Source organism: Triticum dicoccoides, chromosome 7B (genome assembly GCF_002162155.2).
Source record: "Triticum dicoccoides isolate Atlit2015 ecotype Zavitan chromosome 7B, WEW_v2.0, whole genome shotgun sequence".
NCBI classification, from domain to species: domain Eukaryota; kingdom Viridiplantae; phylum Streptophyta; class Magnoliopsida; order Poales; family Poaceae; genus Triticum; species Triticum dicoccoides.
This window is the reverse complement of record NC_041393.1, coordinates 118,496,939-118,548,204: the sequence shown is the minus strand read 5'-3', so window position 1 is coordinate 118,548,204 and position 51,266 is coordinate 118,496,939. Positions and strand designations below refer to the sequence as shown.

At 44.7% G+C, this 51,266-nt stretch overlaps 1 protein-coding gene and 1 long non-coding RNA gene across 22 annotated transcripts; both read right to left on the bottom strand.

The window, feature by feature from the left end:
• Nucleotides 1-21,742: 21,742 nt before the first annotated feature.
• Nucleotides 21,743-24,668, bottom strand: LOC119340017. 2 transcript variants are annotated; one of them, XR_005164332.1, is made up of 3 exons: nt 24,407-24,668; nt 24,175-24,340; nt 21,743-22,177 (listed from the first exon to the last, which is right to left on the bottom strand). It is a non-coding gene; the product is annotated as an uncharacterized LOC119340017 (long non-coding RNA). The 2 variants fall into 2 exon arrangements; XR_005164333.1 differs by lacking the exon at nt 21,743-22,177 and adding an exon at nt 22,805-23,577.
• Nucleotides 24,669-26,192: 1,524 nt separating this feature from the next.
• On the bottom strand, nt 26,193-40,311 carry LOC119340007. 20 transcript variants are annotated; one of them, XR_005164327.1, is made up of 9 exons: nt 39,647-40,309; nt 37,976-38,714; nt 37,689-37,774; nt 37,284-37,369; nt 37,113-37,189; nt 35,994-36,122; nt 27,581-35,878; nt 27,453-27,486; nt 26,193-27,357 (listed from the first exon to the last, which is right to left on the bottom strand). XR_005164327.1 is itself a non-coding variant. In XM_037611919.1 (8 exons), the coding sequence occupies exon 8, from the start codon at nt 32,418-32,420 to the stop codon at nt 31,230-31,232; it is 1,191 nt and encodes a 396-aa protein (XP_037467816.1). In that variant the 5' UTR covers nt 32,421-35,878; nt 35,994-36,122; nt 37,113-37,189; nt 37,284-37,369; nt 37,484-37,604; nt 37,689-37,774; nt 37,976-38,714; nt 39,647-40,310; the 3' UTR covers nt 26,193-31,229. The 20 variants fall into 20 exon arrangements, 13 of the variants coding, with proteins under 13 accessions (XP_037467816.1, XP_037467813.1, XP_037467814.1 ...); XR_005164331.1 differs by having other exon boundaries at nt 26,193-27,486; nt 27,581-27,665; nt 35,842-35,878; nt 39,647-40,302; XR_005164325.1 differs by having other exon boundaries at nt 27,453-35,878.
• Nucleotides 40,312-51,266: the final 10,955 nt, after the last annotated feature.

Sequence of the window (51,266 nt, the reverse complement as noted above, 5' to 3'; positions counted from 1 at the left end):
TTTTTGGGGGATTGAATTCAAATGTTGACAAAGTACATGATGGTAGCTTGAAGCATGCCATGAAATATATGGGGACTGCCCCGCACCACGGGTTTTATGATAACATCTTTCCCAAAGGCAACTAACGTCCTCATTAATGGGATGAAAGATCGAGGGTAATCAGGTTTCCACATTAACAGGCTTGAAGGTGAAGTCAATTAATGTGTTTGTGGCGAGGAACCTAACAAACCAGAATTATGGAGTATGAGAAAAACAAATTTGACTACTTGTGATATTATGTTTAAGATGTTATCCGGTGGTTGAAAATTGGAGAATTATGGAGTATGAGAAAAACAAATTTGACTACTTGTGATATTATGTTTAAGATGTTATCCGGTGGTTGAAAATTGGATTGTCCTTTGCAAGTTCATTTTTACATCACTGAGGGCCGATATACTCTAATGTTGGGACTGGTTCGAAGAAAATTGGCGCGGGGGAACTTATCCACGCTTGGAACGAAGACTAGATTCTTTGCAAAATCTGCTACTGCCTCCAATTCTTGGGGTCTAGGAAGGAGTTCTTCAGGCATGTGTTCTGGGAAGCTTGGGAACAAGGGAAGCTCAAAATATTTGCTTGGCTGCTCCACTAAAACCGTCTCTTGTGCAACAATCGTCTTCAACCCCACGGATGTGAAAATAGTTACTTCTATCAGTTGTGCATGCGTAATATGGAAAGATTTGAACACTTGTTTTGGCGTTGCAATATTGTTGTCACGGTTTGGAATGAGCTCGCACTTTGGCATGGCTACTTAATTCTCAGACATGATTCATGGAAGACTGGAAGAAATTCCATGTAGGTAATGTCATCCATCATCACTTCTACCGAGGTTGGACACAAAAGAGGGATCAAATCAGTGGCAATTCTGACGCTTTGGGAAATATGGCAGGAACGCAACCGGTGCACCATCAGAGCTAAAGTTGCATGCGCAGGAGATATCATCATTGTAATCAAATGACCAATCTACTTTGCAGACAGTCAAGTGCAACATGCATAGAGAGCCCCTTTGGGGATCCAGCATGAGATTGTTAGCATGTGGTTTTGTCTTCGGGCATCTAGTTTTTCTACTTTCTTTTTGGTTTCTGCTTTGATCCATAGATCATCGCCTTGTCATATTCTGTCGCTGCTCTCTGCTAATGATCAATGAAAAGCTAGCTATTGTTGGTGAAGGAAATATGCCCTAGAGGCAATAATAAAGTTATTATTTATTTCCTTATTTCATGATAAACGTTTATTATTCATGCTAGAATTGTATTAACCGGAAACATAATACATGTGTGAATACATAGACAAACATAGTGTCACTAGTATGCCTCTACTTGACTAGCTCGTGAATCAAAGATGGTTAAGTTTCCTAGCCATGGACAAAAGAGTTGTCATTTGATCAAGGGGATCACATCATTAGGAGAATGATGTGATTGACTTGACCCATTCCGTTAGCTTAGCACACGATCGTTTAGTATGTTGCTACTGCTTTCTTCATGACTTATACATGTTCCTGTGACTATGAGATTATGCAACTCCCGTTTACCAGAGGAACACTTTGTGTGCTACCTGTTGGGTTTCGTAGTAATTTCAAAAAAATTCCTACGCGCACACAGGATCATGTGATGCATAGCAACGAGAGGAGAGTGTTGTCTACGTACCCAACGCAGACCGACTGCGGAAGCGATGACACGACGTAGAGGAAGTAGTCGTACGTCTTCACGATCCAACCGATCAAGCACCGAAACTACGGCACCTCCGAGTTCGAGCACACGTTCAGCTCGATGACGATCCCCGGACTCCGATCCAGCAAAGTGTCGGGGAAGAGTTTCGTCAGCACGACGGCGTGGTGACGATCTTGATGAACTACAGCAGCAGGGCTTCGCCTAAACTCCGCTACAGTATTATCGAGGAATATGGTGGCAGGGGGCACCGCACACGGCTAAGGAATCGATCACCTGGATCAACTTGTGTCAACTTGTGTGTTTAGAGGTGCCCCTGCCTCCGTATATAAAGGAGCCAAGGGGGGGAGGAGGCGCCGGCCAGGAGGAGGTGGCGCAGGAGGAGTCCTACTCCTACCGGGAGTAGGACTCCCCCCCCAATCCTATTCCAACTAGGATTCCCAAGGGGGAAAGAGGGAGAGGGGTGGCCGGCCACCTCTCCTAGTCCTAATAGGACTAGGGGAAGGGGGGAGGCGCGCAGCCCCCTTGGGCTGCCCCTTTCTCCTTTCCACTAAGGCCCATGATGGCCCATATGGCTCCCGGGGGGTTCCGGTAACCTCCCGGTAACCCGGTAAAATCCCGATTTCACCCGGAACACTTCCGATGTCCAAACATAGACTTCCAATATATCAATCTTTATGTCTCGACCATTTCGAGACTCCTCGTCATGTCCGTGATCACATCCGGGACTCTGAACAATCTTCGGTACATCAAAATGCATAAACTCATAATATAACTGTCATCGTAACCTTAAGCGTGCGGACCCTACGGGTTCGAGAACAATGTAGACATGACCGAGACACGTCTCCGGTCAATAACCAATAGCGGGACCTGGATGCCCATATTGGCTCCTACATATTCTACGAAGATCTTTATCGGTCAGACCGCATAACAACATACGTTGTTCCCTTTGTCATCGGTATGTTACTTGCCCGAGATTCGATCGTCGGTATCCAATACCTAGTTCAATCTCGTTACCGGCAAGTCTCTTTACTCGTTCCGTAATACATCATCTCACAACTAACATATTAGTTGTAATGCTTGCAAGGCTTATGTGATGTGTATTACCGAGAGGGCCCAGAGATACCTCTCCGACAATCGGAGTGACAAATCCTAATCTCGAAATACGCCAACCCAACATCTACCTTTGGAGACACCTGTAATGCTCCTTTATAATCACCCAGTTACGTTGTGACGTTTGGTAGCACCCAAAGTGTTCCTCCGGCAAACGGGAGTTGCATAATCTCATAGTCATAGGAACATGTATAAGTCATGAAGAAAGCAATAGCAACATACTAAACGATCAGGTGCTAAGCTAATGGAATGGGTCATGTCAATCAGATCATTCTACTAATGATGTGATCTCGTTAATCAAATAACAACTCATTGTTCATGGTTAGGAAACATAACCATCTTTGATTAACGAGCTAGTCAAGTAGAGGCATACTAGTGACACTCTGTTTGTCTATGTATTCACACATGTATTATGTTTCCGGTAAATACAATTCTAGCGTGAATAATAAACATTTATCATGATTATAAGGAAATAAATAATAACTTTATTATTGCCTCTAGGGCATATTTCCTTCAGTCTCCCACTTGCACTAGAGTCAATAATCTAGATTACACTGTAATGAATCTAACACCCATGGAGCTTTGGTGCTGATCATGTTTTGCTCGTGGAAGAGGCTTAGTCAACGGGTCTGCAACATTCAGATCCGTATGTATCTTGCAAATCTCTATGTCTCCCACCTGGACTAGATCCCGGATGGAGTTGAAGCGTCTCTTGATGTGTTTGGTCCTTTTGTGAAATCTGGATTCCTTTGCCAAGGCAATTGCACCAGTATTGTCACAAAAGATTTTCATTGGACCCGATGCACTAGGTATGACACCTAGATCGGATATGAACTCCTTCATCCAGACTCCTTCCTTTGCTGCTTCCGAAGCAGCTATGTATTCCGCTTCACATGTAGATCCCGCTACGACGCTTTGTTTAGAACTGCACCAACTGACAGCTCCACCGTTTAATGTAAACACGTATCCGGTTTGCGATTTAGAATCGTCCGGATCAGTGTCAAAGCTTGCATCAACGTAACCTTTTACGATGAGCTCTTTGTCACTTCCATATACGAGAAACATATCCTTAGTCCTTTTCAGGTATTTCAGGATGTTCTTGACCGCTGTCCAGTGATCCATTCCTGGATTACTTTGGTACCTCCCTGCTAAACTTATAGCAAGGCACACATCAGGTCTGGTACACAGCATTGCATACATGATAGAGCCTATGGCTGATGCATAGGGAACATCTTTCATATTCTCTCTATCTTCTGCAGTGGTCGGGCATTGAGTCTTACTCAATTTCACACCTTGTAACACAGGCAAGAACCCTTTCTTCGCTTGATCCATTTTAAACTTCTTCAAAATTTTGTCAAGGTATGTGCTTTGTGAAAGTCCAATTAAGCGTCTTGATCTATCTCTATAGATCTTAATGCCTAATATGTAAGCAGCTTCACCGAGGTCTTTCATTGAAAAACTTTTATTCAAGTATCCCTTTATGCTATCCAGAAATTCTATATCATTTCCAATCAGTAATATGTCATCCACATATAATATCAGAAATGCTACAGAGCTCCCACTCACTTTCTTGTAAATACAGGCTTCTCCGAAAGTCTGTATAAAACCAAATGCTTTGATCACACTATCAAAACGTTTATTCCAACTCCGAGAGGCTTGCACCAGTCCATAAATGGATCGCTGGAGCTTGCACACTTTGTTAGCTCCCTTTGGATCGACAAAACCTTCTGGTTGCATCATATACAACTCTTCTTCCAGAAATCCATTCAGGAATGCAGTTTTGACATCCATTTGCCAAATTTCATAATCATAAAATGCGGCAATTGCTAACATGATTCGGACGGACTTAAGCATCGCTACGGGTGAGAAGGTCTCATCGTAGTCAATTCCTTGAACTTGCCGAAAACCTTTTGCGACAAGTCGAGCTTTGTAGACAGTAACATTACCATCAGCGTCAGTCTTCTTCTTAAAAATCCATTTATTCTCAGTTGCTTGCCGATCATCGGGCAAGTCAACCAAAGTCCATACTTTGTTCTCATACATGGATCCCATCTCAGATTTCATGGCTTCAAGCCACTTTACGGAATCTGGGCTCACCATCGCTTCTTCATAGTTCGTAGGTTCATCATGATCTAGTAGCATGACCTCCAGAACAGGATTACCGTACCACTCTGGTGCGGATCTTACTCTGGTTGATCTACGCGGTTCAGTAGTATCTTGATCTGAAGTTTCATGATCATTATCATTGGCTTCCTCACTAACTGGTGTAGGTGTCACTGAAACAGTTTTCTGTGATGAACTACTTTCCAGTAAGGGAGCAGGTACAGTTACCTCGTCAAGTTCTACTTTCCTCCCACTCACTTCTTTCGAGAGAAACTCCTTCTCTAGAAATGATCCATTCTTAGCAACGAATGTTTTGCCTTCGGATCTGTGATAGAAGGTGTACCCAACAGTTTCCTTTGGGTATCCTATGAAGACACATTTCTCCGATTTGGGTTCGAGCTTATCAGGTTGAAGCTTTTTCACATAAGCATCGCAGCCCCAAATTTTAAGAAACGACAACTTTGGTTTCTTGCCAAACCACAGTTCATAAGGCGTCGTCTCAACGGATTTTGATGGTGCCCTATTTAACGTGAATGCGGCCGTCTCTAAAGCACATCCCCAAAATGATAGCGGTAAATCAGTAAGAGACATCATAGATCGCACCATATCTAGTAAAGTACGATTACGACGTTCGGACACACCATTACGCTGTGGTGTTCCGGGTGGCGTGAGTTGCGAAACTATTCCACAGTTTTTCAAATGTACACCAAACTCGTAACTCAAATATTCTCCTCCACGATCAGATCGTAGAAACTTTATTTTCTTGTTACGATGATTTTCAACTTCACTCTGAAATTCTTTGAACTTTTCAAATGTTTCAGACTTATGTTTCATTAAGTAAATATACCCATATCTGCTTAAATCATCTGTGAAGGTGAGAAAATAACGATATCCGCCACGAGCCTCAATATTCATCGGGCCACATACATCGGTATGTATGATTTCCAACAAATCTGTTGCTCTCTCCATAGTACCAGAGAACGGTGTTTTAGTCATCTTGCCCAAGAGGCACGGTTCGCAAGTACCAAGTGATTCATAATCAAGTGGTTCCAAAAGTCCATCGGTATGGAGTTTCTTCATGCGCTTTATACCGATATGACCTAAACGACAGTGCCACAAATAAGTTGCACTTTCATTATCAACTCTGCATCTTTTGGCTTCAACATTATGAATATGTGTACTACTACTATCGAGATTCAATAAAAATAGACCACTCTTCAAGGGTGCATGACCATAAAAGATATTACTCATATAAATAGAACAACCATTATTCTCTGATTTAAATGAATAACCGTCTCGCATTAAACAAGATCCAGATATAATGTTCATGCTCAACGCTGGCACCAAATAACAATTACTTAGGTCTAATATTAATCCCGAAGGTAGATGTAGAGGTAGCGTGCCGACTGCGATCACATCGACTTTGGAACCGTTTCCCACGCGCATCGTCACCTCGTCCTTTGCCAGTGCCCGCTTATTCTGTAGTCCCTGTTTCGAGTTGCAAATATTAGCAACAGAACCAGTATCAAATACCCAGGTGCTACTGCGAGCTCTAGTAAGGTACACATCAATAACATGTATATCACATATACCTTTGTTCACCTTGCCATCCTTCTTATCCGCCAAATACTTAGGGCAGTTCCGCTTCCAGTGACCAGTCTGCTTGCAGTAGAAGCACTCAGTTTCAGGCTTAGGTCCAGACTTAGGTTTCTTCTCTTGAGCAGCAACTTGTTTGCTGTTCTTCTTGAAGTTCCCCTTTTTCTTCCCTTTGCCCTTTTTCTTGAAACTAGTGGTCTTGTTAACCATCAACACTTGATGCTCCTTCTTGATTTCTACCTCCGCAGCTTTCAGCATTGCGAAGAGCTCGGGAATAGTCTTGTTCATCCCTTGCATATTATAGTTCATTACGAAGCTCTTGTAGCTTGGTGGCAGTGATTGGAGAATTCTGTCGATGACGCAATCATCCGGAAGATTAACTCCCAATTGAATCAAGTGATTATTATACCCAGACATTTTGAGTATATGCTCACTGACAGAACTGTTCTCCTCCATCTTGCAGCTATAGAACTTATTGGAGACTTCATATCTCTCAATCCGGGCATTTGCTTGAAATATTAACTTCAACTCCTGGAACATCTCATATGCTCCATGACGTTCAAAACGTCGTTGAAGTCCCGATTCTAAGCCGTAAAGCATGGCACACTGAACTATCGAGTAGTCATCAGCTTTGCTCTGCCAGACGTTCATAACATCTGGCGTTGCTCCAGTAGCAGGCCTGGCACCCAGCGGTGCTTCCAGGACGTAATTCTTCTGTGCAGCAATGAGGATAATCCTCAAGTTACGGACCCAGTCCGTGTAATTGCTACCATCATCTTTCAACTTTGCTTTCTCAAGGAATGCATTAAAATTCAACGGTACAACAGCACGAGCCATCTATCTACAATCAACATAAACAAGCAAGATACTATCAGGTACTAAGTTCATGATAAATTTAAGTTCAATTAATCATATTACTTAAGAACTCCCACTTAGATAGACATCCCTCTAATCTTCTAAGTGATTATGTGATCCAAATCAACTAAACCATGACCGATCATCACGTGAGATGGAGTAGTTTTCAATGGTGAACATCGTTTATGTTGATCATATCTACTATATGATTCACGCTCGACCTTTCGGTCTCCGTGTTCCGAGGCCATATCTGCATATGCTAGGCTCGTCAAGTTTAACCTGAGTATTCTGCGTGTGCAAAAACTGGCTTGCACCCGTTGTAGATGGACGTAGAGCTTATCACACCCGATCATCACGTGGTGTCTGGGCACGACGAACTTTGGCAACGGTGCATACTCAGGGAGAACACTTCTTGATAATTTAGTGAGAGATCATCTTATAATGCTACCGTCAATCAAAGCAAGATAAGATGCATAAAAAGATAAACATCACATGCAATCAATATAAGTGATATGATATGGCCATCATCATCTTGTGCTTGTGATCTCCATCTCCGAAGCACCGTCATGATCACCATCGTCACCGGCGCGACACCTTGATCTCCATCGTAGCATCGTTGTCGTCTCGCCAATCTTATGCTTCCACGACTATCACCAACGTTTAGTAATAAAGTAAAGCATTACATCGCGATTGCATTGCATACAATAAAGCGACAACCATATGGCTCCAGCCAGTTGCCGATAACTCGGTTACAAAACATGATCATCTCATACAATAAAATTTAGCATCATGCCTTGACCATATCACATCACAACATGCCCTGCAAAAACAAGTTAGACGTCCTCTACTTTGTTGTTGCATGTTTTACGTGGCTGCTACGGGCTTAAGTAAGAACCAATCTCACCTACGCATCAAAACCACAACGATAGTTTGTCAAATAGACTCCGTTTTAACCTTCTCAAGGACCGGGCGTAGCCATACTTGGTTCAACTAAAGTTGGAGAGACAGTCGCCCGCAAGCCATCTCTGTGCAAAGCACGTCGAGGGAACCGGTCTCGCGTAAGCGTACGCGTAAGGTTGGTCTGGGTCGTCTCGTCCAACAATACCGCCGAACCAAAATATGACATGCTGGTAGGCAGTATGACTTGTATCGTCCACAACTTACTTGTGTTCTACTCGTGCATATAACATCAACATCAATAACCAGGCTCGGATGCCACTGTTGGGTTTCGTAGTAATTTCAAAAAATTTCCTACGCGCACACAGGATCATGTGATGCATAGCAACGAGAGGAGAGTGTTGTCTACGTACCCAACGCAGACCGACTGCGGAAGCGATGACACGACGTAGAGGAAGTAGTCGTACGTCTTCACGATCCAACCGATCAAGCACCGAAACTACGGCACCTCCGAGTTCGAGCACACGTTCAGCTCGATGACGATCCCCGGACTCCGATCCAGCAAAGTGTCGGGGAAGAGTTTCGTCATCACGACGGCGTGGTGACGATCTTGATGAACTACAGCAGCAGGGCTTCGCCTAAACTCCGCTACAGTATTATCGAGGAATATGGTGGCAGGGGGCACCGCACACGGCTAAGGAATCGATCACGTGGATCAACTTGTGTCAACTTGTGTGTTTAGAGGTGCCCCTGCCTCCGTATATAAAGGAGCCAAGGGGGGGAGGAGGCGCCGGCCAGGAGGAGGTGGCGCAGGAGGAGTCCTACTCCTACCGGGAGAAGGACTCCCCCCCCAATCCTATTCCAACTAGGATTCCCAAGGGGGAAAGAGGGAGAGGGGTGGCCGGCCACCTCTCCTAGTCCTAATAGGACTAGGGGAAGGGGGGAGGCGCGCAGCCCCCTTGGGCTGCCCCTTTCTCCTTTCCACTAAGGCCCATGATGGCCCATATGGCTCCCGGGGGGTTCCGGTAACCTCCCGGTAACCCGGTAAAATCCCGATTTCACCCGGAACACTTCCGATGTCCAAACATAGACTTCCAATATATCAATCTTTATGTCTCGACCATTTCGAGACTCCTCGTCATGTCCGTGATCACATCCGGGACTCCGAACAACCTTCGGTACATCAAAATGCATAAACTCATAATATAACTGTCATCGTAACCTTAAGCGTGCGGACCCTACGGGTTCGAGAACAATGTAGACATGACCGAGACACGTCTCCGGTCAATAACCAATAGCGGGACCTGGATGCCCATATTGGCTCCTACATATTCTACGAAGATCTTTTATCAGTCAGACCGCATAACAACATACGTTGTTCCCTTTGTCATCGGTATGTTACTTGCCCGAGATTCGATCGTCGGTATCCAATACCTAGTTCAATCTCGTTACCGGCAAGTCTCTTTACTCGTTCCGTAATACATCATCTCACAACTAACATATTAGTTGTAATGCTTGCAAGGCTTATGTGATGTGTATTACCGAGAGGGCCCAGAGATACCTCTCCGACAATCGGAGTGACAAATCCTAATCTCGAAATACGCCAACCCAACATCGACCATTGGAGACACCTGTAGTACTCCTTTATAATCACCCAGTTACGTTGTGACGTTTGGTAGTACCCAAAGTGTTCCTCCGGTAAACGGGAGTTGCATAATCTCATAGTCATAGGAACATGTATAAGTCATGAAGAAAGCAATAGCAACATACTAAACGATCGGGTGCTAAGCTAATGAAATAGGTCATGTCAATCAGATCATTCTGCTAATGATGTGACCTCGTTAATCAAATAACAACTCATTGTTCATGGTTAGGAAACATAACCATCTTTGATTAACGAGCTAGTCAAGTAGAGGCATACTAGTGACACTTTGTTTGTCTATGTATTCACACATGTATTATGTTTCCGGTAAATACAATTCTAGCATGAATAATAAACATTTATCATGATTATAAGGAAATAAATAATAACTTTATTATTGCCTCTAGGGCATATTTCCTTCAGTCTCCCGCTTGCACTAGAGTCAATAATCTAGATTACACTGTAATGATTCTAACACCCATGGAGCCTTGGTGCTGATCATGTTTTGCTCGTGGAAGAGGCTTAGTCAACGGGTCTGCAACATTCAGATCCGTATGTATCTTGCAAATCTCTATGTCTCCCACCTGGACTAGATCCCGGATGGAGTTGAAGCGTCTCTTGATGTGTTTGGTCCTTTTGTGAAATCTGGATTCCTTTGCCAAGGCAATTGCACCAGTATTGTCACAAAAGATTTTCATTGGACCCGATGCACTAGGTATGACACCTAGATCGGATATGAACTCCTTCATCTAGACTCCTTCATTTGCTGCTTCCTAAGCAGCTATCTATTCCGCTTCACATGTAGATCCCGCTACGACGCTTTGTTTAGAACTGCACCAACTGACAGCTCCACCGTTTAATGTAAACACGTATCCGGTTTGCGATTTAGAATCGTCCGGATCAGTGTCAAAGCTTGCATCAACGTAACCTTTTACGATGAGCTCTTTGTCACCTCCATATACGAGAAACATATCCTTAGTCCTTTTCAGGTATTTCAGGATGTTCTTGACCGCTGTCCAGTGATCCACTCCTGGATTACTTTGGTACCTCCCTGCTAAACTTATAGCAAGGCACACATCAGGTCTGGTACACAGCATTGCATACATGATAGAGCCTATGGCTGATGCATAGGGAACATCTTTCATATTCTCTCTATCTTCTGCAGTGGTCGGGCATTGAGTCTTACTCAATTTCACACCTTGTAATACAGGCAAGAATCCTTTCTTTGCTTGATCCATTTTGAATTTCTTCAAAATCTTGTCAAGGTATGTGCTTTGTGAAAGTCCAATTAAGTGTCTTGATCTATCTCTATAGATCTTAATGCCTAATATGTAAGCAGCTTCACCGAGGTCTTTCATTGAAAAACTTTTATTCAAGTATCCCTTTATGCTATCCAGAAATTCTATATCATTTCCAATGAGTAATATGTCATCCACATATAATATCAGAAATGCTACAGAGCTCCCACTCACTTTCTTGTAAATACAGGCTTCTCCGAAAGTCTGTATAAAACCAAATGCTTTGATCACACTATCAAAACGTTTATTCCAACTCCGAGAGGCTTGCACCAGTCCATAAATGGATCGCTGGAGCTTGCACACTTTGTTAGCTTCCTTTGGATCGACAAAACCTTCTGGTTGCATCATATACAACTCTTCTTCCAGAAATCCATTCAGGAATGCAGTTTTGACATCCATCTGCCAAATTTCATAATCATAAAATGCGGCAATTGCTAACTGTTGGGTTTCGTAGTAATTTCAAAAAATTTCCTACGCGCACACAGGATCATGTGATGCATAGCAACGAGAGGAGAGTGTTGTCTACGTACCCAACGCAGACCGACTGCGGAAGCAATGACACGACGTAGAGGAAGTAGTCGTACGTCTTCACGATCCAACCGATCAAGCACCGAAACTACGGCACCTCCGAGTTCGAGCACACGTTCAGCTCGATGACGATCCCCGGACTCCGATCCAGCAAAGTGTCGGGGAAGAGTTTCGTCAGCACGACGGCGTGGTGACGATCTTGATGAACTACAGCAGCAGGGCTTCGCCTAAACTCCGCTACAGTATTATCGAGGAATATGGTGGCAGGGGGCACCGCACACGGCTAAGGAATCGATCACGTGGATCAACTTGTGTCAACTTGTGTGTTTAGAGGTGCCCCTGCCTCCGTATATAAAGGAGGAGAGGAGGGGAGGCTGGCAGGCCAAGGGGGGGAGGCGCAGGAGAGTCCTACTCCCTCTGGGAGTAGGATTCCCCCTCCAATCCTAGTCCAACTAGGATTCCTCGGAGGGGAAAAGAGGAGGAGGGGGCCGGCCACCTCTCCTAGTCCTAATAGGACTAGGGGAAGTGGGTGGCGCGCAGCCCATCTAGGGCAGCTCCTTCTCTTTTCCACTAAGGCCCACTATGGCCCAAATAGCTCCCGGGGGGTTCCGGTAACCCTCTCGGTATTCCGGTAAAATCCCGATTTCACCCGGAACACTTCCGATATCCAAATATAGGCTTCCAATATATCAATCTTTACGTCTCGACCATTTCGAGACTCCTCGTCATGTCCGTAATCACATCCGGGACTCCGAACAACCTTCGGTACATCAAAATGCATAAACTCATAATATAACTGTCATCGTAACCTTAAGCGTGCGGACCCTACGGGTTCGAGAACAATGTAGACATGACCGAGACACGTCTCCGGTCAATAACCAATAGCGGGACCTGGATGCCCATATTGGCTCCTACATATTCTACGAAGATCTTTATCGGTCAGACCGCATAACAACATACGTTGTTCCCTTTGTCATCGGTATGTTACTTGCCCGAGATTCGATCGTCGGTATCCAATACCTAGTTCAATCTCGTTACCGGCAAGTCTCTTTACTCGTTCCGTAATACATCATCTCACAACTAACATATTAGTTGTAATGCTTGCAAGGCTTATGTGATGTGTATTACCGAGAGGGCCCAGAGATACCTCTCCGACAATCGGAGTGACAAATCCTAATCTCGAAATACGCCAACCCAACATCGACCATTGGAGACACCTGTAGTTCTCCTTTATAATCACCCAGTTACGTTGTGACGTTTGGTAGTACCCAAAGTGTTCCTCCGGTAAACGGGAGTTGCATAATCTCATAGTCATAGGAACATGTATAAGTCATGAAGAAAGCAATAGCAACATACTAAACGATCGGGTGCTAAGCTAATGGAATGGGTCATGTCAATCAGATCATTCTACTAATGATGTGACCTCGTTAATCAAATAACAACTCATTGTTCATGGTTAGGAAACATAACCATCTTTGATTAACGAGCTAGTCAAGTAGAGGCATACTAGTGACACTCTGTTTGTCTATGTATTCACACATGTATTATGTTTCCGGTAAATACAATTCTAGCATGAATAATAAACATTTATCATGATTATAAGGAAATAAATAATAACTTTATTATTGCCTCTAGGGCATATTTCCTTCACTACCAAACGTCACAACATAACTGGGTGATTATAAAGGTGCTCTACAGGTGTCTCCAAAGGTACATGTTGGGTTGGCGTATTTCGAGATTAGGTTTTGTCACTCCGATTGTCGGAGAGGTATCTTTGGGCCCTCTCGGTAATACTCATCACTTAAGCCTTGCAAGCATTGTAACTAATGAGTTAGTTACGAAATGATGTGTTACAGAACGAGTAAAGAGACTTGCCGGTAACGAGATTGAACTAGGTATTGGATACCGACGATCAAATCTCGGGCAAGTAACATACCGATGACAAAGGGAACAACGTATGTTGTTATGCGGTTTGACCGATAAAGATCTTCGTAGAATATGTAGGAACCAATATGGGCATCCAGGTCCCGCTATTGGTTATTGACCGAGAATGGTTCTAGGTCATGTCTACATAGTTCTCGAACCCGTAGGGTCCGCACGCTTAACGTTACGATGACAGTTTTATTATGAGTTTATAAGTTTTGATGTACCGAAGTTTGTTCGGAGTCCCGGATGTGATCACGGACATGACGAGGAGTCTCGAAATGGTCGAGACATAAAGATTGATATATTGGAAGCCTATGTTTGGACATCGGAAAGGTTCCGGGTGAAATCGAGATTTTACCGGAACACCGGGGGGTTACCGGAACCCTCCCGGGGGTTAATGGGCCTTAGTGGGCCATGAGGGAGAAGAGGAGGTCCGGCCAGGGCAGGCCGCGCGCCCCCTCCCCCCCTAGTCCGAATAGGACAACGAAGGGGGGGGGGCCTTTCCTCTTTCCCCTCCCCCTTTCCTTCTCCACCAAGGCAAGAGGGGGAGTCCTACTCCCGGTGGGAGTAGGACTCCTCCAGGCGCACCCCAAGGGGGCCGGCCGCACCTCCCCCTTCCTCCTTTATATACGGGGGCAGGGGGCACCCCATAACACACAAGTTGATCTACGGATCGTTCCTTAGCCGTGTGCGGTGCCCCCCTCCACCATATTCCACCTCGGTCATATCGTCGCGGAGTTTAGGCGAAGCCCTGCGCCGGTAGAGCATCATCATCGTGACCACGCCGTCGTGCTGACGGAACTCATCCCCGAAGCTTTGCTGGATCGGAGCCCGAGGATCGTCATCGAGCTGAACGTGTGCTGAACTCGGAGGTGTCGTACGTTCGGTGCTTGGATCGGTCGAATCGTGAAGACATACGACTACATCAACCGCGTTGTCATAACGCTTCCGCTTACGGTCTACGAGGGTACATGGACTACACTCTCCCCTCTCGTTGCTATGCCATCACCATGATCTTACGTGAGCGTAGGAAATTTTTTGAAATTACTACGTTCCCCAACAGTGGCATCCGAGCCTGGTTTTATGCGTAGATGTCATATGCACGAGTAGAACACAAGTGAGTTGTGGGCGATACAAGTCATACTGCTTACCAGCATGTCATACTTTGGTTCGGCGGTATTGTGAGATGAAGCGGCCTGGACCGACATTACGCGTACGCTTACGCGAGACTGGTTTCACTGTTACGAGCACTTGTGCTTAAAGATGGCTGGCGGGTGTCTGTCTCTCTCACTTTAGCTGAATCGAGTGTGGCTACGCCCGGTCCTTGCGAAGGTTAAAACAGCACTAACTTGACGAACTATCGTTGTGGTTTTTGATGCGTAGGTAAGAACGGTTCTTGCTAAGCCCGTAGCAGCCACGTAAAATTTGCAACAACAAAGTAGAGGACGTCTAACTTGTTTTTGCAGGGCATGTTGTGATGTGATATGGTCAAGACGTGATGCTATATTTTATTGTATGAGATGATCATGTTTTGTAACCGAAGTTATCGGCAACTGGCAGGAGCCATATGGTTGTCGCTTTATTGTATGAAATGCAAACGCCCTGTAATTGCTTTACTTTATCACTAAGCGGTAGCGATAGTCGTAGAAGCAATAGATGGCGTAACGACAACGATGCTACGATGGAGATCAAGGTGTCGCGCCGGTGACGATGGTGATCACGACGGTGCTTCGGAGATGGAGATCACAAGCACAAGATGATGATGGCCATATCATATCACTTATATTGATTGCATGTGATGTTTATCCTTTATGCATCTTATCTTGCTTTGATTGACGGTAGCATTTTAAGATGATCTCTCACTAAAATTATCAAGAAGTGTTCTCCCTGAGTATGCACCGTTGCCAAAGTTCGTCGTGCCCAGACACCACGTGATGATCGGGTGTGATAAGCTCTACGTCCATCTACAACGGGTGCAAGACAGTTTTGCACACGCAGAATACTCAGGTCATACTTGACGAGCCTAGCATATACAGATATGGCCTCGGAACACGGAGACCGAAAGGTCGAACGTGAATCATATAGTAGATATGATCAACATAGTGATGTTCACCATTGAAACTACTCCATCTCACGTGATGATCGGACATGGTTTAGTTGATTTGGATCACGTGATCACTTAGATGACTAGAGAGATGTCTGTCTAAGTGGGAGTTCTTTAGTAATATGATTAATTGAACTTAAATTTATCATGAACTTAGTCCTGGTAGTATTTTGCAAATTATGTTGTAGATCAATAGCTTGCGTTGTTGCTTTCATATGTTTATTTTGATATGTTCCTAGAGAAAATTGTGTTGAAAGATGTTAGTAGCAATGGTGCGGATTGGATCCGTGATTTGAGGTTTATCCTCATTGTTGCACAGAAGAATTATGTCCTTAATGCACCGCTAGGTGACAGACCTATTGCAGGAGCAGATGCAGACGTTATGAACGTTTGGCTAGCTCAATATGATGACTACTTGATAGTTTAGTGCACCATGCTTAACGGCTTAGAATCGGGACTTCAAAGATGTTTTGAACGTCATAGACCATATGAGATGTTCCAGGAATTGAAGTTAATATTTCAAGCAAATACCCGAGTTGAGAGATATGAAGTCTCCAACAAGTTCTATAGCTAAAAGATGAAGGAGAATCGCTCAACTAGTGAGCATGTGCTCAGATTGTCTGGGTACTACAATCGCTTGAATCAAGTGGGAGTTAATCTTCCAGATAAAATAGTGATTGACAGAATTCTCTAGTCACCATCACCAAGTTAGTAGAACTTCGTGATGAACTATAATATGCAAGGGATGACGAAAGTGATTCCCAAGCTCTTCGTGATGTTGAAATCAACGAAGGTAGAAATCAAAAAAGAGCATCAAGTGTTGATGATTGACAAGACCACTAGTTTCAAGAAAAGGGCAAAGGGAAAGAAAGGGAACTTCAAGAAGAATGGCAAGCAAGTTGTCACTCCCGCGAAGAAGCCCAAAGCTGGACCAAAGCCTGAAACTGAGTGATTATACTGCAAAGGAAATAGTCACTAGAAGCGGAAATGCCTTGAATATTTGGTGGATAAGAAGGATGGCAAAGTGAACAAGGGTATATTTGATATACATGTTATTGATGTGTACCTTACTAGTGTTTATAGTAACCCCTGAGTATTTGATACTTGTTCGGTTGCTAAAAATTAGTAACTCGAACCAGGAGTTACAGAATAAAGAGAGACTAGTTGAGGGTTAAGTGACGATGTGTGTTGGAAGTAGTTCCAAGATTGATATGATTATCATCGCACACTCCCTATACTTTCGGGATTAGTGTTAAACCTAAATAAATGTTATTTAGCATTTGCGTTGAGCATGAATATGATTTGATCATGTTCATTGCAATACGGTTATTCATTTAAAGTCAGAGAATAATTGTTGTTATGTTTACATGAATAAAACCTTCAAATGGTCATACACCCAATGAAAATAGTTTGTTGGATCTCGATCGTAGTGATACACATATTCATAATATTGATGCCAAAAGATGCAAAGTTAATAATGATAGTGTAACTTATTTGTGGCACTACCGTTTAGGTCATATTGGTGTAAAGCGCATGAAGAAACTCCATAAAAGATGGATTTTTGAAATCACTTGGTTATGAATCATTTGATGCTTGCGAACCGTGCCTTTTGGGCAAGATGACTAAAACTCCGTTCTCTGGAACAATGGAACAAGCTACTGACTTATTGGAAATAATACATACCGATGTATGCGATCCAATGAGTGTTGATGCTCGTGGCAAGTATCGTTATTTTCTGACCTTCACAAAATGATTTGAGCAGATATGAGTATATCTACTTAATGAAGCACAAGTCTGAAACATTTGAAAAGTTCAAAGAATTTCAGAGTGAAGTGGAGAATCATCGTAACAAGAAAATAAAGTTTCTGTGATTTGATCGCGGAGACAAATATTTGAGTTACGAATTTGGTCTTCAATTAAAACAATGTGGAATAGTTTCACAAACTCACGCCACCTGGAACACCACAATGTAATGGTGTGTCCCAACGTCGTAATCGTACTTTACTAGATATGGTGCGATCTATGATGTCTCTTACCGATTTACCGCTATCGTTTTGGGGTTATGCATTAGAGACAGTTGCATTCACTTTAAATAGGGCACCATCAAAATCCGTTGAGACGACACCGTATGAACTATGGTTTAACAGTAAACCTAAGCTGTTGTTTCTTAAAGTTTGGGATTGTGATGCTTATGTGAAAAAGTTTCAACCTGATAAGCTCGAACCCAAATCGGAGAAGTGCGTCTTCATAGAATACCCAAAGGAAATTATTGGGTACACCTTCTATCACAGATCCGAAGGCAAGATATTCGTTGCTAAAAATGGATCCTTTCTAGAGAAGGAGTTTCTCTCGAAAGAAGTGAGTGGGAGGAAAGTAGAACTTGATGAGGTAATTGTACCTTCTCCCTTATTGGAAAGTAGTTCATCACAGAAATCAGTTCTAGTGATTCCTACACCAATTAGTGAGGAAGTTAATGATGATGATCATGAAACTTCAGATCAAGTTGCTACCAAACCTCGTAGGTCTTCCAGAGTAAGATCCGCACCAGAGTGGTACGGTAATCATGTTCTGGAAGTCATGTTACTAGACCATGATGAACCTACAAACTATGAGAAAGCGATGATGAGCCCAGATTCCGCGAAATGGCTTAAGGCCATAAAATCTGAGATATGATCCATGTATGAGAACAAAGTATTGACTTTGATTGACTTGCCCGATGATCGGCAAGCCATAGAAAAGAAATGGATCTTCAAGAGGAAGACGGACACTGGTAGTAATGTTACTATCTACTAAGCTCGACTTGTTGCGAAAGGTTTTCGACAAGTTCAAGGTGTTGAATACGATGAGATTTTCTCACTCGTATCGATGCTTAAGTCTGTCTGAATCATGTTAGCAATTGCCACATTTTATGAAATCTGGCAAATGGATATCAAAATTGTGTTCCTGAATGGATTTCTGGAAGAAGAGTTGTATATGATGCAACCAGAAGGTTTTGTCGATCCGAAAGGTGCTAACAAAATGTGCAAGCTCCGGCAATCCATCATTGGACTGGTGCAAGCATCTCGGAGTTGGAATATACGCTTTGATGAGTTGATCAAAGCATATGATTTTATACAGACTTTTGGAGAAGCCTGTATTTACAATAAAGTGAGTGGGAGCACTACAGCATTTCTGATAAGTATATGTGAATGACATATTGTTGATCGGAAATAATGTATAATTTTTTTCTGAAAAGCATAAAGGAGTGTTTGAAAGGAGTTTTTCAAAGAAAGACCTTGGTGAAGCTGCTTACACATTGAGCATCAAGACCTATAGAGATAGATCAAGACGCTTGATAAGATTTTTCAATGAGTACATACCTTGACAAGATTTTGAAGTAGTTCAAAATGGAACAGTCAAAGAAAGAGTTCTTGCCTGTGTTGCAAGGTGTGAAGTTGAGTAAGACTCAAAACCCGACCATGGCAAAAAATAGAAAAGAATGAACAGTCATTCCCTATGCCTCAGTCATAGGTTCTATAAAGTATGCTATGCTGTGTACTAGACCTATTGTATACCTTGCTCTGAGTTTGGCAAAGGAATACAATTTTGATCTAAAAGTAGATCACTAGAACAGCGGTCAAGAATATCCTTAGTGAGGACTGAGGAGATGTTTCTCGATTATGGAGGTGATAAAAGAGCCAGTCGTAAAAAGTTACAACGATGCAAGCTTTTACACCAATCCAGATGACTCTAAGTCTCAATCTGGATACATATTGAAAGTGGGAGCAATTAGCTAGAGTAGCCCCATGCAGAGCATTGTGGACATAGAATATTTGCAAAATACATACGGCTCTGAATGTGACAGACCCGTTGACTAAACTTCTCTCATGAGCAAAACATGATCATACCTTAGTACTCTTTGGGTGTTAATCACATAGCCATGTGAACTAGATTATTGACTCTAGTAAACCCTTTGGGCGTTGATCACATGACGATGTGAACTATCGGTATTAATCACATACAGATGTGAATATTGGTGTTAAATCACATGGTGATGTGAACTAGATTATTGACTCTAGTGCAAGTGGGAGACTGAAGGAAATATGCCCTAGAGGCAATAATAAAGTTATTATTTATTTCCTTATTTCATGATAAATGTTTATTATTCATGCTAGAATTATATTAACCGGAAACATAATACATGTGTGAATACATAGACAAACATAGTGTCACTAGTATGCCTCTACTTGACTAGCTCGTGAATCAAAGATGGTTAAGTTTCCCAGCCATGGACAAAAGAGTTGTCATTTGATTAACGGGATCACATCATTAGGAGAATGATGTGATTGACTTGACCCATTCCGTTAGCTTAGCACACGAACGTTTAGTATGTTGCTACTGCTTTCTTCATGACTTATACATGTTCCTGTGACTATGAGATTATGCAACTCCCGTTTACCAGAGGAACACTTTGTGTGCTACCAAACATCACAACGTAACTGGGTGATTATAAAGGTGCTCTACAGGTGTCTCCAAAGGTACATGTTGGGTTGGCGTATTTCGAGATTAGGTTTTGTCACTCCGATTGTCGGAGAGGTATCTCTGGGCCCTCTCGGTAATACTCATCACTTAAGCCTTGCAAGCATAGTAACTAATGAGTTAGTTATGAAATGATGTGTTACAGAACGAGTAAAGAGACTTGCTGGTAACGAGATTGAACTAGGTATTGGATACCGACGATCAAATCTCGGGCAAGTAACATACCGATGACAAAGGGAACAACGTATGTTGTTATGCGGTTTGACCGATAAAGATCTTCGTAGAATATGTAGGAACCAATATGGGCATCCAGGTCCCGCTATTGATTATTGACCGAGAATGGTTCTAGGTCATGTCTACATAGTTCTCGAACCCGTAGGGTCCGCACGCTTAACGTTACGATGACAGTTTTATTATGAGTTTATAAGTTTTGATGTACCGAAGTTTGTTCGGAGTCCCGGATGTGATCACGGACATGACGAGGAGTCTCGAAATGGTCGAGACATAAAGATTGACATATTGGAAGCCTATGTTTGGACATCGGAAAGGTTCCGGGTGAAATCGGGATTTTACCGGAACACCGGGGGGTTACCGGAACCCTCCCGGGGATTAATGGGCCTTAGTGGGCCATGAGGGAGAAGAGGAGGGCCGGTCAGGCCAGGCCGCGCGCCCCCTCCCCCCTAGTCCGAATAGGACAAGGAAGGGGGGGGGCGCCCCCCTTTCCTCTTTCCCCTCCCCCCTTTCCTTCTCCACCAAGGCAAGAGGGGGAGTCCTACTCCCGGTGGGAGTAGGACTCCTCCAGGCGCACCCCAAGGGGGACGGCCGCACCTCCCCCTCCCTCCTTTATATACGGGGGCAGGGGGCACCCCATAACACACAAGTTGATCTACGGATCGTTCCTTAGCCGTGTGCGGTGCCCTCCTCCACCATATTCCACCTCGGTCATATCGTCGCGGAGTTTAGACGAAGCCCTGCGCCGGTAGAGCATCATCATCGTCACCACGCCGTCGTGCTGACGGAACTCATCCCCGAAGCTTTGCTGGATCGAAGCCCGGGGATCGTCATCGAGCTGAACGTGTGCTGAACTCGGAGGTGCCGTACGTTCGGTGCTTGGATCGGTCGAATCGTGAAGACGTACGACTACATCAACCGCGTTGTCATAAGGCTTCCGCTTACGGTCTACGAGGGTACGTGGACTACACTCTCCCCTCTCGTTGCTATGCCATCACCATGATCTTGCGTGAGCGTAGGAAATTTTTGAAATTACTACGTTCCCCAACAATTGGACCTTTCAGAAAAAGGGAAAATAGAATAGGAAGAATTGGACAAATTCCAACCAATTAGTGAGCTTCTACCAACCCTTCATATTTCCTGATCTACTAGCCCATCTCCTTATGCGAGGAAAATAGATGAGAACGAACAATCAAACAGTGCACACGAAAAAGGGTATTGTCGTAAATTTCATAAATTGACAACAGGTAAAGGCTTAGTATCAGAGAACTAGAGCTTGTGAAAATCAAGATATATATACATGTTACTACCTACCCTGACAACAGTTTGAATATCGCCATTGAAGATAATGACATGCCCACCAGAATATGTGAATTTTTAAGTACAACTGCAGAGCAATCAAAGCACCCATGGCAAGTGTAATTAACTACTCAAAATTGAAGTAAGCATCACTCATAAGATCCTCCTAATATAGCCCTAGACAGCATAACATCATTGCCCTAGACAGCATAACATCATTGCATTGCCAAATAAACTTACTTGTCCGTTTGTCAGCTCGACAGTTTGTTAGTGCTTGTGGAACATCTCCTTTGCTGCCAGTCCCTCAATTACAGTTTGATTGACATGACGATAATGGCATGTGTATTTTTTGCTCAACCAAAGTCTGTGTAAACCATTTTACAGAAACTATTATGCAACAGAGAGTTGAATCAATAGAAAATTCATAAACTAAGCGAAGGAGAAATCTAGGAAAGTGCAAAGATGTAACTAAACGGAATTACTCTGGGTGAACATCAAAAGAGGCATTACTAATGCACATAGCGCATTCAGCATGTCATTTTGACAAATCGCGGTGGGCATCAATAGTGATGCTTCGAAAGAAAATCACTAATGCATCTAATTAGAGTCTCACCTACGCATTAGATAGCGAGATATAAAAAATGATAAGAGATGACGACAGTTGTGAACCTCATGAATATAATGATGCAAACTCAGCACCAGGCCATTGATCAATGATAAATATTCTCTAGATCCTTGTTGTATTAAAATCAAGGATTTTTATTTGCTAGCACAATTTGGATTTCGAGTCCAATGCGCTAACGCTTTCTTTAGTTTTCTTGCTCCTTCTCCGGGCTTTGACCATGTCTCCCGAACAATTTCAGTACATATGGCGCAAGACGATTCCACATATATATCGAGGTCGGAATGGGATCGGGTGTTTTCACGTCTCACCGTAGTGCCCGGTTTGTCTTGATTGGTGATTGATAAACAAGAAGGAAAATGGAAAAGTAGAAAATCTACATTATACCGTTGAGGTCCTTAGTTTAGTCAAGTAGGCGAGGGCATTTCCATCGCGAAGGATTCTTTCTGACGAAAATCACTCTTCTTTACTGGGATTCCAGTACGTGACTATTGCTTTCGCTTTCACCACTCATAATAATAGTGATCTTATATTTGTATTGCAAAATGGAGAGGGAACTACTCGCTAATGGTAGTAAAACCGCCCTGCTCTTCTTGGTTAGTGTGGAGAGAAGTTATCCGAAAGGTTGAAAGATGCCAATGTGAGCTAGCGTCTTGTTATGCTTAATAGCATTCCAATCTTTTAATAATAATCACTACTTGTATTTCTTTTGCTTCGCTTGGTTGATTAGTTTCACTACTTCAAATAAAACAATGAACCTTTTCCTGTGTGGCCAAAGGGACTACGTTCCTAAAGTTCGAATTGATCATTCAATCGATCTAGGAATCCTGCATGGCACAAGGTAAAGGATGGAATGAGACATCTGATAAAGAGCCTAGAATGACCTTTCCCGGTCTTTTGAAGGGTAAGAATAAGAACTCTGTTGTATCGATGCACTGCTCTCAGGCGAGATTGAACACGAAAAAAGGTGCATCAAGGCGTGTGAATAAGGAAGAAGTCACCTTTGTTGGTTTTCAAATTTAGGACCAACTGTGCTCCGAAAGTGAGAGAAGAGATATCAAAAGACCGACACCCACATCAAGAGAAACAGACGAAGCAGCTCAAGCAGAGCTAGAAACGGAAGCTGAAGCAGCATCTTCTTCCTTTTTCCATACAAATAAAGAATATCGAAAGTTATTTTTATAATGTAAATTTTGATATCCAGCAACTATTCTTCCGGATAGTTGAGGAGATAAGCACCCATTTACTGAATAATTCATGACTAGGAGTCTAGCTCAACTCTACTAATGAACCTCGGTGAGATAGTATTTCATTAACAAAATTCCAGTGAATATAGGACGAAGAAACTTACATGAAATCCAATTGTTTTCTACCTACATCTATCAAATCACAAACCTTCCATCTTTGTAAATCAATGAGTTAACTGCCACAGGATTACCAATTGAACTTCAATCATCACAGTGGGAACATGATTGTGTGCACGAGTTAATCAAGCAAATTGCAAATTAATGGATAAAGTCATTGCCAATGTTTCCAAATATGAGATACATCTGCTTATTTCCTAACTATTTCTAATCTAATAGACAATGGGTAAATAATGCCACCATCAGTAATACTACTAACTAACAAGATGCATGGCCACATTAATTTGTTCATCATTAGTTGATATTTCGATTTAAAAGAGAACGGGAACAAAAATTGGGATCCAAGTGTTGCAGACAGGGAAAGACTGAGCGTACCTGGCGTAGTGAAGATTTGGTCGATGGTGGACACACCGGGATTGGAAGTAGGGGGAGGAAAATCGGCACCCTTGCCCTCGTCCGGTTGATGAACTCCATGGGATACCTCCTCGCGGCCGCTACGGCCACCCTGAGCCTCCTGCGTTGATGCCGCCCTAATGAATCACTAGATATATGGGGTGAGGCAAGGGAATCTGGGAGGTCACTAGGCCAGTGCGGGGGAAATTCGTACCTTGTGCAATATGTACGACGAGCTTGAGCAAAGAGGAGGCCATGATTCCGAGAAAGGGGGAGAGGAGCGAGGGCTACCGTCGCCGCCGCCAATTCGGCAAGCCGTCACTTAACCACAACTAAGAAGGTGGATGTACCCTTTTGTGCTGTGGTGAGGATGCTCGTGCCCCGTCGCTCTCTCCTTCGTCGTCCATGAGACGAGTAGAAAGGGAAGAGGCAAGGGGCAGCAAGTGGCCACATTCATGGAGGAGGGAGATGCGGAGGACGAGCAGAATGGGATAGGTTGGCTTCGTGGGGAAGGAACTTTTACCCGGTGGAGGCGTTATCTCAGGGCGGCAGATGTGAACACCTTTTTCTCTCCCCTTCGCACTTTCCTCTCCCACTCGCTTCGTTTCTTTCTTACTCCGGCACAGTAAAAAAAAGATGGCGTGGCTATCACCAGTGGTCGCGCCTTGCGTGACTCTTATTGGGTATAGTATTTCTAAGAGAAAACATTTGAACTTTAGGTAAGAAAAATGAAAAATACAAGCTTGTATATTTGAGGGAAAACGTACTCGTAGTATCTAGATTTATTGAAGGCGGCCACGGTGTCTTGTCCGAAAATATGCATCATATTCTTACGAACGGCTTCTAAGAAATATTCATGTAGTATGTTGAATTCGCTTGGTAAGTAACCCCTTGATTGAAGCTAATCGTCCAAATGAACTACTACCTTTGTCCGAATTTACAAGCTCTTCTTGTATTTTAGGTCATATTTTGATGATAACTTAACTAATAAAAATATATTATATCTAGTAAACGGATCCAATAATATAATTTTTAACATCATGAATTAATATGTAACGTTGATAACGCCCACACGTGTGGTGGGAACAATACCCGTCCACACGGCCTACAACACACAGATTGCGCCACGTCATGTATGCATGCATGTGAGAATTTTTTTTATTTCCAGTTTTTAAAATATTTTATCTCTTAAATGAAAAATCCGATTGAAGATCTGTTTTCACCATTAAATCCATCGCGACGAAATCTTCGAAACTAGATCTCTTATCAATATGTTTCGACGACATTTTTTGGGAGGGTAAAAGTTGCCATGTCTATTGCACATGAATTGTCATGGTGTTTACACTGAAGTTGCCATGATATTTTAGCTATTTTTTTTCGAAAAATGTTTACATACGGACGACCGGCCCAATGCTTCGCCGGTCACGTGTGCATCTCAATCCCATCGGGCGTCTCATCTTCTCGCTCGTTGATAACCCACAAGTACTAGTAGACTGTCCGTGCGTTGCCACGGGCTAACAAAACATCTGAAAAAGATAAATATGCTAACAAAAATGTATATACAAAGAGAAATGTCATGTAGGAGTCATACATTGATATGAATCAATGTTCTAAATAGCGGACTATGCCACAGCTATTTTGCAAGTTTAGCGGGTTATGCCATTGTCTCTGGCTGATCAAACCGTTATAGACACGCTAGAGCTAGACTATAGTGGATCCGGCTTGCCTGCTCCCTTCCCATGCTCCCATCCGTGCTCCCACTTCATCCTACGACTGTCCTTTTCCCTTTTTCTTTTCTACTCTAATCATCTCCCCCCTGATTTTCAGGGGGTGGGGCCGGGTCTTATTTTCTTCCAATCAAATCAAGCCATGTACGAGGGAGCACGGATGAGAGCATGAGAAGGGAGCAGGCAAGTCTCATCCGCCTATAGCGGGCTATTTAAAACTTTGATATGAGTAGTCATTAAATATCAATTCAGCACAACTGACAATCTATCATCTGCTCCAAAATTAACACATGTGCTTATCATACATCAATCTATTCAGGAGTGTTACATTATCAGACAATTTGTTGAGCACATGGTAGCTATATAAATAGTCCAGATCTCGTTCATGTTGACAGAAATTAGCAATGCTCACAGCTACATACGAAATCGGCCAGAGACAATTTTCTAGCTTCTTCTATTTTTACAGTGTCACATGCTGAATTTCCAAAGATTGAACTTCTTAATAATGACAATCCTTCATGTCTATGTAGGAGCTTTATGGTCGATCTGGCCAATAAATTGCTCCGATGCTCGCGAGAAATCTTCCATTCGAGCTTCCATCGCCCCTCCGCCGCACAGATCTGACCATCTCCACTCACTCCCCTCATAGGCGGCAACTGCTTGATATGTTAAGACACTCATTGCCGTCCCCACCCACTCCCCTCATAGGAACATTGAACCGTAAAAATATTATCAGCGTATTAGGCTTGCATCATGATTTATATCTTCGCTTCTATGAACACATCAAGACATAGAGCTTTTGTGTTTGGTAAGAAAATTAAGCAGATATGAAGGTAAAATGAAATCATCAATATAATTCCCGCATACACTACTACATGGCATAACATGGAACTGAGGATAAAGTTTAATTTAGTATTTGATAGGTTACACACTATAATTTGTCTTCAAACAACCAGCAGAGAGCAACTTAGTTAAATTGTCCCATTACGAGGACAAAAAAGGAACCTTCCTAAGTTCTTCCTACCTTTTGTATTGCCTGCATTTATAGCACAGACTTAACTTTTGCAATCAAGATTTGAGTTTCCAATTAATATGATGTGTTGCAGATTTTGTAGAGTGAAGGTTGAATTTGCCTCTTATTACCTTCCAAGCGATTTGCTTTGCATGGTACACAGTCGCTATATGGTCGGAATCCGATGAGAAAATAAAAAAAGGGCAGCCCGGTGCATGTAGCTCCCGCTTGCGCAGGGTCGGGGAAGGGTCCGACCACTTTGGGTCTATAGTACGCAGCCTTTCCCTATATTTCTGTAAGAGGCTGTTTCCAGGACTTGAACCCGTGACCTCATGGTCACAAGGCAGCAGCTTTACCACTGCGCCAAGGCTCCCCTTCGTCGGAATCCGATGAGAGCATGACTTTATTGTGATCATCATCTTCGTACTGTCAAATGGTATTAGGAAAAGAAGAAACCTTAGAGAACTGACAGTGATATAGGTATATAGGCACATATATAGAGAATGGAGCTTGAACAGTACCAGAATTTGAGGTAGGTTCGATTTATCAATGGAGCTTGAACAATAGTATAAATTAGTGGGCATGACATGGGAAAAGAAAGAGCGATGATATAACTCCAGTTGTGTGACACCAAAATGAGTGTGCATACCACAGTTAAATTTGTGCATCTTGCCTTGTTTGTCCTGAATCTTGAACCCAAAAGTGTTTGATAAGCCTCAAGCCAGAAAGACGGGCTGAACCATGGAGATGTGAATTTAGTTAAAATAAAATATATAAAAAGGGCAACCACTGAAAACTAAATATTTCATAAATTGGAGAGCTAACAAAGAGAGAGAGAGAGACAGAGAGAGAGAGAGAGAGAGACGATGTTTTGTGCTGTGTTCAGTCTACAACTTTTCTTCTCCCTCCTCTATTTATTGAGTGATTACAATGCTAACTGAAAAACGGAAAAGCATGACATATCCGAGTTGTGAGTGCCGCCATCCTAGAACTCCTTGCACACCTCTCTGCATCATCGCCGTGACCGTTGTGCCGTGCCATCCCACGATCCAATCATTGCGAGGATCTATCCTAACAATCTAGGACATCGTCACAGCTTGGTATGTTTCTGCTAAAGTTTAACTGAAGAAAACAAGCTGACGAAACTGAGTTCAAACAACTACAGCTACGACTCAAATAAAACTGAATTTTCTGAATATTTCGACAACAGCTGTTAACTCAGTAATCACAAGACCACCTTTCTAAGAAAATCAGGGTACCAATAGACAAAAGCAAGCATGGAGACGAAGCTTAAATTTTAGAGGGACAACCCATACGTCTACCAGTGTTATACTATTATAAAATAGCAAAATTATGATGAAATTGGATTTCAATGTAGAAGCATATATATAGATTATTTAAAAACATGGCATCGCTATTGTGCATAGTTGAATGTAAGGTGGATTGGGTAAATCTCATGATATACTTCAGCCCATGGCCCATGTAGCCTTGTAGAGACCATTCAGGGAGGGTCAAAATTCAACTTGTCGTTGAGCAGTCTTGGAACATGTTTAAGGTATAAACATGCAAGGCTGCCAAGCCCCAGCAAGACTTCCATGGCGCTGCTGTCAAGAAACGTGCCATCAGGGTCTGACACATGTTCCCGGGCCGACTCAGGCCGCTCGGGCCCTGCTGTTCGCGGGGCTGCGCCTCGGGCCACAACGCCGTCGCCACCACCACCTGCTGCTCCGGTGGTCCGCGCTCCCTTGGCTCCCGCCCCCGCACCGGTGCGGGTCATCATGTCGCACTCGGTTGAGATGGAGGAGGCCGAGGTGGTTCTCACCCGCGCGATGGTGGCCTCCATTACTGGCAACAGGCCACCCGTGTCCGCTGCCGAGGTCGCCGACGTGCTCATCTCCTCCCTCGAGCTCGTCGACGGTGACTTCACAGTTCACATCCATCACCCCGAAGATTTTCTGATCCTCTTCAACTCGCGCTCGACCATGGATCGCCTCAACGGTGATCACTTCATCCGCTACCCGCGGTTCTCCCACTCCGTGCGACCCTGGAGCAAGCTGGCTCATGCGGGCTCCGGCCAGTTCGAGCACCGCGTCGAGCTTGAGCTCCGGGGCATCCCCGCTCAGGCATGGCACCTCTCGACGGCCGAGCATATTCTTGGGGAGAGCTGCTGGATTGAGAGACTCCACCCCGGCACGCGTTCTAGGGCTGATTTGGCCGTCTTCCGGCTGGCGGGGCGCACGCATGATCCTGCCAACATCCGCCGCGCCGCCATCCTGGAAATCGTGGAACAAATCCCCGCGCGCGTGGGCTCGGAGGCGCCTGCCATCCGGACCCTCACCTACCCGATTTCCATCGCGCTGGCCCGTGCGGAGAGGATCGGCGCCCCAGCTCCCCGTGCTGGCGCTGGCGACGGACCGGCCGGCGGTGGCGCCGGTGATGGCGACGGCCCTGCTCGTGGCAGGGGCCCTGGCCGTGCGCGTCGCCGCGGTCGCAAGCGTCGACGCTCGGAGGCGCCGCCGGCCGGCCGGGCTGATGGCATGGCCGTCGACTCCCTGGGGTGGCGGGTTGGGAACCGCGCTGCGCGCACCGACGGTCTGTCCGTCGCGTCTGCATGGCCCGCGCCGCCCTCCGCGGTTGCGCCGCCGTCCGTACACCGTCGCGGCTGCGCCATAGAGTCCTGGCCTGGGCAGCGTGGTCAGCTGGAGCAACAGCGCGATCAGCATGGCCCCACCAACATGCGTGGCCGCGCCAGTAAAGGGAGGCGCAAAAGAAAGCCAAAGCAAGCTTTGGCGGTGGCCCAGGCGGGCAGGGCCTCTGTTGCTGCAGGAGATGACGGAGATGCGCGAAGGACGCCTGTCGGTGGCCCCCCGCCTGGCCCGTCGGCTGCTCCAATCCCCAGCGTGGAGCCAGGCCACGGACCAAGTGGCACGCCCCCATTCGCGGAGAACACTCCGGAAGGATCCCGAGATTTGAATTTCACACCATCGGATGCCCCCGAGGAGGATTGTATGGGCCCTGGTTCTGATGCTCCTGATCCGAGGAATTGTCGGGATCTGCCCGATATGCGCGTGGGACCAGCCTCACAGCCTGTGCCGGCCTGCTTGTCGGGGCAAAGCGGCGTCTCGCCTGCACCCCCACCTGACGACGGCCCTGTCCCCGCTGACCGGTCCTCCGGGCCCCATGCGCGCGTCGTGGGTGGAGAGGAGCGCCCCACCTCGTCCCCCCAGGCCCAGCCCATTGAGGACACTGGGCTCTCGCCCCAGGTGACTATTCTGCAGAGGCCACAAAGCCCGATCACCACAACGGGACTCAACTTGGAGGCCCGCACGCCTGCGAGGGCCCAACTGCGGACGAATCTGCCTGCTGCCGAGCGCTTCGCATCCCCGCCGATCACCATGCGCTGTTCCCGCGCCCGTCCCGCTGCGCCAAGCTCCCTAACGTTGGGGGAATTTCTGGCCGCCGCCACCAAGCACATCGATGCGGCCCTGCCGACGCCTGGGAGGAGGCCGTGCAGGCCCCTGAACTTCTCCCCCCGTCGCGGCCGCTCGGCTGCCACTGCCCGCCCGGCGGCGGCGCCACCCACTGCCGAGAGACGTGCGCAGGTCCAAATCCTGCGCACCCTGGGGATCATTGGGACGAATCAGAAGATAACCCCCGCCGAGATGAAGGCCTACGATGGCATGTTTGCGATGCCCATCCCGCTCCAGGTGCTCAAGGCCATGGCCGCGTTGGTCGACCGCGAGATCCCAGCATGCCTATCCTGCCCGCCGATCGCGCCAGCACATGTCGAGGTCGCCTGCCCACATCCTAGGCGGCTCCTTTCCATGGATCACGGCCTTAAGATTGCTGTATGGAATGTGCGCGGCCTGAATTCGCGGAGCCGGCGCACCGCCATTCGCTCGCTGTTGGATACCACCGCTGCCTCCATTGTGTGCTTGCAGGAAACTAAGATGGAGTTGCTTTGTTCGTCTGTTGTTCTTGACACCCTTGGTTCAGAGTTTGATGACTACACATACCTCCCGGCTCTTGGCACGCGGGGCGGCATCTTACTGGCTTGGAAGAGCAGGGTCGTGACTATCACGGACCCGTTGTTCACCACGAATGCCCTCTCGGCCAAAGTGGCCACGGCCTCGGGCATCCCTTGGTGGCTCTCTGTAGTGTATGGACCCCAGGACGACGCGGACAAAATTGCGTTCATGCTTGAGCTGAGGGAGATTCGTGCGGCCTGTCCCGGGCCTTGGATGCTTTGCGGAGACTTCAACCTCATCCTGCGCGACGTGGACAAGAACAACGGTAACTTAAATCGTCGTATGATGGGCAGATTCCGTCGCCTCGTCAATGACCTTGCGCTTAAGGAGGTCTACCTCAACGGGCGTCGCTTCATGTGGTCGAACGAGCAGTCCCCTCCCACTCTTGTGCACCTGGATCGTGTGCTCTGCACCTCGGACTGGGAGGATGCTCACGGCGAATGTCACCTTCGCTGCCTTGCGTCGGTCATCTCGGACCACTCCCCCCTGCTGCTGGACTGCTCCCCCATGCTCACGGCGCATAGACGTTTTCATTTTGAGGACTTCTGGTTGAGGCTTGATGGGTTCCACGACACGGTGGCTGCAGCTTGGGGCTCGGTCCATGACCCTGACCCCTTCCATCGATTGATGTTGCGCTTCCAGGCCATGGCGCGCAGGCTCACAAGCTGGAGTGCCAAGAAGACAGGCAGTATTCGCAACAAGTTGGCCATTTCTTGTGAGCTCATATCGCGCTTTGACAAGGCCCGGGAGGATCGAGCTCTCACTCCGGAGGAGGATTGGCTGCGAAAGCGCCTCAAGGTCTCGTACCTTGGCCTCGCTTCGTTGGAGCGCACCATCGCCAGGCAGCGCGCCCGCATCGCCACGCTCAAGGACGGCGACGCTAGCACGGGATTCTTCCACCGGCAATGCTCCTTTCGCCGTCAGAAGAATCGAATCTTCAGCCTGGCCGTGGATGGGCACACGCTCACCGACCAGGACGCGATGGCGCAGGCTGCTTTCGAGCACTTTGGCGAGATCCTGGGCACGGCCGCCGACCGTGACCTTACGCTCAACCTGGAGGGGCTCATTGAGCCTTGTGATCTGGCGAGCCTGGACGCTCCCTTCAGCGTGGAGGTTTGGGACGCGATCAAGCGCCTCCCCGCTCGCAAGGCACCTAGGCCTGACGGCTTCACTGCGGAGTTCCTGCGAGCTTGCTGGACCATCGTTCGACAGGACCTTATGGATGTCTTCCAGCAACTGTTCGAGATGCGGGGCCGTGGCTTTGGCAAGCTCAACCAAGCCCTCATGACCCTTCTGCCCAAGCGCGCCGACGCCCAGCAGCTCCGCGACTACCGCCCGATCTGCTTGATCCATATCGTGGCCAAGATATTCACCAAGGTCCTGTCTCTGCGGCTTGCCCCCAGATTGGATAGCCTGGTCAGTCGCAACCAGAACGCGTTCATCACCGGCCGGAGCCTCCATGATAACTTCATCCTCGTGAGGCAATCTCTCAAATTGCTGCACCAACTCGGAGCTCCGCGGATCATGCTCAAGCTCGACCTCACGCGCGCCTTTGACTCCATATCTTGGCCATTCCTCTTTGAGGTTTTGCGCCAATATGGGTTCGGGGACAGATTTCGGGAATGGCTTGCGATCCTGCTTTCGACGTCCAGCACCCGTGTCATGATGAACGGCGGGCCAGGCCCCCCGATCTGACACCGTTGTGGCCTGCGCCAAGGCGACTCCATGTCCCCCCAGCTGTTCGTTCTCGCTGTGGACACGCTTGGGCGGTTGATGCGCCGAGCGCTCGATGCCGGCATTCTGCAGCAGTTGCACCCCCGACGCCCAATCCCGGCGATCTACCTCTATGCTGACGATGTGATGCTATTCTGTCATGCCACGCCGGAGGACACTGCTGCCATCAAGGGTATCTTGACCCTGTTCGGCAAAGCGAGCGGGCTGCTGGTTAACTATGCGAAGAGCTCTGCCACCGTCCTGCACGGTGACATGCAGGGACAAGAGGTGATCGCCCAATTGGGTTGCCCGGTGGTGCAGCTCCCCATCACTTATCTGGGCATCCCGTTGTCGATGCGACGGCCTTCCGCCGCCCAGTTGCAGCCCCTCGTTGATACGGTGGCTGCCCGGCTTCCTACCTGGAAGGCGTGGCTCATGAACAAAGCCGGGCGTCTTGCCCTTGTCAAATCGGTCCTCAACGCAATACCAGTGCACCAGCTGCTCGCGTTCGCTCCCCCGAAGAAGACGCTCGTTCGCTCCCCCGAAGAAGACGCTCAAACAATTGGCGAAGATCCAGCGAGGCTTCTTGTGGGCTGGGCGGGCCGTGGCCAACGGTGGCCATTGCCATGTCAACTGGAGCCGTGTGTGCCGTCCTATCGCGTATGGTGGGCTGGGAGTCCGAGACCTGGAGCGCGCTGGCCTCGCGCTATGATTGCGATGGCTCTGGTTCGTCCGCGTCGATCCAGACCGTGCCTGGCAAGGTCTCGATCTGCAGTTCTCTCACGAGGAGCGCGCGCTCTTCTTTGCCTCCACTACCATGATCATTGGAAGTGGCTCGATGGCGCTTTTTTGGGAAGATCGCTGGATTGGCAGGTAGTCTGTAGGTGAGATAGCTCCCCTACTCCACCAATGCATTCCCAAACATCGACGCAAGGCCAGGACGGTGGCTGAAGGGCTGGCGGGTAACTCTTGGGCACATGATATTCAAGGGGTCTTGGGTCTGCACGAGATCGGACAATACTTACTGCTATGGCAGGCTGTGTGCCACACCATCCTGACGAACGAGCCGGATCGCCTGCTCTGGAGGTGGACCACCAATGGCACCTACTCGGCGCGCTCATGTTATGCGGCCAGTTTCCAGGGATCCACGCGGTGCCATTCTTGGAAGTTGGTATGGAAGAGTTGGGCGCCTCCACGGGTAAAAAATTTCCATTGGCTCGCCGACCAGGATCGCTGCTGGACTGCTGAGAGGCTCGCGCGACGTGGCTTGCAGCATCACCCTCGATGCCTCCTTTGCGACCAGGCCGTGGAAACTATCCAGCACCTGCTGCTGACCTGCCCCTTTACACGTCAGACCTGGCACATTGTCCTTGATTGGTTGATTATTCCGGTCCAAATCCCCGATCAGGAGCACACGGTCACGGAGTGGTGGCTGGGCGCGAAAGAGCTCGCGCCGCCGGCGCATCGGAAGGCCCTCAAATCCATCGCGCTTCTTGTGCCCTGGATGCTCTGGAAGCACAGGAACGCCTGTGTCTTCGACAACGCCACGCCATCCATCGAATCACTAGTGGTTAGGATCAAGGACGAGGCCCGGTGTTGGGCTGAAGCAGGAGCCCAGGGACTTCGGGTTGTTCTGCCCACAACCTGGGATGTCCACTGATTTTGTGCTTTTCTTTGTACTGCTCACCTCCTAGGAGGATTGGTCTACCTTTTCCATGAAATGAAATGCAAAGGTCCTTTGCGTTTTCTCGAAAAAAAGTGCTCATTTCTTTGCTAGGAAATTTACTTGATAGAAGCTCTATGCCGTAATAACTTTTGTTGCCTTGCCGTGAAACCGTTTCTTCTGTAGGGGCATAAATTGCAGCAAACTAAGATATGACACTCTTTACATGTAAGTGGTAGATTGCATAATCATATAAAGTATAGAAGAATTGAAGGTTAATGGACTTACATTACCGAAGCAAAAATGTGTGCAAAACAGGACACACAACCTGCTCAATTTTACTTAAAATGAAGCAAAACAAAATAGTTGTGATCCAAAGGCCAAAAGGCAATTTAAAAATGGCATCTTAATAGCATAATATTGCTTACGAACATCTAATAGAGTAGAAACAGGTAGTTTGAAGGAACAATCTATATTTTTGTAGATTAATGAAATCACCGGTGCTCCTTATGTAACAATTCTGAATTCAAAACCATACTGGAAAGGACACTTTGCCAAAATAAGTAGTACTTAAATTCACTATCTAAACACATGCACTTGGGATATAGCTCCCATTGCTAAACACACACGCACCTATCAACGCACGGGCATCCAGATAACAAAGATATGTCATTTTTTTGACAAAACAAATATTTCTCGCTTTCTCAAGTGTAACTACATTTACACATGTAGAAGAAAAAGTGGGAGAAATACTGAAGATACAGGGTGTCCGCCCAACCTTTATTTTCCGGCAAATACGCTCGATCGACGGATGACAGGTGCAATAAGTCAATGAAAGGAAGAGTTATCTTTGATGTTGGGTCGTGACTTCTTAGAAGGATCCTTATTTGGGTCATGCCCTTGCCTGATGGCTGCACATACGTCACACACACGACGTACCGAACCAGTCATCACAAAGGTATGAACAGGAACAGCAGAACACAAACCACCAGCCCTAGCGCATGCCACGCGCGAACCCCAGCGGGCTAGCGCCTAGCAGCAAGCAGCAGGAGTGTTTGTGCCGGAGGCCAAGGTGGACGGTGAAGACGCACGCCCTAGCGCTAGAGGCTAGCAGTGAGGAAGTCTCACGTGCTGTAGTCTTGGCTGACCTACCTCGAAAAAATTTGGTCCTCTGCCTCTGATGAGCGGTAGCATGCTGACTAAACAACTCATGAAATTCTAGTCCATTTTACCGGCATCTAAAACAGTAGTATTCGCCTATATCTTTTTTTTCCTGTTTATAACAATAGGAATTGTGAATGTATAGTCTTTACCTTGGCTTTAATTATCCTGCGGCCATCAAACCCACTGCATATGTCTCAGTTGAACAACAATACACTACAGAAGAGTACTCTTGTATTCTCTACTTAATCTAAAAACCATTCGATCTTCACTAAAACTGCTTTCTGAACTCCATTAATGTCATAAAAAAAAGTCATGAGGGCGAACGAACCATGATGTGCTTACCATGGCAAAGAAGATGTCACGATAAGGCAAGCAAGATCTGAGTTAGAAAGAACCCATCACGTACTGAAAATTCTTGAGTGTGAGAGCACACCTGCTACACACACGGGTAACGATGACAATGGCAATGGAGGAGAAGATTGAGATCGACGCACCTGTGATGGCGTCCTCTGTGGAGCCGATATTCCGGTCATTGGACCTCGACGCGACCTTGTACTCCACCTGCTCTTCCAAACGAGATATCCCTCACGCCACCCCGCTGCAAATCGACCGCCCCGCCTAGCCTGTTACATGTGAAAAAAAGCTATGAGTGTGTCAATTCCTGTAGTATCTCTCAATATACAAGCAACACTACTTGTATTTGCTTATGAAGTTATAAACACCTTTGTATTCGCTAAAAGATGATCATGATATTTCTGTGACAGCTCAAAGTACTGCCCGGCTGAGTGATGGCTGAGCTCGATCGGCGCGCCTCCAACAGCACCAGCGTCCAGACCTACACCTACCTCAGTGTGCCGGTTATCGGCAGAACCATCTACCTCTACACGCTTTCCGTGGAAACACTGACGACCAATGATTCAGATACCAGATCAAGAAGTACAGCTGGTCTCCATCATGTTGCCGCTGGGCTCGTCTTCGGTGTTGCTGGTGGGACAGTGGCAACTGTTTCATATTCAACATCAACGGAGACGTTTTGATGCAGACAAGTATGATGACAGTGGATAGGCAACATGGAGCCAGCAATTTGATGAGCATTTTTTACGGTCGCACTCCACTTTTCCATGTCTTGGTTACCGGGTTGGGGTCTCTTACAAAAAAAAGTGAAAATGCATGCTACCATGAATACTGTCTTCAATACAAAAAATAACAAGCCTAATCCTTGTACATGCTATGGTGTCTTCCCAGGGCAAAGTTTATGTGCGAGCATCCATAACCGAGGTTAAACTGACCTACATAGTTGTCAATCAGCCCTGGGCGCTCTCAACTATAAGCTGAGGCTGCTTGACCAACTACATATTTCTCAGTCTTACAATTGATTGAAGTTTTAATAATATAACCACATTTTAGCCCAAATTTTGAGCGGGATCTCAAAGTCCATCTGCTTGAAGAAGCACACATGAAGGCAAAGTAGAACATGAAAAATAAGACATAAGGAATCAGGACAACCCTATCAATTTTGTCCGCATCAAGGACAAGGAGGGTTGCAACAACCAAGATCAGATGCTTTGAAGGCATGCAAGAGCTGTAGGGGTGAAAAGGGATCATGCTCGTACCTGGTTTGAGAGTATCACCATCTGCCTGAGCCTTCTTCAACTCTAGTCATGGCCCGATTGAGCCTACTTTTCTTCATCTACATACAGAAGAGAAGAAATGGTTTGTTTACTTCGAGTAGTTGAATGAAAGATTAGAGAAAGGAATGAGGAGGCAGCCTCGAATGTGAAGACCTGTGGCAGGAATGGGGGTGGAGCGTGCTCATCAGTTGTCACGGCCATGCTAGCGGCGTGTGGGGATACGAGGCGACGGCGGCGTCCTGGTGATCCGAGGACACAGAAAACATCATTCAAATGAGAATCTTTTACTGACATAACATATTTTGGATTTGTTAGCCCGTGGCAACGCACTGGTTTAAGAATCTTTTACTAACATAACATATTTTGGATTTTCCTTTGCACATGTTTGATTGAGATAAATTTTGAACTTCCTTTGCCCATAGTAATATATCAGAATCAGCGCCCGCAGAGAATGTAATTTTCATCATAGGTAATCTACAATGGAGTATCAATTTCAGAAAATAAACACCATGCTGACCAAAATATATTATGAAGTAAACTGTACAAGATTCAGCTTACCTTTTGCTTGGGAAGAACCTTTCCAATCATTTTATTGGTTCATTTGTCTCTAGTAAGGCACAGGCCAACTTCCCTCTATTTGTAGTCTGTAGACATGATCCCAGCGTAAGGTTGAGCAAGCAAACAACTCACAAATTGCTGGAAATGATTTAGAAATTATATATTGCTGGAAATATCACTGGAATTTTAATTGTCGGAAGCACATAAGCTAATTTCAACCCTTTGTCAAAAGCCAAAATGAAGGCAACAACATCACATCCCATGAGATAGAAGATTAGAGAACTTACCATCAAGATGGAAACTGGGACGGGTTCCCCTCCGTTGGATGTTTGTGGACGACATCATAATCGAGACAAGTCATACTATGCCTCTAATGCGTCGGACATTACCAAACGGACAACGGAGGCTTCGCCAGTTCACGAACCCATGGCGTCCACTCCTCGTCGACTCTCATTCCTTCGCCGGCATCGTGGGTCGGGCATCAACGAACAGTCCCCCATTGCTGTTGAGCACGGCCTCCAACGTCATAACACCAAAGTTGCAAATTGTCTTGATTTGACTACAACACAGAAAACATCATTCAAATGGCAGATTATAAATATGCAAGAGAAAATTATATTGCGTTATCGGATATATCACACAATCTCTGTTCTTTGTCTTCTCCATGATGCACACAACAAAGAACGCTAGATTTTGATCGATGCCTTGAGTTAACTGATGCCTGGTAAATAGATGATCGTGATCCAAACTCTGTACATGTTCAACTATCATTTTATAAGCACCTCCTGTAAGAAGTCTCCAATAGAAAGTAATGTTACTGATGGTTAGGTAAACCTGAACGACATAAAAATCAAGGTTGTACTATTACTGATAGATAGCTAACATGAACCACACAGAACTTTAAAATAACCTTGTTTAGTCAGCCGTATCTCCTCGAACATTGAGCAGGTCCACAAGAGTGCCTCCCCTCAATCTTGAAGGATAGCTGCCAGTAAAGTGGACCGATGTGCATCGTATCATATTGTTCTAGTCATATATAAAACCAATATAGATTATTAAAAAAATGGCATAACTCAATCGGACCAATTTATGCATAGATGAGGGTAAACTAATTGGATAATCAAGAAACAAGACAGAGAGATTCAATCACTAATCGTTCCCCTACACAAAGAAGCAATTGATCTACTAATGCATGGCAGAATGTATGTCTTGCCCGAAATCAACATAGGAAGCTCCTTTTCTTTCACCAAACATGAAACATCAAGTGTACCCTACCTGCATACAGAACAAGACCAAGATCAACACATGCCTGTAAAACCGAGACCACCAAATCTGATTCAAACACAAAACAAAAAGGAAGAGCCGCCAAGTCAGGCCGCAACCGCCTGGTTGTAACTGCTGCTGCTAGCGGGCATGTGTAAGAGGAAATCAGGCTGCCCCAGCTATACGTTGAATTGCCCGTTTATTACCGAAACAGAAAATTACATGTTTTCTATTTGATCAGCAATATACTTGGATCGTCATGAAATGCCTTATGGATATAAAAAAGATCTTTGTCAGTCAGGTGTATAACATCTTCTTAAACTGCTAGTAACTCAGTTTGCTTCAGAATGGATTGTAACATATTCAATAGAAAACACTTGATTATTATCAGAAGCATTCAGATGATGGTCAACGGGCTGGGTATGACTTGACTACAGATAAGTTTTACTGACAAACAACCACACCAACTTCTTCCAGCGTCTTCATCTCATAATCACCTACTCAACTTTCAATAGTAGAGCATTGAGTGGCTCCCATGTGCTTCTTGTTCACTGGTTTTTAGAACTACATCTCCAAATTTCTCCTTGTTCACTGGTTTTCAGAACTACATCTCCAAATTTTGACACAGAAGGCACGGTGACCCATTTGGGAGAACAAATGCAATATAGCAGATAAGAAATCAAATTGGGATTGACCTGCAACGGAAGAGAGGCGATAACAAATCTGTTGAAGATCGAGGAGCGGACACTTGGGCGCAGAGGTACAACGGAGTGGTTCGGAGGCCATGGTCGACGAAGGAGAGAGGACGCGGCCCTGATCGCAGGCGGCCGCCCCGCGTGCGTGCACGTGCCCGGCAGTAGCATCTCTCGCTCCCTCTTGTCAGGGATGACCTGATAAACTGGGACCGGAAGGATCGAGGCAGTGAAATCTCACCGGCGACCGGGGCGGAGGGATTGTCACGTCCCAGACGCAGATCTCGCTGTGGCCGCCGCCGAGGCGCCCATCGGCAGCCCTCGGGTAGATCGAGCAAGACGATGAGCGCGTGAGGGCGGATGTCTTCCGGGTCGTTGTGCGCTTCCCCTCCCAGCTGCCTTCCGCCGCCTCTGTCGGACGAAGGCGAAGGCGGATCTCGGCAGCGGTGTCCCGATGGCAACCCGGAGGCCTGCAACGACGGCGGCGGCACCTCCTTGAGGACCTCGACGCCGGCTCCTCGATGACTGCTCGGCGCCGGCAAAGGGATCGGGCGTGCGAAGGTAAGGATTGTGGCGCAGATCGATCTGCTGTGGGCACGAGGGATCGATCCCAGGGTTTTTTTTACTGGTTTATTTCGATGGAGCGTAGCGAGTAAGTAGAGGTGGGAGGATGACGAAAAAAATACAGTGGTTGGAAGATGACGAAAATAAACCGTGCAGACTATTCACCAACTGCTTCATTAGGAGTAGAGATAGGGGATCGCAACAGTTTTCAAGGGTAGAGTATTCAACCCAAATTTATAGATTCGACACAAGGAGAGCTAAATAATATTTGAAGGTATTAACAGCTGAGTTATCAATTCAACCACACCTAGAGATTAATCATCTATAGCAAAGTGATTAGTAGCACAGTGATATGATAGTTTTGATGAGAGCAACAGTAGCAATAGTAACGGTAGCATTGATAACAGTGATATTGGAGTAGTAGCAACAATAGTAACTTAGCAAGAACAATATAAGATAAATTCGTAGGCATTGGATCGGTGACTCGTTGGATGATATTCATCATGAGACACTTATAACCTAGGGCGATACAGTACTAGCTCCAGTTCATAAATATAATGTAGGCATGTATTTCATAAATAGTCATACGTGCTTATGGAAAGAATTTGCATGACATCTTTTGTCCTACCCTCCCGTGGCAGCGGGGTTCTATTGGAAACTAAAGGCCTCATTTTAATAGAGAAACAGAACAAATCATTAACACACGGTGATACATGAACTCCTCAAACTACGGTAATCGCCGGGAGTGGTCTCGACTATTGTCACTCCTGGGTTGCCGGATCATAACACATAGTAGGTGACTATAACTTGCAAGATCGGATCTAGAACATGGATAATAAGGTGATAACATAAATAGTTCAGATCTGAAATCATGGCACCCGGGCCCAAAGTGACAAGCATTAGGCATGGCAAAGTCATAGCAACATTAATCTCATAACATAGTGGATACTAGGGATCAGGCCCTAACAAAACTAACTTGATTACATGATGAATCTCATCCAACTCCTCACAGGCCAGCGAGCCTACGAAGGAATTACTCACTCTTGGTGGGGAGCATCATGGAATTGACGATGGAGATGTGTTGGTGATGACGAAGATCGAAGATCCCCCTCTTCGAAGCCCCAAACGGACTCCAGATTTGGCCTCCCAATGAAGAACAGGAGACGGCGACGACTCCGTCTCGTGAAACGCAATAATTCTTTCTCCTCGATTTTTTCTGGAATAATGAGATTTTATAGCGTCGGTTTGAGGGTCAGCGGGGCCACTAGATGGGTAGCACCCACCTGTGCGCACCGGGGGGGCAGGCGCGCCCTGGTGGGTTGTGCCCACCCAGGTGCCCCCCTCAGGTACCTCCTGGCTCCAGAAATTCTCTTATTTGACATAAAAAAAAATCCTCGCAAAGTTTCATTCCATTCCAAAAACTTTTATTTCTGCACAAAAATAACACCACGATAGTTCTGCTGAAAACAACGTCAGTCCGGGGTTAGTTTCATTCAAATCATGCAAGTTAGAGTCCAAAACAAGAGGAAAAGTGTTAGGAAAAGTAAATACGTTGGAGACGTATCAACTCCCCCAAACTTAAACCTTTGCTTGTCCTCAAGCAATTCTGTTGATAAACTGAAAGTAAAAAAGAAAAACTTTTACGAACTCTTTTGCTCTTGTTTCATAAATAAGCTTAAACAGCACCCAGGTTTTCAGCAAAGATTATAACTAACCATGTCGACAATAACTATTAAATATTATATTAACTCATATCAATGACATAATCAACTAGAGAGCAATAATAAGATATCTCAAACAGCAACACGTTGTCAAAATAACATAAATGCAGAGCACCCCCAAAGTTCAAGCAGCGACTAAACATTGTAATTCATGGTAGAAAAGATCCAGTCATGATGCACCCAACATTAGCTACACACAATGCATCAGCATGATAGCAGTGCTCTCAGGTTCTGGCGCTTATTTGAGAAGGTGATAACACAACATAAAAGTAAATAGATAGTCCATTCGCTGAGGGAAACAGTGATTTGAAGAGGTGCCAGAGCTCAAGTTTTTAAAACAAAGGTAAATGATATTTTGAGACATGTACCCTTCTCATTTACTTCACGACCATTAGTTATCAATATCTCCCATGCTAAACACGCTAGTGGCGGTTCCCAAGCGGAATTGTAAAGGTTATGACTCCATTGGAAATTTTTGTTTGATTATTTGTAAGCTCTTTTACTTTTGTTTGGGACTGGGCATCTCTATTACCACCATTTTCTCGTGCGATGGCGAGTGAATAAACACTCGACCTGAGAATAACCCGCTTAGAATGGAAGATACCGACTACCTCCTGTCGTTCCATGAATAATCCAGGCACACAAAAAGGATATTTATTTGAAGTTTTTAGAGGTGGCACATGCAAATTTACATAGAATGGCAGTGTAATACCGCATGTAGGTAGGTATGGTGGACTCATCTGGAATAACTTGGGTTTCAGGTTTTTGATGTACAAGCAGAGTTCCCACTTAGTATAGGCGAAGACTAGCAAATAGGTTGAGAAGCGGCCAGCTAGAGAGCAACAACGGTCATGAACATGCATTATGCATAAGTAACATTGGATACTAGCATGATTAGGATATAAACACCATGAACATAAATATCATAGAGGCTATGTTGGTTTTGATTCAACTACATGCATGAACATGTGCCAAGTCAAGCCACTCGAACATTCAAAAGAGGATACCATATCATCATACTACATCACAATCATTTTAACGCAATGTTGATGTCCAAGATAAGTCACTATTCACTCCTAGCTACTTATGCATGCCATGAGAAACTATAATCTCTAATTGTCATTGCAAACATGTTTGATCATAATAGGCTGGAGCATGGATATTAGGTTAAACATATTTACAAAAACAGAATAAGTCGAGTTCATACCTGTTTCTCTCTGCCACGACCAGTTCATCTAATATCGTCATTATTGCCTTTCACTTGCACGACCGAACGATTTAAAATAATAATAGTGCAAGAGTATCATGGACTAAGCTGGAATCTACAAACTTTTTATTCAGGAGGAGAAGACAAGGTAATATGGGCTCTTTGTTAGATCAACAATGCAAATGGGAGCCACTCAACATTTTCATCGTGGTCTTCTCCTCGGTATGACTCGATAAAAGAAAAAGAAATTCAAAGAAACACACTGAAATATCTTTGGAGTTTTTGTTTTTTCGAAAGCAAGCAAACGAAAAAGGGGAAAGCAAAAACGAGAAAAACTATTTACACGGGAAAGCTTCCAACAAGTAAAGAAGAACAAGGAAATCTTTTTGGGTTTTCTTTTTAGTACTACAACAATTTAAACTAGGAAGAAAAATAAAAAAGAAGCAAGAAACATGTTTTTGGATTTTTTCAAAGTTTTTCAAACACACAAGAAGAAAGCAAGAAAATAGATTAAACATGGATGGTACAATGAAAAAGTATGGACATCGATAACTGGAATGAAATGTGTAAACATGAATGTAATGTCGGTGAAAATACGTACTCCCCCAAGCTTAGGCTTTTGACCTAACTTGGAAGTAGTCAGTAGCCTGGATGGTAGTCGGCGTGGTAGCTCACGGAGGCTCTCGGTGCTGATGCCTCGGCCTGCCGTGCTGCCTCCACTGTTGTGTTGTGAGCTCGAGCCTCACTGTCAAGAACAAAATATCTTCCTCTACTGTGATAGTCAAAAAGGGCAGGCGCGGGCAAATATGTGTGCACAATAGATGTTTGGTTAAACAACAAATTGTAAGTGAAGTTATGAATTTTTCCCAGGAGGATCTTATGGCTTTTTAAAAGCGTCAAAGTCTAAATACTGCGTGGGTAGGATAGGGTCAAAGGCCAAAGGTGAAAAACCCAGCTCTCATGCTAAACGCGTGGCATAAATTCCGCCATAGAAATAGCCACTGTTAGCATTATGCTGCAGTCTGCGTGCAACAATCGCGCCAAGGTTATAACCCCTTTCACCGGTGAGAGCGATGTGTATGAGGCTCAAGTCTGGAGCACAAAGCATACTACAGTCTTGCTTGCCTACTATACATTTTCCATTAAATAATGTGAAGTACTGAATTGCAGGAAAATGTATGTTCTTTATTCTACCTTGCGTCACTCCCCTAGTTTCACCAAATCAAAGACTAGTCAAGAATTCTTCAAACTCAGACCTAGGTGGCTCATCGAGCGAACCCTGGAATGGAATTTTGCAGAGGTGATCAAACCGTTCTAGAGAAATGGTAAATGGATTATCATAAAGTTTAAGAGACACCCTAGACTCAAGGGAAAAGAATTTAAATTCTTTGACAAATGATTCAGTGAGGATGAGACGTTGGTCGCACTTATCTGAAATGTAGGGACCGAGATCGTCATTGTGAACATATTGCTCGAATTCCTCCTTAATACCCACTCTAACCATGTAATCGTTGCATGGCCATAAGCATGTTTTGGTGGTGGCACTTCGAATGGAACTTTTGCTCGGTTCAGCATAGGACCGACGAACGGAGTTGCTGCTAGAAGATGCCTCCGTGGATCTCCTCCTCTAAGAACTCCTGCCAAAGAAATTCATAATGTTCGCGTATAATTTTCTAAAATATTTTGGTCATGAAAAATTTATTAATAAAACTTCACAACAATGATAGCAACTACTCATAGGGATGTATAGAGGCCATAGCAAGCATTCAAACTACTTAGAACTATAAGAATTCAATATGCAAGCTCATCTACAGCAGCACCAAGAGTAGCTAATTATTCTAAATATAAACCACTAAAACAAAAACTAATTGGACACATGGAGGAGTTACATACCAAGCAACAAATCCCCAAAACAGTTTCTAAAATGGAGCTTCGAGCAAAGAGATCGAAATTCGCGGTTTCAGGAGCAAGAACACGAGAGAGCGAGAGAGAGAGAGAGAGAGAGAGAGAGAGAGAGAGAGAGAGAGAGAGAGAGAGAGAGAGAGAGAGAGAGATAGTGATTTTTTCTGGGTGAATGGAGAGGTGTGGGAAGAAGAAGTAAGTGAGGGGGGCCCACCAAGTGGGCAGCAGCCACCAGGGCGCGCCTTGGGGTCCTCGAGCGCCCCAGTGGGTTGTGCCCACCTGGTGCACCTCCCTCTGATATTATTTGCACCAGAAATTCATAAATATTCAGAAAAAATCGTATCGGATTTTCAGAGCATTCTGTGAACTTTTATTTTTGGGTCCTTTCTTATTGCACGGAAAATTCAGAAAACAGGCAAAGCATGGCATTTTATTTTACTTAACTAAGAAAAATAGAAGACAAAAGGTAGGGACAGAAGGTAGTGCTCACTAAATTCATCAACTTCATACCTCTCAAAAATGATCCATTAATAAGGTTGACCAAGTCTTATTAACAACCACTTTCGATTAGCATGAAACCGAAGAACTTTCGTAAATCACTAAGTTACCTCAATGGGGATATGAATGTCTGATCGGCTCCAACATGTCTATAATTTTTGATGTATTCATGCCGTGTTTATAATATTTTTACATGATTTTGGTATGATTTGGTTAGAACTAACCCGGACTGACAACGTTGTCAGCAGAACTACCGTGGTGTTGTTTTTCATGCAGAAATAAAGTTCTCAGGCGCTAAAAATCAACGGAGATTTTTTTTGGAAAATATAAAAAATACTGGAACGAAAAGTTATTGGAGGGAGTCCCGTGGGCCCCACGAGGGTGGAGGGTGCCCCCACCCCCCTGGGTGTGCCCCTGTGCCTCGTGGACTCTCCATGGGGCCTCCTGACTTGTTCTCGACGCCAACCTCTCCTATAAATCCCCAAACCTCCAGAAAATAACCTAGATCGGGAGTCCCGCCGCCGCAAGCCTCTGTAGCCACCAAAAATCTCTCGGGATCCCGTTCTGGCACCCTGCCGAAGGGGGAATCCATCACCGGTGGTCATCTTCATCATCTGGCGCTCTCCATGATGAGGAGGGAGTAGTTCACCCTTGGGGCTGAGGGTATGTACCAGTAGCTATGTGTTTGATCTCTCTCTCTCTCTCTCTCTCTCTCTTTCTCTCTCTCTCTCTCTCTCTCTCTCTCGTGTTCTTGATATGGCACGATCTTGATGTATCGCGAGCTTTGCTATATAGTTGGATTTCATGATGTTTCTCCCGCTCTACTCTCTTGTAATGGATTGTGTTTTCCCTTTGAAGTTATCTTATCGGACTATGCATAGGATACCCGTGGTGATACCCCTATCGCGAGCTTTGAAGTTATCTTGCGTGGGATACCCGTGGTGACAATGGGGTATTCTATTGATTCACTTGATGTATGTTTTGGTGATCAACTTGCGGGTTCCGTGACCTTGGGAATCTATGCATAGGGGTTGGCACATGTTTTTGTCTTGACTCTACGGTAGAAACTTTGGGGCACTCTTTGAAGTTCTTTGTGTTGGTTGAATAGATAAATCTGAGATTGTGTGATGTGTATCATATAATCATACCCGCGGATACTTGTGGTGACATTGGAGTATCTAGGTGACATTAGGGTTTTAGTTCATGTGTGTCTTAAGGTGTTATTTTACTACAAACTCTAGGGCTGTTTATGACACTTATAGGAATAGCCCAATAGATTGATAGGAAAGATTAACTTTGAGGTGGTTTCGTACCCTATAATAATATCTTCATTTGTTCGCCGCTATTAGTGACTTTGGAGTGACTCTTTGTTGCATGTTGAGGGATAGTTATATGACCCAATTATGTTATTATTGTTGAGAGAACTTGCACTAGTGAAAGTATGAACCCTAGGCCTTGTTTCGAAGCATTGCAATACCGTTTTCGCTCACTTTTATCACTTGCTACCTTGCTGTTTTTATAATTTCAGATTACAGAAACCTATATCTACCATCCATATTACGCTCGTATCACCATATTTTCGCCGAACTAGTGCACCTATACAATTTACCATTGTATTGGGTGTGTTGAGGACACAAGAGAATCTTTGTTATTTGGTTGCAGGGTTGTTTGAAAGAGACCGTCTTCATCCTACGCCTCCCATGGATTGATAAACCTTAGGTCATCCACTTGAGGGAAATTTGCTACTGTCCTACAAACCTCTGCACTTGGAGGCCCAACAATGTCTACAAGAAGAAGGTTGCGTAGTAGACATCAATGTCCCCAACAATAAGCATTTCATATTTCTTTTTAATAGTAGGTAAAGGTAGTTGAAAACTTCCAATAGTGATTGTCGGAGATTTTTCAATAACATTAATACCATTCACTTGGAATTGTTTCTTCAGAAAGTGCACCGCATGCTCATTACCATCGATATGAAAAGTGACCTTGCTTTTATTGCAATCAATAATAGCCCTGTAGTATTCAAGAAGGGTCTACCAAGGATAATCGACATGTTGTCGTCCTCGGGCATCTCAAGTATAACAAAGTCAGTCAAAATAGTAACATTAGCAACAACAACGAGCACGTCCTCACAAATACCGATAGGTATGGCAGTTGATTTATCAGCCATTTGCAAAGATATTTCAGTAGGTGTGAGTTTATTCAAATCAAGTCTTTTATATAAAGATAAAGGCATAACACTAACACCAGCTCCCAAATCACACAAAGCAGTTTTCACATAATTTCTTTTGATGGAGCAAGGTCTGTTGCTATTCCTAGATCTCCAAGTTTTTTAGGTACTCCATCTTTAAAAGTTTAATTAGCAAGCATAGTGGAGATTTCAGGTTCCGGTATTTTTCTCTTATTAGTGATGATGTCTTTCATATACTTTGCATAAGGAGGCATTTTCAAGATATCAGTTAAGCGAGTTCGCAAAAAGACTGGCCTCAGCATTTCAGCAAAGCGTTCAAATTCTTCATCATCTTTCTTTTTAGTTGACTTAGGTGGAAAGGGCATAGGCTTTTGAACCCATGGTTCTCTTTCACTTCCATGTTTTCAAGCAACAAAATCTTTTTTGTTATATCTTTTATTCTTAGGTTGTGGGTTATCAAGATCAACAGTTGGTTCTATCTCAACATCATTATCTGGTTCTTTATCATTTGTTCGAGTGTCTTCATGAACCTCATCATTATCCTTTTCATTATTAGAAGGTGAGTGTTCATTAACAGATTGAGTTTCAGCATCTGAGATAGAAACTTCATTATCATTATCAGGAGGTTTTTCTATTTCAGGTTCACTAGAGGCAGGCAAAGTCCTATTATTTTTCTTCTTCTTTTTCTTTTTGGAAGAACTAGGTACATCCGTGTTAATTCTTTGAGAGTCTTGTTCAATTCTCGTAGGGTGTCCCTTAGGATAAAGTGGTTCTTGAGTCATTTTACCTCCTCTAGTTGCTACCCTAACAACAAAGTCACTTATATTATTGTTCATTTCATCAAGCAACTCTCTTTGAGATTTAGCAACTTGTTCTAATTGAGTTTGAACCATAGAGGCATGATTTCCTACACCTCTAACATCATTTGAGATTCTAAATAACAAGTCACTTAAGCGAGCAATCATATCAGAGTTGTATTTCAGTTGTTTCATAACATTTGCATTGAAGTGATCTTTCTTTCTAATGTAATTATCAAACTCATAAAGGCATTGACTAGGATGTTTATTACGAGGATCATCACTATCATTGAATTTCATTAAAGATTTTACCTCTACCACCTTAGGTGGTGGTGGTGCTTCAAGCCCATGTATTTCTCCGATAGGTGGTAAATTTTTAACATCCTCGACTTTAATACCTTTTTCCTTCATTGATTTCTTTGCCTCTTGCATAACTTCAGGACTAAGATATAAGATACCCCTATTCTTCAAAGTGGGTTTAATAGGTGTTTCAGGAGGAGTCCAATCATCATAATTTTTCAATATGTTATTCAATAATTCCTCAGCTTGCGCAATAGTTTGTTCCCTAAAAACACAACTAGCACAACTATCTAGGAAATCCCTAGAAGTATCGGTTAGTCCATTATAGAAGATATCAAGTATTTCATTTTTCTTAAGAGGATGATCACGTGAAGCATTAAGCAATTGGAGAAGCCTCCCCCAAGCTTGTGGGAGACTCTCTTCTTAAATTTGCACGAAGTTAAATATTTCCTGCAAGGCAGCTTGTTTCTTATGAGCAGGGAAATATTTTTCAGAGAAGTAGTAGATCATATCCTGGGGACTACGCACACAACCAGGAGCAAGAGTATTGTACCAAGCTTTAGCATCACCCTTTAATGAGAACGGAAATAACTTGAGAATATAATAATAGCGAATCTTCTCATCATGAGCAAAAAGGATGGCTATATCATTCAACTTAGTAAGATGTGCCACAACAGTTTCAGTTTCATAACCATGAAAAGGATCAGATTCAACCAAAGTGATTAACTCTGGGTCGACAGAGAATTCATAATCCTTATCATGAATAAAAATAGGTGAAGTAGCAAACTCAGGATCACATTTCATTTTAGCATTCAAAGATCTTTCTTTATAGTTGCATAGTAATTTCTGTAGATCATCTCTATCTTTACAAGTAAGAATATCTCTAGTTGCCTCCTCACTCATAGTATAACCTTCCGGTACCTTTGGCAATTCATATCTAGGAGGACTAGTTCTAGTGGGTGTTTCAAGATTATTAGTTTCAAGTTCATCATCAGATTCAACAATATCATGTTGTCTTACTCTAGCAATTTGTTCATCAAGAAATTCACCTAGTGGCACATCATCATCAAGCATGGTACTAGCATCATCATGAGTAGAATTCATAGCAGAAGTAGCATCATCAATAACTTGCGAAATATCAGAATTAATAGCATGTTGTGGTGTTGCAAGTTTACTTATAACAGAAGGTGAATCTAAAGCGGAGCTGGATGGCAGTTCCTTACCTCCCCTCGTCTTTGAGGGAAAAATCTTAGTCTTAGCATCCTTCATATTCTTCATAGTGATAGTATGATAATAATCCCAAGAGACTCAACAAATATAGCTATGCCCCCCATCAACGGCGCCACAAAAAGATCTTGATAACCCACAAGTATAGGGGATCACAACAGTTTTCGAGGGTAGAGTATTCAACCCAAATTTATAGATTCGACACAAGGGGAGCCAAAGAATATTTGAAGGTATTAGCAACTGAGTTATCAATTCAACCACACCTAGAGATTAATTATTTGCAGCAAAGTGATTAGTAGCACAGTAATATGATAGTTTTGATGATAGCAGCAGTGGCAATAGTAATGGTAACAGTGATAGCAGTGATATTGTAGTAGTAGCAACAGTAGTAACTTAGCAAGAACAATATAAGATAAATTTGTAGGCATTGGATCGGTGACTCGTTGGATGATATTCATCATGAGACAGTTATAAACAAGGGCGATACGGCACTAGCTCCAGTTCATAAATATAATGTAGGCATGTATTCCGTAAATAGTCATACATGCTTATGGAAAGAACTTGCATGACATCTTTTGTCATACCCTCCCGTGGCAGTGGGGTCCTATTGGAAACTAAGGGATGTTAATGCCTCCTTTTAATAGAGAACCAGAACAAAGCATTAACACACGGTGAATACATGAACTCCTCAAACTACGATCATCACCGGGAGTGGTCCCGACTATTGTCACTCCAGGGTTGCCGGATCATAGCACGTAGTAGGTGACTATAACTTGCAAGATCGGATCTAGAACATGGATAATAAGGTGATAACATAAACGGTTCAGATCTGAAATCATGGCACCCGGGCCCAAAGTTACAAGTATTAAGCATGGCAAAGTCATAGCAACATCAATCTCAGAACATAGTGGATACTAGGGATCAGGCCCTAACAAAACTAACTTGGTTACATGATGAATCTCATCCAACTCCTCATCGACCAGCGAGCTTATGAAAGAATTACTCACTCCCGGTGGGGAGCATCATGGAATTGGCGATGGAGATGTGTTGGTGATGACGAAGATTGAAGATCCCCCTCTCCGGAGCCCCAAACGGACTCTAGATCTGGCCTCCCGATGAAGAACAGGAGATGGCGGTGGCTCCGTCGAAACACGATAATTCTTTCTCAGTGATTTTTTCTGGAATAATGGGATTTTATAGCGTCGGTTTGAGGGTC

Excerpts from the sequence above, each read along its gene's own strand:
- LOC119340007 (XM_037611918.1), bottom strand. The coding sequence starts at position 32,420 with ATGGAGGCTCCGGCCGGTGATGAACGCGTTCTGGTTGCGACTGACCAG.